General features: G+C 43.7%; 2 protein-coding genes across 2 annotated transcripts; one reads left to right on the top strand and one right to left on the bottom strand.

Annotated features, from left to right (window-relative positions):
• Positions 1–3,698: 3,698 nt before the first annotated feature.
• On the bottom strand, positions 3,699–4,889 carry LOC139830033 (uncharacterized). The gene is made up of 3 exons (XM_071827704.1): positions 4,497–4,889; positions 4,198–4,314; positions 3,699–3,773 (listed from the first exon to the last, which is right to left on the bottom strand). Exons 1-3 carry the CDS (start codon positions 4,863–4,865, stop codon positions 3,699–3,701), a joined length of 561 nt encoding a protein of 186 aa, XP_071683805.1. The 5' UTR covers positions 4,866–4,889.
• Positions 4,890–28,425: 23,536 nt separating this feature from the next.
• Positions 28,426–33,522, top strand: LOC127345976 (putative disease resistance protein RGA3). The gene is made up of 3 exons (XM_051372517.2): positions 28,426–28,757; positions 30,002–32,528; positions 33,109–33,522. Exons 1-2 carry the CDS (start codon positions 28,455–28,457, stop codon positions 32,492–32,494), a joined length of 2,796 nt encoding a protein of 931 aa, XP_051228477.1. The 5' UTR covers positions 28,426–28,454; the 3' UTR covers positions 32,495–32,528; positions 33,109–33,522.
• The last annotated feature ends 38,567 nt before the right edge of the window (positions 33,523–72,089 follow it).

Genomic DNA, 72,089 nt, shown 5'->3' with positions numbered 1-72,089 from the left:
TATACCATGGGAATATTACTACCGAAACGAGGAGATCCATATTGAGATGAATGAACTCTGGCAGTTATTCAATCTAGAAGCCCTCGACAAATCTCTCATGAGTTGCTATTGCTTGTAAGTTGTTAACTACATATAAGTTCATTTTCATTCAGTTCATGTTCGTTTTCATTGCATATATATACTCATTATATCTTATGGGTTCTCTTTTGCAGATCAAGATCAGTGAGTGCAAAAGTAATAATATTATCAATGTTGGGTTTGTTGACCCGGATAAAATACATGTTGAAACGGTGAAGCATAAACGCGAAGAAACGGGGGGAAACCTACTAAGGTTTTTGGGGCAGCAATATTTCTGTGATTCAATATTGTTTCCTTACAACTACGAGTGAGAGTCTTAATGATCTTTTATGCACATTCAATTTTTCTTACTCGATGTTAAGTGTAATTCCTGACGTATATGCATAACATGTGCAGCTTCCACTGGATTCTACTAGACATTCAACCTGATAAGGGAATAGTTGAAGTAAGAGACCCATCGAGTAGAGGCCTGGACGGGTTCCAGGACTTGCGTGTTGCTCCAAGTGTAATTTCCTTCATCGCCGCTTTATCTTTCGTGAGATATCAATTAATTATCCACTCATTCAATCATTCTTTTGCACTGGCAGGGCTTGGCAAGCTTTGAAGAATGTTCATAAGGACATTACCTTTACAAAGAAGCTAACATTTACTCCTCGTAGCGTGCCCCCAGCAGCCACAAGGGACGAATCTATGTGGATACTACGTTTGCGAGTCCATTCGCATGTTAACCACTGAGAAGCAGAACAGAAATAAATTCGACGTAAGCAATAACATTCACAACTTTATTTATTATCATCAATATTTCGTTATCAAGACTGATATAGTCATACTCATCTCATTTTCGTATATAGGTCGACTTCATGCGGGACAGACTCCAACCAAAGGAACACGCACTAGGAATCGCGGAGGAAGTGGCGGGACTTTTGGTTAGAGAAGTAATAAACAACAAAGGCTTGTTTAGTCCAGATAGTTGTTCTACCTCCAAATAGACGGTCGTTAGTACCGTTTGTCGATCGTGAGCTCCATGTATATATGTAGGGAACCTACGAATATGTGTAAGGGGAATCGACTTCTGCTTCCAATATTTGTTTGATCGATCTATATATATATATATAATGAATGAATGTGTACAACTTCTAGTAGCGTACAAATATATGCAACTTTCATTTTCGAACGAAAAAAATGAAATAACAGGCGGTCGGTGGCGGGGGGGGAGGGGTGCTGCACCCCTCAAACCCTAAAGCAGAAGCGTTGTGCGCGCGCCACGTAGAAGGCCTTTTGTCGCGGGTGGTAATACCGCCCGCGACAAAAGGGCCTGTGCCCTGCGCGCCCCGCGGCTGCCACGTGGTGGACCTTATGTCGCGGGTCGTAAGTGACCCGGGATAAAAGGCCACCCTTTTATCGCGCCTTGCTTGTCGCGGCTGGCCGCCCGCGACAAAAGGCCCTAACCACCCGGATCAAAAGGCCTGTTTTCCACTAGTGTCTGGATAAGCACACGGCATTCTTCTGGCTGCTCCTCCATAGTAGATCCAATACAGAGCTCTACTGCAGAGGAAGAATTTTTTTATGGCTGACTACATGCATAATATACATTGATTCTGTCCTAGAGACTAGAAATCATCTGTTCTTCACTTGCCCCTTTGCGGTTTGCTATTGGAATTATCTGTGCCCTGGTTGGATCCCACCGCCTGCTATAGCACAAAGTTCTGTTCAGGACATTCTTCAGAGTCTCAAGATGCAAATACAACAGGCTTTCTTCATGGAGCTCATAATGCTTATCTCCTGGTCTATCTGGACAACTCGAAACGATTTTATTTTCAGTGGTGTTACTCCAAACTTATATCGATGCTGGTGAAAATTCAAAGATGAACTGGCTCGTCTGGTTCACAAGGCCAAGTGCAAATCTTATATGGGACTTAAGGTCTGGGTGGATAGCTTTGTATAATTTCATAGCTAGTTTTGTATCCTTTGGTTCTATTCTCTACCACCACATATGTAAGTAACTTTACTATATAATAAAATTTTAAAAATGCAGGGAGTAAACTCACTGTTCGACTTTTAAAAAATCCTATATAACCAGGCTTTCTTTTTACTCGTCTTACCGGGCAAAGAGAGGTTGTGGTCCCGTGGAAAAAGAGACTGCAGCAGGGCATGCAGCCCCGAGTTGACGGCAAGGAGTGCTCCATCTGTTGTGAACAGGACAATGGGTATGAACAGTGGTTGAAGAAGACGAGAAACCCTGCCGTGGAAGATACACAGTTGTATTTCCGTTAGGCAAAGGGCTATATACATGTATATCTACAATAAATATGCACGAAACCCCAACCTAAAAAATACTTCGAAATACATACATAATAATAAACTACTCATGGTGGGTCAGCAACACTAAGTTTGGATAACGTATAAACTATGTTGCTCTATGGTCTCACCATTCATGAAAAATCCACCAAATGTAACTCAAAACGCACATAATCTAGAAGATCTAAAGAACCACTTGATTCTGCACATGGGGACGCACAAAGGAAGCATCAACACCAATATGCTTCAAAGGCACAATACTGATGACATGTCTACCGTCTGACAAAAGAGACAAAAGAAGATTCGGTGTAGTGAAAGAAACATTGATACTCGAAGTCGATTTATATGGTCAAGTTTCATTTCAGGTTTGCAACATTTTCAAACGTGAATGTATTTGGCATGTTGGTGATGGCTCACAAGTCACAAATTAATATCGGAAGACTCTAGGATTCCCACTAGTCCAAATGGGATGATTGCTACACAAAAAGGCAATATACCTGTAAGTAAGGTTGTGATCTTATAGATCCAATTATGGGGACATGGGATGAGGAATTGACTTGAAGCCTCTTCAAACCCATAGATGATAACCGAATCATGAAGATAGCTTTTTTGATAAAGTTTGCTTGATAATCAATGTAGGTAAAATAGCTGAATGACATTCCATCAAATAAATAGAGTAACAGAAGGCACAAATTTTTTTGGAGAGATGCCCCTAGCCTCCTAGGTCGCTAGAGGCGACCCCCGAGGCGTCACCACCGCCACCCAAAGAGTGCCTCCTGCGCAACCCCAACCACCTCGCCGCCGCCGGAGGAGGCCGTCTAATGGTAGACGGAGGCGGCGGGCGTCCTCCCCTTTCCTTTTTTTTATCCCTAGCTGATGTCTCTTTCATCCCATCCGATCTCGATCTGGTTTGACGGATCCCTCAAGGTCTTGTACCGAGGATTGCAGCCACGATCTAGCATGATCCGCGCCACGCGGACACTCGGATGATGTGCAGTGCAAGGTCATTTGTGGCAGTTTGAGTTCAGCGCCCGCCTTGGCAATCTTAATTAAGTAGTCTATCAATGGTGGGAAGCAGCTATTGGACTGGCCTGAAGGTGTTCGGGTGCTCCGGATCCACTGGTGACTACCTTGCCAGCATTGTGTGTGGCGCCCTCGTTGTTGCTGTTGGCTGCGGCCCATTGGGGACAAGATCCCCTGGTTGTGGCGACTCCATTTCTGCCGTTGGCTGCAGGCCATTTGGGACAAGATGATCTACTTTCACTGGCACCTTAGGAAATGTCTTACGGCAAATCACTGCCGCGATTACCATGGCGGGTATTTCAACTTTCGAAGGTCTCAGGGGTCTCCATGCTCATGTGGCAGTGGTGGAAGGAAGGACGATGATTGCTCGGCGGCTGAATTTGCATACATGGTTGTTCATCCACATGGCAATGTCCACATAGCGACCACGTATGCAATCAACCACGTGTGCAATCGGATGTCCGTGGGTGTGTTCGCAAAGGATGAGGTGAAGACGATGATACACAACATGTCGTGCGAACATGGTTTTCCTTTTGTGGCAATGTCCATGTCAAAACCGTGTACACGATGAATGTGTGCCTGGTGACAGTGCTTGGCGGCCATGTGACTTGTTTCATGTTGCTTTGAGGCGCTAAAGACTCCAGACGGATTTTTCTTCTTTCTTTATTTTCTTTTTGGTTGTGTACATCCTTGAGGTCTCAATTAGTTCTTGACATTATGTTGTTGTAATTTATATCTTTTTGATATTAATATATTCTTTTTATTGAAAAAATAGAGTAACGGGCAATATCGCCTGACCTGTTCCATGTCTACAATTCCAATCCCTGAATCTTCTTCTTCCTCAAACAGTTGAACTTGAGGCTGTAGATCTTGCGGAGCGTGCCGTTGACCAGGAGATTCATCCATCCGAGAACCCTGCGCCACCACAAACAAATCAGGATCGAACGGGCTAAACTCCAATCGCCGACGAGTATGCAAAGAGTGTCGTCCCGATCTAGCAAGCAACAAACTGAACGTATGTATATATATATATATAGCGGGAAGAAATCATGGTGGAATGGGAAGCCAAGCTCACGTGAATTTGAAACAACTATTACCTCGCCGGGTTCCAGCTCCTCCTGGATGCGGTAGTACACCAGCTCGCTCAGGAGGTCCTCGCTCTGGGACTCCTGATGGCGGGCTTCCCTGAGATATCGCACCAACTGCTCGTTCTGGATCTCCTTCCCATCTGCGGCGGCGAGCACGGATCTCAGGCGCCCCTGGACATGGTAAAGCTGCGCCGCCTCGTCCCAGATGCCGCTGAGGGCCGGCGACATCTGCAGGCCGCGGGATCCGCGTGCCCGGACGCCGGCGCTCGTAGCATGAACGAACCCATCGTTGATCGCGCTGCCGCTCGTGAAAGGAACCACAGCGAGCTCGTTGCTTATCAAGCTGGCGCTCGTAACACGAACGAGCTCATTGTTCATGGCGCGGAGTGGACGTTATCTTGGGAGAAGAGAAGATGACGGAATGACAGCAGCTCCGGCCGGGGAGAGCGAGTTGCTTTGGGAATATTGGAGCTCACTCAAGGCCAACGATGGGCTGTTGTTTGACTACGCAACATGCCAACATGGAGTTTCTTTTGCACCGACTAGTAACCCTGCGTCACTGCCTGTGCATAGGACGTTTTCTACGAAATGGAGGAAATGAGTAACAATCAACCTTACATGAAAATCATTCTCAAAGAACAAGCATTTGGTGTAAGCTTCTTCTAACCATCCATTTTTTTCGAAGTGGTTAATATGCCAAATCATTTGAAATTGGATTTATTTAATTTGTTTTCTTGAGATTTATGTTTCGAAATTGATAAATAAGTTGTGAAAAAACTGGTGCATTAATGGTCCATTTAACCTCGCTAATCCGGGATTTGGACCCAACCTTTGGAACCGGTCCAGGGGTTTAAATGGACCATTATTCAGAAGGGTTGAGTGAACCAAGTAAATTTTAGAGGGAAAGTATGAGCCAATTCACAAAGAGCCCTGCTTCAGTGCTCCTCCCTAGCTAAAGTTGAGGGGTTATATTGGTTTTTTTTTCTACCTTAGACCCGCTGAAACTCATATCTAGTTCATGTATACTTATCTATGTGCATACGGTATCTATATGTCGTGTTAAAAAAAAGGTCACGTGACCAGGTAATCATCTACCTACCTAACTACCACTCATGGCGTTTTGAAACCAGCTAGCGGCGTACGCATCCGCTGGGATCCGGTGGAACAATGGAATCGCAATCGTTGGTGATATCGTGGCCGCTCTAGATTCGTCTGTTCATCGATGTAGTTTTTGGTAACATTACGAAACAAATTCAAATTCTATTTTAAGATACAAAATTGCACTAATTTAACTAGTCATTATTTTAAATAGTTAATATATCTCTATTTATAAAATGTGTAGTGCTTATGCGTAACACCTTCTCGGTACACATGATGTAATACACGCACCGTGATCGTATTAGCACGTCATGCGTACATAAATTACTCATACAAGACAACGCGGGCCATGCGAACCACTACAGAGTTGTATGTACCTGTTAGATTTTTTTAATTTTACGATCAGGACCCCATTTACGAAAGGATATGGAAAGATCTCCATCATCCTTGTTTTTGTCGCCGCCAGAGTTTTGCCAAGGACAGAGCACCGGAGCATAACTGATTGACAAGTGGAAGAGGGGGGTGAAGTTAATTTGTTCAATATTTATTTCACACATACACACAAACACAAATATATACACACACTGAAGCTAAGATTTTTTTTGCAAAATATTCGGTGTCACTTGGCGCAAACATACTCCGTACAGTGCCGTCACTGTCTACCAGTACTATCACTTTCTCAATTAAATAATGCGTACTACACGCTCATTCGATAAAAATAAAATGTCAACAGTCAACAATCGCTAGCACAATTCCTCACAGGTACAAGCATATGAAAATGAATTGTGATGACCGGGTCCAATTGGATTGTGGAGCTTGCTTAGTTGCTTCGTCGTTGCTTCCCTACTACCGTCACTGTCTATCCGTATGAAACATATAATGATAACAATATTATGATATCCAAGCTGTGGCTCGGATTCAAGGAATACAGCTAGCTTGTTGCTAAAAGTCAAACAAGAAGATCGCAATAATTAAAGATATAACAGCATAGTGATAGGCTCTAAACTCTCTTCTTCTTCTGACGGGCTAGCCATATTGGAAGGGTTGGTTGGTGACGGGAAAAAAGCGCCCCGTCCTCGGGTCGCTCCCCCACGGGCGACTCTAGGGCGCCCCAATCCTAGCCCCCGTCCACCCTCCTCCTCCACCCTTCCCCCGTCGTCACCGCTGGCGGAAGCCACCGGGCAAAGCCCGAGCGGCGCTGGCGGCCCTTTCTCTACCCGGCGCGTTCCCTCCCCAGGCGGGGTTGGCGGGCAGGCGGTGGTGCTCTTAGGTTGGTGGCATTCCGGCGGCGGTGCTTCTCGTGGGGCTACACGGTGTTGGGTGGCGCGGCCGCTTGGCGGCGCGGCGACAACGAAGCTAGCGGCGGCGCGGCGACAACGAAGCTAGCGGCGGCGCTCTGCCGGCCTAGATCTGGGCCCTTTGGGCCCCATCTGGGCCTAGGCGCGCTAGGTCTTGGCTTCCATGTGTCGTCTCCGGCGATCGACGAAGTGGCTCATGCTGTGGGGGGTCTGGACGGTGGCGCGCTGACTGCAGCGTGGCCATGGGAAACTCACGAGCCCACCGGGCTCGGCCGGGCCAGTAGGGGCCTGGTTTCCTCCTGTAGTTGTGTCCGGTCGGTTACCGTTGGTGGCGGTGGAGGTTGTGCCCTCCCGCGTGGCCGCTGTTCAGCCGCTCCTAGGCCCTGGTTGTCTCCTCTTGTTTCTGTCAGTCATCATTCCTTAGCCACGGTGAGACGGCGGTGGTGACTCCAAAACCGTTGTGGCGCGGGCTGGTGGGCGGTGAGGTTGGCGGAGCGTGATCGAGCATCCGGGTCGTGGTTCTTTGGGGGTTGGCAGAAATCCTTTTCGGATGTCCGACACCGATGCGGTGACGCCCGTGGGTACCACCATTCCTTCTTGAAGGGCGCGGGATGTGCCCCCTCCCTACACCCCTCCCGCATACCGGTGGAAAGCCAAGGATTTTTCCGGGCAGCAGCGTCGTCATCATCGCATCCCTTTTTGAAGGTGTTGCTTAGGTATGCGGCACTTCAGAGGGATAAGATCGTGGTGGGAATTCAACGGAGGGTGCAACTGTTGGAGATATGACCAAGAGGCAATAATAGAATGGTTATTATTATATCTTTGTGTTTATGATAAATATTTGCATCCCATGCTATAATTTTATTAACCAGAAACATTAATACTTGTGTGTTTTGTAAACATAAAAGAGTCCCCAGTAAGCCTCTTGTTAAACTAGCTTGCTGATTAATAGATGATCATAGTTTCATGATCATGAACATTCTATGTTATTAATAACATTAGGTGAATGATGTGATGGACATACACCCATAGTAAGCGTAGCATATGATCAAGTCATTAAGTTCGTTTTGCTTCAAGCTTTACGATACACAGTGACCTAATCCTTCGACCATGAGATCATGTTAATCACCTACACTGGATGGATGCTTTGATGATATCAAACACTACTTCGTAAATAGGTAGTTATAAAAGTGACATTAAGTATTCGGAAAGTATAGTTTGAAGCGCGTGGATCAATAGTGGGATTTGTACATCCAAATGACAGATATATATACTCTAGGCCCTCTCGGTGGAATCCCATCCAATTAGCTTGCAAGAATGTGACTAGGTCACAAGGGATGTCATATCACGGTACGAGTAAAGAGTAGTTATCGATGACGAGGTTGAACTAGGTATACATATACCGACGATCAAAACCTCAGATAAGTAAAGTATCGGGCGACAAAGAGAATCATCATTTTATCATCATTGAATATGTGGGAGCTATTATAGATCTCCAGGTTCCTCTATTAGTTATTGATCGTAGAAGTGTCTCGTTCATGTCCACATAGTTCGCGAACCGTATGGTGACACACTTAAGGTTTTGATGTTGTTTTAAGTAGATATGGAATATGGAATGGATTTCAAATGTTGTTCAGAGTCTCGGATGGGATCCAGGATATCACGAGGAGTTCCGGAATGGTCCGGAGAATAAGATTCATATATGGGAAGTCATATTCCAAGTTTGGGAATGATCCAGTGTATTTATGGAAGATTCTAGAAAGTTCTAGAAACATCCGGAAGAAATCATTGTGGTACTTGGAGTCCCTGATGGACTCCACCAACCCTAGCTGGCCAACCAAGAGGGAAGATGGAGTCCATGGTGGACTCCACCACCTTGGTTGGCCAAGGTACAAGGAAAGGGAGCAATCCCACTTGACCTAGGTTTCCCATTATGGTAAGTTTTGGAGTTGGACTCCAAAGGGGTTTTGGGAAAACCCTAGGGTTTCCACCTATATAAAGAGGAGGAGAGGGGAGGGGCGGCCACACCAAGCCAGCCACACCACCCAAGGGCACCCTGGACAGCGCCCTACCCCTCCCAACCCTAGCTACTCCCTCCTCCCCTCCTCTCTCCCGTATTGCTTACGGCGAAGCCCTGCCGGAGATCTCCACCACCATCGTCACCACGCCGTTGTGCTGGCGGGATTTCGATGAGGATCTACTACATTTGCTACCCGCTGGAACGGGGAGAGGGGCGTCTTCATCAACACCGTACATGTGACAGAGTGCGGAGGTGCTGCCCGATTGTGGCACCGTCAAGATCTTCTGTGCTCTTTTGAAAGCGACAAGTGATCGACTACATCATCCACGAGATTTATCTCATTAACACTTAGCGATCTTCGAGGGTATGTTGATCTTCACCTTGTTGCTACCATCTACTAGATTATATCTTGGCTTGTTATTCTCTCTTGCGGTAGGAAATTTTTTGTTTTCTATGCTACGATTCCCTACAGCAACAGTGGCAGATCATTAACGTTTTCGTCGATCCGACTTGGTCAACAATTCTTTCTTTTTTCTTCTTCTTTTGTTTCTCTTGGGCTTTGATGTGCTGCTTGCCCCAGCGGTGATCTCAATCTTGTATCGGTTGGTTGCTATATTAATATAGCGGGGCGAAAGCCTATTTTGAGGAACTCTCTTCTTCTTTTTGTAGTAACGGTGCATGCCTTGAGTATGATGCCAGTTCTGAATTCTTTGTTTGTATATGTAACTTATGGATATATAATCTTAATGAAAATGGCACAGTCTGGAAAAATAAAATAGTACAGTGATTTACCGACGCGGAACTAAGGGCCCATTTGGTAAAGTGGTCTCGATTTGAGTATGCGTGTAGGGAGGATGGGAGTACATGCGCATTGCAAACGGGCTACAGGCCATAAAAGGCGTGTCTTTTGGTTGCCCGCGAAGGCATTTTCTACACCTTAAAGGGAAGATAGTCTCCATTGTTTGGGTGCCTGGACAGACACCTTTTTACCCTGGTCGTGCAGCGCACATCTTGTTTGGTTGCAGACATGACCGTGATGCGGTAACCTATTCTCTTTGAGTGGTGGGATGGTCTCTAGTAGTGCTACTGAATAATAACACATTCAGCTACATCCAGTTTATCAAAAGTTCCTGGCAATACACAACAAGTGCTTACCCTACTAGGCGATGCATCACAAGTTCTCACTGGCTTTGCCTCGATCCACTTACTAAAACTTGTCAATAGCGACCAAAAGGTACTCAAAACCGCCAGGAGATGATTTTTTCAGCTTCCTGATACGTCTCCGACGTATCGATAATTTCTTATGTTCCATGCTTGTTTTATGACAATACATACATGTTTTGTTCACACTTTATGATGATTTTATGCGTTTTCCGGAACTAACCTATTGACGAGATGCCGAAGTGCCAGTTCCTGTTTTCTACTGTTTTTGGTTTCAGAAATCCTAGTAAGGAAATATTCTCGGAATTGGACGAAATCAATGCCCAGGATCTTAAAATCCCACGAAGCTTCCAGAACACCCGAGAGCCGCCAGAGGGGAGCCCTGGGGGCCCCAGATGATAGGCCGGCGCGGCCAGGGGGTGGGCCGCGCCCCCCTACTGTGTCGTCGCCTCGTCAGCCCTCCGACTCCGCCTCTTCGCCTATATAAAGGTCCCTGACCTAAATCTTCGATACGAAAAAGCCACGGTACGAGAAACCTTCCAGATCCGCCGCCATCGCGAAGCCAAGATCTGGGGGACAGGAATCTCTGTTCCGGCACGCCACCGGGACGGGGAAGTGCCCCCGGAAGGCTTCTCCATCGACACCGCTGCCATCTCCACCGCCATCTTCATCAACACTGCTGTCTCCCATAAGGAGGGAGTAGTTCTCCATCGAGGCTAAGGGCTATACCGGTAGCTATGTGGTTAATCTCTCTCCTATGTACTTCAATACAATGATCTCATGAGCTGCCTTACATGATTGAGATTCATATGAGTTTTGTATCACTATTCATCTATGTTACTCTAGTGATGTTATTAAAGTACTCTATTCCTCCTGCACGGTGTAATGGTGACAGTGTGTGCATCGTGTAGTACTTGGCATAGGTTATGAGTGTAATCTCTTGTAGATTATGAAGTTAATTATTGCTATGATAGTATTGATGTGATCTATGCCTCCTTCATAGTGTGATGGTGACAGTGTGCATGCTATGTTAGTACTTGGTGTAATTGCAATGATCTATCATGCACTCTAAGGTTATTTAAACATGAATATCGAATATTGTGGAGCTTGTTAACTCCGGCATTGAGGGTTCGTGTAATCCTACGCAATTAGTGGTGTTCATCATCCAACAAGAGAGTGTAGAGTATAGCATTTATCTATTTATTCTGTTATGTGATCAATGTTGAGAGTGTCCACTAGTGAAAGTATGATCCCTAGGCCTTGTTCCCAAATACTGTAATCATCGCTGCTTGTTTACTGTTCTACTACATCTGTACTGCCTGCAATATCACCACCATCAACCACACGCCAGTTGTAGCATCAAGCTATTTTCTGGTGCCGTTACTACTGCTCATATATATTCATACAACCTGTATTTCACTATCTCTTTGCCGAACTAGTGCACCTATACATCTGACAAGTGTATTAGGTGTGTTGGGGACACAAGAGACTTCTTGCTTTGTGGTTGCAGGGTTGCATGAGAGGGATATCTTTGACCTCTTCCTCCCTGAGTTCGATAAACCTTGGGTGATCCACTTAAGGGAAAACTTGCTGCTGTTCTACAAACCTCTGCTCTTGGAGGCCCAACACTATCTACAGGAAAAGGAGTGTGTGTAGACATCACTTCCCAACCATATCAAGCCCCTAGACCGTGAACGGCCATGTAATAGGGATGGTCTTGAGCTCCTGAGCTGGAGCATTTGGCTGGGTAGTGATACGTCTCCAACGTATCGATAATTTCTTATGTTCCATGCCACATTATTGATGTTATCTACATGTTTTATGCACACTTTATGTCATATTCGTGCATTTTCTGGAACTAACCTATTAACAAGATGCTGAAGTGCCGATTCTTTGTTTTCTGCTGTTTTTGGTTTCAGAAATCCTAGTAACGAAATATTCTCGGAATTGGACGAAATCAACGCCCAGGGTCCTATTTTGCCACGAAGCTTCCAGAAGTCCGAAGAGGAGACGAAGTGGGGCCACGAGGTGCCCAAACCCTAGGGCGGCGCCCCCCCCCCCCTTGGCCGCGCGGCCCTGTGGTGTGGGGCCCTCGTGCCCCTTCCTGACCTGCCCTTCCGCCTACTTAAAGCCTCCGTCGCGAAACCCCCAGTACCGAGAGCCACGATACGGAAAACCTTACTGAGACGCCGCCGCCGCCGATCCCATCTCGGGGGATCCAGGAGATCGCCTCCGGCACCCTGCCGGAGAGGGGATTCATCTCCCGGAGGACTCTACACCGCCATGGTCGCCTCCGGAGTGATGTGTGAGTAGTCTACCCCTGGACTATGGGTCCATAGCAGTAGCTAGATGGTTGTCTTCTCCCCATTGTGCTTCATTGTCGGATCTTGTGAGCTGCCTAACATGATCAAAATCATCTATCTGTAATTCTATATGTTGCGTTTGTTGGGATCCGATGAATAGAGAATACTTGTTATGTTGATTATCAAAGTTATGTCTATGTGTTGTTTATGATCTTGCATGCTCTCCGTTACTAGTAGATGCTCTGGCCAAGTAGATGCTTGTAACTCCAAGAGGGAGTATTTATGCTCGATAGTGGGTTCATGCCTACATTGATACCGGGACAAGGATGTGAAAGTTCTAAGGTTGTGTTGTGTTGCCACTAGGGATAAAACATTGATGCTATGTCTAAGGATGTAGTTGTTGATTACATTACGCACCATACTTAATGCAATTGTATGTTGCTTTGCAACTTAATACTGGAGGGGGTTCGGATGATAACCTGAAGGTGGACTTTTTAGGCATAGATGCAGTTGGATGGCGGTCTATGTACTTTGTCGTAATGCCCAATTAAATCTCACTATACTCATCATAATATGTATGTGCATGGTCATGCCCTCTTTATTTGTCAATTGCCCAACTGTAATTTGTTCACCCAACATGCTGTTTATCTTATGGGAGAGACACCTCTAGTGAACTGTGGACCCCGGTCCAATTCTCTATCTTGAAATACAATCTACTTTGCAATACTTGTTCTCGTTTTCTGCAAACAATCATCTTCCACACAATACGGTTAATCCTTTGTTACAGCAAGCCGGTGAGATTGACAACCTCACTGTTTCGTTGGGGCAAAGTACTTTGGTTGTGTTGTGCAGGTTCCACGTTGGCGCCGGAATCTCTGGTGTTGCGCCGCACTACATCCCGCTTCTTGGCTCCTCCTGGTTCGATAAACCTTGGTTTCTTTCTGAGGGAAAACTTGCTGCTGTGCGCATCATACCTTCCTCTTGGGGTTCCCAACGAACGTGTGAGTTACACGCCATCAAGCTCTTTTTCTGGCGCCGTTGCCGGGGATCGAAGAAAAGTTCCACCACAAAGATTTCTATCTCCCACGTCAACTGCACGCCAGCAGCTCTTTTTCTGGCGCCGTTGCCGGGGAGATCAAGACACGCTGCAAGGGGAGTCTCCACTTCTCAATCTCTTTACTTTGTTTTTGTCTTGCTTAGTTTTATTTACTACTTTGTTTGCTGCACTAAATCAAAATACAAAAAAATTAGTTGCTAGTTTTACTTTATTTGCTATCTTGTTTACTATATCAAAAACACAAAAAAATTAGTTACTTGCATTTACTTTATCTAGTTTGCTTTATTTACTGTTGCTAAAATGGCCAACCCTGAAAATACTAAGTTGTGTGACTTCACAACCACAAATAATAATGATTTCTTATGCACACCTATTGCTCCACCTGCTATTACAGCAGAATTCTTTGAAATTAAACCTGCTTTACTGAATCTTGTTATGCGAGAGCAATTTTCTGGTGTTAGTTCTGATGATGCTACTGCCCATCTCAATAATTTTGTTGAACTATGTGAAATGCAAAAGTATAAGGATGTAGATGGTGACATTATAAAATTAAAATTGTTCCCTTTCTCATTAAGAGGAAGAGCTAAAGATTGGTTGCTATCTCTGCCTAAGAATAGTATTGATTCATGGACTAAATGCAAGGATGCTTTTATTGGTAGATATTATCCCCCTGCTGAAATTATATCTTTGAGGAGTAGCATAATGAATTTTAAACAATTAGATACTGAACATGTTGCACAAGCATGGGAAAGAATGAAATCTTTGGTTAAAAATTGCCCAACCCATGGACTGACTACTTGGATGATCATCCAAACCTTCTATGCAGGACTAAATTTTTCTTCACGGAATTTATTGGATTCAGCTGCTGGAGGTACCTTTATGTCCATCACTCTTGGTGAAGCAACAAAGCTTCTTGATAATATGATGATCAACTACTCTGAATGGCACACGGAAAGAGCTCCACAAGGTAAGAAGGTAAATTCTGTCGAAGAAACCTCTTCCTTGAGTGATAAGATTGATGCTATTATGTCTATGCTTGTGAATGATAGGACTAATATTGATCCTAATAATGTTCTGTTAGCTTCATTGGTTGCACAAGAAGAACATGTTGATGTAAACTTCATTAAAAATAATAATTTCAACAACAATGCTTACCGGAACAATTCTAGTAATAACTATAGGCCATATCCTTATAATAATGGCAACGGCTATGGTAATTCTTATGGGAATTCTTACAACAATAATAGGAATTCACCCCCTGGACTTGAAGCCATGCTTAAAGAATTTATTAGTACACAAACTGCTTTTAACAAATCTGTTGAAGAAAAGCTTGGAAAAATTGATATACTTGCTTCTAAAGTCGATAGTCTTGCTGCTGATGTTGATCTTTTGAAATCGAAAGTTATGCCTAATAGGGATATTGAAAATAAAATTGTTACTACAGCAAATGCCATCCAAGTTAGAATTAATGAGAATATAAGATTAATGGCTGAACTGCGTGCTAGGTGGGATAGAGAAGAAAATGAAAAACTAGCTAAAGAGAAGAATGTAGCTAAAGTTTGGACTATTACCACCACTTGTAATGCTAATGCTACACATGTTGCTGCACCACCTACTATTAATAATAAAAGAATTGGTGTTAGCAATGTTTCTACTTCTAATGCAAAGCGCGAGAAACTGCCTGAAAATGCTAAAACTGCTGAAACTGCCTGTGATAAAGCTGCTGAAATTTTTTCCAACATTGGGGATGATGATCCCATTGCTTTAGATTATAATGGTTTGAATTTTGATGATTGCCACATCTCTGAAGTTATAAAGTTCTTGCAAAAACTTGCTAAAAGTCCTAATGCTAGTGCTATAAATTTGGCTTTCACGCAACATATTACAAATGCTCTCATAAAAGCTAGAGAAGAGAAACTAGAGCGCGAAGCCTCTATTCCTAAAAAGCTAGAGGATGGTTGGGAGCCCATCATTAAGATGAAGGTTAAAGATTTTGATTGTAATGCTTTATGTGATCTTGGTGCAAGTATTTCTGTTATGCCTAAGAAAATTTATAATATGCTTGACTTGCCACCGCTAAAAAATTGTTATTTGGATGTTAATCTTGCTGATCATTCTACAAAGAAACCTTTGGGGAAAGTTGATAATGTTCGCATTACCATTAACAATAACCTTATCCCCGTTGATTTTGTTGTCTTGGATATTGAATGCAATGCTTCTTGTCCCATTATATTGGGAAGACCTTTTCTTCGAACTGTTGGTGCTATCATTGATATGAAGGAAGGTAATATAAAATATCAATTTCCTCTAAAGAAAGGTATGGAACACTTCCCTAGAAAGAGAATGAAGTTACCTTTTGATTCTATTATGAGAACAAATTATGATGTTGACACTTCGTCTCTTGATAATACTTGATACACACTTTCTGCGCCTAGCTGAAAGGCGTTAAAGAAAAGCGCTTATGGGAGACAACCCATGTTTTTACCTACAGTACTTTGTTTTTATTTTGTGTCTTGGAAGTTGTTTACTACTGTAGCAACCTCTCCTTATCTTAGTTTAGTGTTTTGTTGTGCCAAGTAAAGTCGTTGATAGAAAAATTCATACTAGATTTGGATTACTGCGCAGAAACAGATTTCTTTGCTGTCACGAATCTGGGAAAAATTCTCTGTAGGTAACTCAGAAAATTATGCCAATTTACGTGAGTGATCCTCAGATATGTACGCAACTTTCATTCAATTTGAGCATTTTCATTTTAGCAAGTCTGTTGCCTCGATAAAATTCGTCAATACAAACTGTTCTGTTTTGACTGATTTTGCCTTTTATTTCGCATTGCCTCTTTTGCTATGTTGGATGAATTTCTTTGATCCATTAATGTCCAGTAGCTTTATGCAATGTCCAGAAGTGTTAAGAATGATTGTGTCACCTCTGAATATGTTAATTTTTATTGTCGCTAACCCTCTAATGAGTTGTTCTAAGTTTGGTGTGGAGGAAGTTTTCAAGGATCAAGAGAGGAGTATGATGCAACATGATCAAGGAGAGTGAAAGCTCTAAGCTTGGGGATGCCCCGGTGGTTCACCCCTGCATATTCTAAGAAGACTCAAGCGTCTAAGCTTGGGGATACCCAAGGCATCCCCTTCTTCATCGACAACATTATCAGGTTCCTCCCCTGAAACTATATTTTTATTCCGTCACATCTTATGTGCTTTGCTTGGAGCGTCGGTTTGTTTTTGTTTTTTTTGTTTTGTTTGAATAAAATGGATCCTAGCATTCACTTTATGGGAGAGAGACACGCTCCGCTGTAGCATATGGACAAGTATGTCCTTAGTTTCTACTCATAGTATTCATGGCGAAGTTTCTTCTTCGTTAAATTGTTATATGGTTGGAATGGGAAAATGATACATGTAGTAATTGCTATAAATGTTTTGGGTAATGTGATACTTGGCAATTGTTGTGCTCATGTTTAAGCTCTTGCATCATATGCTTTGCACCCATTAATGAAGAAATACATAGAGCATGCTAAAATTTGGTTTGCATATTTGGTTTCTCTAAGGTCTAGATAATTTCTAGTATTGAGTTTGAACAACAAGGAAGACGGTGTAGAGTCTTATAATGTTTACAATATGTCTTTTATGTGAGTTTTGCTGCACCGGTTCATCCTTGTGTTTGTTTCAAATAAGCCTTGCTAGCCTAAACCTTGTATCGAGAGGGAATACTTCTCATGCATCCAAAATACTTGAGCCAACCACTATGCCATTTGTGTCCACCATACCTACCTACTACATGGTATTTTTCCGCCATTCCAAAGTAAATTGCTTGAGTGCTACCTTTAAAATTCCATCATTCACCTTTGCAATATATAGCTCATGGGACAAATAGCTTAAAAACTATTGTGGTATTGAATATGTAATTATGCACTTTATCTCTTATTAAGTTGCTTGTTGTGCGATAACCATGTTCACTGGGGACGCCATCAACTACTCTTTGTTGAATTTCATGTGAGTTGCTATGCATGTTCGTCTTGTCTGAAGTAAGAGCCATCTACCACCTTATGGTTAAGCATGCATATTGTTAGAGAAGAACATTGGGCCACTAACTAAAGCCATGATCCATGGTGGAAGTTTCAGTTTTGGACATATATCCTCAAATCTCATATGAGAAAATTATTAATTGTTGTTACATGCTTATGCATAAAAGAGGAGCCCATTATCTGTTGTCTATGTTGTCCCGGTATGGATGTCTAAGTTGAGAATAATCAATAGCGAGAAATCCAATGCGAGCTTTCTCCTTAGACCTTTGTACAGGCGGCATAGAGGTACCCCTTTGTGACACTTGGTTAAAACATGTGCATTGTGATGATCCGGTAGTCCAAGCTAATTAGGACAAGGTGCGGGCACTATTAGTATACTATGCATGAGGCTTGCAACTTGTAAGATATAATTTACATGATACATATGCTTTATTACTACCGTTGACAAAATTGTTTCATGTTTTCAAAATCAAAGCTCTAGCACAAATATAGCAATCGATGCTTTTCCTCTATGGAGGACCTTTCTTTTACTTTCAATGTTGAGTCAGTTCACCTATTTCTCTCCACCTCAAGAAGCAAACACTTGTGTGAACTGTGCATTGATTCCTACATACTTGCTTATTGCACTTATTATATTACTCTATGTTGACAATATCCATGAGATATACATGTTACAAGTTGAAAGCAACCGCTGAAACTTAATCTTCCTTTGTGTTGCTTCAATGCCTTTACTTTGAATTATTGCTTTATGAGTTAACTCTTATGCAAGACTTATTGATGCTTGTCTTGAAGTGCTATTCATGAAAAGTCTTTGCTATATGATTCACTTGTTTACTCATGTCATATACATTGTTTTGATCGCTGCATTCACTACATATGCTTTACAAATAGTATGATCAAGATTATGATGGCATGTCACTCCAGAAATTATCTGTGTTATCGTTTTACCTGCTCGGGACGAGCAGAACTAAGCTTGGGGATGCTGATACGTCTCCAACGTATCGATAATTTCTTATGTTCCATGCCACATTATTGATGTTATCTACATGTTTTATGCACACTTTATGTCATATTCGTGCATTTTCTGAACTAACCTATTAACAAGATGCCGAAGTGCCGATTCTTTGTTTTCTGCTGTTTTTGGTTTCAGAAATCCTAGTAACGAAATATTCTCGGAATTGGACGAAATCAACGCCCAGGGTCCTATTTTCCCACGAAGCTTCCAGAAGTCCGAAGAGGAGATGAAGTGGGGCCACGAGGTGCCCAAAACCTAGGGCGGCGCCCCCCCCCCTTGGCCACGCGGCCCTGTGGTGTGGGGCCCTCGTGCCCCTTCCTGACCTGCCCTTCCGCCTACTTAAAGCCTCCGTCGCGAAACCCCCAGTACCGAGAGCCACGATACGGAAAACCTTACTGAGACGCCGCCGGCGCCGATCCCATCTCGGGGGATCCAGGAGATCGCCTCCGGCACCCTGCCGGAGAGGGGATTCATCTCCCGGAGGACTCTACACCGCCATGGTCGCCTCCGGAGTGATGTGTGAGTAGTCTACCCCTGGACTATGGGTCCATAGCAGTAGCTAGATGGTTGTCTTCTCCCCATTGTGCTTCATTGTCGGATCTTGTGAGCTGCCAAACATGATCAAGATCATCTATCTGTAATTCTATATGTTGCGTTTGTTGGGATCCGATGAATAGAGAATACTTGTTATGTTGATTATCAAAGTTATGTCTATGTGTTGTTTATGATCTTGCATGCTCTCCGTTACTAGTAGATGCTCTGGCCAAGTAGATGCTTGTAACTCCAAGAGGGAGTATTTATGCTCGATAGTGGGTTCATGCCTACATTGATACCGGGACAAGGATGTGAAAGTTCTAAGGTTGTGTTGTGCTGTTGCCGCTAGGGATAAAACATTGATGCTATGTCTAAGGATGTAGTTGTTGATTACATTACGCACCATACTTAATGCAATTGTTTGTTGATTTGCAACTTAATACTGGAGGGGGTTCGGATGATAACCTGAAGGTGGACTTTTTAGGCATAGATGCAGTTGGATGGCGGTCTATGTACTTTGTCGTAATGCCCAATTAAATCTCACTATACTCATCATAATATGTATGTGCATGGTCATACCCTCTTTATTTGTCAATTGCCCAACTGTAATTTGTTCACCCAACATGCTGTTTATCTTATGGGAGAGACACCTCTAGTGAACTGTGGACCCCGGTCCAATTCTCTATACTGAAATACAATCTACTGCAATACTTGTTCTCTTGTTTTACGCAAACAATCATCTTCCACACAATACGGTTAATCCTTTGTTACAGCAAGCCGGTGAGATTGACAACCTCACTGTTTCGTTGGGGCAAAGTACTTTGGTTGTGTTGTGCAGGTTCCACGTTGGCGCCGGAATCTCTGGTGTTGCGCCGCACTACATCCCGCCGCCATCAACCTTCAACGTGCTTCTTGGCTCCTCCTGGTTCGATAAACCTTGGTTTCTTTCTGAGGGAAAACTTGCTCCTGTGCGCATCATACCTTCCTCTTGGGGTTCCCAACGAACGTGTGAGTTACACGCCATCAGGTAGCGTAATACTGACAGCCTCGGCAGGTTTTCACTAGTTTCTCAGCATCTTCTTTAGCTGTGAGCCAGTAAAATCCTTGCAGAAAAGATTTTGCAACGAGGGATCTGGGAGCGGCGTGATGCCCGCAATCTCCATCATGAATCTCTCTAAGGATTTCAATGTCATCCTGATTTGAGACGCATTTCATAAATACCCCGTTTGCACTTTGTTTGTAGAGCTCTCCATCAACTATTGTGTAGGATCTTGCTCGTTTGACGACCTATCGCGCGAGGACCTCGTCCTCTGGTAACTTATTGCGGTCCAAAAGGTAATCCAGGAAAGGCTTAGTCCAAGCCGGAGTGATTACCATCACCTCCTTAGCCGGGGATACTGCCACATCTGGGTTTTCCGGGTTAGCGCCCTTTACCGAGGGTATCCGTAAGTGCTCAAGGAAAATTCCGGGAGGAATGGGTTTCCTACCGGATCCGAGCTTGGATAGCATATTAGCCGCTGTATTATCATCTCTCTGGACGTACTTGACTTCGTATCTGACGAAGCACTTGGCGATCTCATCAACTTCGTCTCTGTAAGCCGTCATAACGGAGTTTCTGGCATTCCAGGTTCCGGCTACTTGTTGTGCCACCAGGTCAGAATCTCCACAGCATATGATGTGCTTGATCCCAATTTCCTTAGCGATGCGCAGACCGTGTAGTAGAGCATCGTATTCCACCATGTTGTTTGTAGGTTCAAAGTGAATCTGCAGAACATACGGCAGTTCTTCGCCGGTTGGGGACTTCAGGGTGACTTTGGCTCCTAAGCCTTGATGCTGCTTGGATCTGTCGAAGTGCATGACCCAAGTTTCAGGTTCCGGCTCCAGTTCGGCATCCGGAGCTTCTGTCCAATCCGCGACAAAATCCACCAGAATCTGGGACTTGATCGCAGTCCTGGCTTTGTAAGTGATGTCGAAGGTAGATAACTCGATGTCCCACTTTGATGTGTGTCATGTTGTGTTAGCGTTGTTAAGAATCGTTGATAGTGGAGCCTTGCTCACGACTGTCATGGGGTGCTCTTGAAACTAGTGTCTCAACTTCCTGCTACCTACGAATACGCCGTAGGCTAGCTTCTAAAAGTGAGGATATCTTTCTTTGGATTCCGTCAGTACCTCGCTAATGTAATAGACTGGTCTCTGGACTCCATATTCGTGACATTCTTCCTTTCGCTCCACCATGATGACCAGACTGATTACTTTATTGGAAGCTGCCAGGTAAACGAGCATAGGCTCTGACTCTTCCGGAGCTGCTAGAATAGGTGGAGAGACGAGTATTTCCTTCAATCCCTGAAGTGTTGTGTCTGCTACGTCGTCCCAGATGAATTTCTCTATTTTCTTCAGCAGCTTGTATAAAGGTAGCGCCTTCTCGCCAAGACGGCTAACAAACCTACTGATTGCTGCAACACAACAAGTTATTCGTTGCACATCTTTGAGACAAGTTGGTCTTTTGATGCACATGGTTGCCTTGATTTTTTCCGGGTTAACTTCAATGCCTCTATGAGAGACGATGAAGCCAAGGAGTTTTCCGGCTAGCACGCCAAAGACGCACTTCAGTGGATTTAACATCATCTTGTACCATCGGAGATTCTCAAAGGTTTCTGTGATGTCGCTGATCAAGTCGGATCCTTTCCGGGTCATAACCGCGATGTCGTCGACGTAAGCGTGTACGTTCTGGCCAATCTCGTCCTTCAAGCACCGATGCACCGTATGTTGGTAAGTGGCACCTGCATTTTTCAAACCAAAGGGCATGGTGACATAGCAGTAAGTGCCAAACGGAGTGATCAATGAGGTCGCCTTTTGGTCGGACTTCTTCATCCGGATCTGGTGATACCCGGAATATCCGTCAAAAAACACAGAAGTTCCACCCCTGCCATCGAATCAATGACTTGGTCAATGCACGGCAAAGGGAACGGATCATTCGGACAATGCTTATTCAAGCCGGAGTAATCGATGCACATTCTTAGTATTTCAGAATTCTTTTTGGATACAAGGACGGGGTTTGCGACCCAATCAGTATGGATAACTTCTACTACAAAGCCTGCCTCTAGTAACATTGCTAGCTCCATCCCTATGGCGCGGCGCTTCTTATCTCCAAAGCGTCGCATAGCTTGCTTCACCGGTTTAGCCCCGGGATTTATGTTGAGGTAGTGCTCGGCGAGTTCCCTTGGTACTCCAGACACGTCAGAAGGTTGCCATGCGAAGATGTCCATGTTAGCACAGAGGAACTCGACGAGCACGTCTTCCTATTTGGGGTCCATGCTGGCTCCGATCGACACCTGCTTAGAGCTATCTCCTACCTTGAGGTCGATTTTCTTGGTGTCTATCGCGAACGTGAACGAAGTTTTCTGTTCGGAGATCTGCTTCTTGGTGGTATGCATCTCTTTTGGATCCACCGCGGCTCTGTAGCCTTGCAGCTCCTCTCCAGATATCACAGATTATGCGAAGGCGGCTTCGCCTAACTCGCACTCGTGAGCTTTCTTATATTCTCCAGATATGGTGATCATACCATTGGGACCCGGAATCTTGAGCTTGTTGTAGATGTAGCACGCTCTTGCGTGGAACTTGTGGTAGGTGGTCCTGCCGAAGATGATGTGGTAGGAGCTCTTGAAGGGCACAACCTCAAACGTGATCATCTCTTCGCGAAAATTATTAACATCGCCGAAGGCCACGGGAAGTCTGATGCTGCCTAGGGAGTTTGCTTTCTTACCCGAAACCACCCCGTGGAACTCGGTGTTGCTGTGCTTGAGTTGTTCCTTGGTAAGCTGCATTCTCTCCAGAGTCTCCAGGTACATGATGTTCAAGCTGGCTTCGCCATCCATAAGGCATTTGGAGAAATCATACCCGTCGAGGCGGGGACTTACAACCAATGCGTAGCACTCCTTCGGAATGATGGTGGGGTGATCCGACCTATCAAACGTACACGGAGTTTCTGACCACCTGACATACTGCGGCACAGCCGGAAATGTGGCTTTCAGGATCCGGAGCGCTGATTTGCTGGCGTGGACTGTCGGTGTTCTGAGGAAGGTGTGGTATAAACCAACACTCTTTTTGACGAAGGGATTGGGTTTGTTAGCTGCGGAACCCTCCTTGGGATCCAGCGAAGCGTCATCCTCGTCCATCGCCTCGGAACTGTCCTCGTCCTGTTCCTTGTTCTTGCCCTTGCCTCCTTTGCCGCGTGGGCGGTGCTTTCGGGCTCGCTTGTAGCCTGCTTCTGGGTCGACCTTCAGGTCGTTGACCCACTTGCAGTTGCGGTTGGTGTGTGAGGATTTGCCGGTAGCCGGATCCACATGGGCTAGGTACGGCATGTCCCTGTATTCTTCGTAGGTTTGGGGAGCGTGGAACCCAGCAGCTGTGACCTCGTCAGCGTGCTGCTGGCCCCTACCGGCTCCGCCCCCACGTCCGCGGCCTCTTCCGCCTCCTTGACCTCCGCGTTGGAACGCTACGGCGACCATGTCGGATCCGCCGCTCCTCTGGTCATCGGGGGATTCTTCCGCTTGTTGCTGTTGCTAGTGCCGCCATTATCGCGGTTTTTCTTCTGCTGATGAAGGGGTATGGCTATAGCGGCAAGTTCTCCACCTGCGTTATCGTCAGCGGCGGTGTGATTACTTGCAATGCCGATCATATCATCCAATGTAAGATTGTTTTCATTGATCAGGAAAGTGAGCTTGTGCCGGAGCAGTCGTCCTCTCTGAAGGCCACCGATGAAGGCGTGCATAGCTGTGCGATTGTCCACGTTCTCGCACTCGTTCCTGGTTGCTAACCATCGTGTGAGGAAGTTTCGTGATGTTTCACATTTCTTCTGAATACATGCTTGCGGGTCGCTTGTTGTGGCAGGCCTCTTTGTAGGTGCCCCTGAAGTGCTTCTCGAAGGCAATCTTCAAGTTGAACCAGCAAAAGATGGTGTTCTCCAGGAGGTCACCAAGCCAGGTACGAGCTGGACGAATAAGGTACAACTGAAGCATGCGGCATGCTATTATTTGGTTCCCTCCAGCGAAGCTTACTGCATTGAAGTAATCCTCGATCCAGGTGTCGGGTCTTTCACTTCCATCATAGTGCTTCAGATTTTCAGGTAGCTTGAGGTTCAAGCCCTTTGGATAAGGCTCCTCTCGGATCATCCTGCCAAAGCATTTTGGGCCAATGTATTCATATATGTACTCGCTGAGACGTTCCCTTGCGTCGCGTGAGCCATTGCGGGGGGATTTTAAGCGGGAACGGGATCTCCGGCCTCCGTCTCCGCCTCCACCTCCTCCGCTGGGTGGTGGGGAGGGAGATCTGTGAGGGGGCCTGTTATATCGCTTGCTTCCGCCTTCAGATTCTCCACGTCCTTCGTGGTGCTGGCTCCGGCTTCGGTGGCTGCCTTCGCCATGGTGGCGGTCGCCGCCGTCGTTCCGGCTCTTGCGTGGTTCCGTCTCGCGCTCTTTGTTCCTACTCTGGCGGGGCTCCAGCACATCCTCAGTATTCTTGTTCCTCTGAGGTGCCACGTCGTCGCAGATGTTGATTCCACCAGGACCATGGGGCCTTGTTTTTCCGACATGACTATGACAACGGGGAGGCGGAGGAGGTGCCTGGGGTCGACGCAGAGGTGATGGGTTTTGGTACTTGTCCCTTCCAGTATACATCGGATCCTTTCCCTTCCTTTGGTCCGTCGGAGGTGTTTTTGAGGGAACCGGGATTGGATTTGGATGTTCTCTGGTTCTCCTGCCGCGCTCCGAAGATCCGGTGCGCGATTCATCGTCACGGTGAGCCCTTCCGGAGGCGTCCTTCTGCGCTGTGGATACATAGTGTTCCGGGTTGGATTCCAACCGGCACGAAGTGTCTGCCTTACTCTGTTGCTTCATTGCTGAAGCTACCAGGATGCGGAGGTGTGCGATGTCGAATTCTTCGTCTTTTTTTTGCCAAGAGTTCCGCAGCCTTCTTCATGTTGTCCCTGGGAGTGCCAAGTGGCTGCTGGTTTGAGGGGCTTGCGATGTTGATCTTTCGAGGGGGAATAGCCTCCCGTCGGATTCTATCTGCCTCTCTATCAGCACTTGCCATCATGGTTTCCCATTGTGCTCGGAGTTTCTTAGCCTCTTCCAAGCATTTAGTGGCTTCGCATTCTCTCTTGAGGAAATTTTCCATTACTTCACTTGCTTCTTGCCTTTCCTCCAGCATTGCTACTGCAGTGTTGGCAATTACTTTGGCAGTGCTCAGCATCTCCTTTCTTGTCGCTTCTAGAGCTTCAGGATCTGCGGCGTCGTCCGGAGTTATTGGCTTGTTGAGAATTTTTGAGTGTGCGATAGCACCTTGGCCTGCCTGTTCGACGAGCTCTTCCGGAGATAGGTAATGCTGGCTCCGGGAATCATTTTCTTCTGCGGAATCCGGCACAGCGCGGCAACGAGGTCGCGCGGGTGGAGTCTCTGAAGTGGATGGTCCCAGGAGCGTGACGCCGGTTGGAGTCTCTTCTTCGTCAGCGTCCTGCTCTAGCCCAGTTATGGTCGCTAGGACCTGCTTAGGCGGAGCGGATTCCGCTTCGGTTTCCTCTTCACCATCTAACTCCTTCAGAGCTTTGTTGAATTCCTCCGTGTTCATGGTTGAAACATCGTCGGAAGTTGGACTTAGATTGCCCAGGATTGATTCCTCTACATCTCCGGCATCCTCTTGTTGTTTCGGGCCTTCGCTTTCTCCGGCAACCTCTTGCTGATCCGGGGCATCGCTGCCTCCGGTAGCTTCAACCTGCATGGGCCCAGCTCCTTCTGTAGGAGGGGCGGTCCCTGCGGTATGTGCGAGGAAGTGCACGAAGTGGCACCTTTGCTTCTCTAACACTTGGGAGACCCAGGCGGATCTGCATTGGTTTTCCACCATAATTTCCTGCTCAGGGCCGGATTGGGTGGGCTTTGAAATTTCCAGATATAAGGCGGAATCTTCCTTGGGAAGCTCCTGCAGCTCAGATCGGATCTTCGCGACTGCATCCTGCTCAGCGGCGGTCGCGTCAGCGTTACTTACCAGGGCGTTTCCGTCGGAATCGACGGTCTCGCCGATGAAGACGTGAATGCCGCCAATTGGGACGATGGAGAGCTTGATGGGGTTGGTCCTAGCCGGAATCCAGCACTCGTCCTGTGGGATGATCGGAAAGTTCCCGACGTAAAGAACACACCCCACAGCGATGGATTCGTCGCAGCTTTCCCTGGCGGAACCCTCCCGGTTCCGACCTCCTGACGCCGCAGGCCCCACGGTGGGCGCCAACTGTCGTTGCCTAATCGACGGTACCTCGGAGGAGGGATCCTGACGAGGGGGAGAAGAAGTAGGGGCCATAGGGCGGAGAGTCCTTGGGACGGTGGTACGCGATTTACCCAGCTTCGGAACACCTGCTCGAAGACAGGGCCTACTGCTGCTTGTCTGGAATTATCTGGGTGCTTTCGCATTGTTAAAATGAGTTGTGATTGTCCCTCTAGGGCTCCCAGGATCCAGCTTATAAAGGCGCACGGACCTAGGGTTTACATTGGAGAGTCCTAGCCGCAATACAAGTTACCTAACTACGGTACAATATCTTGCCGTATACGTCAAGGATCCGCCTTCCTCCAAGGCCGTACTGGATCCGGATACTTCATGGGCCTTCACAGATCCAGCCCCCTTCGTAGGTCGGTTAAGATCCGGCTCCTTGCTCCTGGACTGGACATCATCCATCTTGATCTACAGCAACTGGGCTGTCCGATGGGCCACATGCCACATCACCGTCTGTGGGCCACCCGGGCTTGCCGGATCTAGGCCATGTCGTTGATATACCCATAAAGTATACCCACAACAAAAGGGGTTGCGACGGAATGCCTTTTGTGTGAAAGCCTTTAGTCCCGATTGGTGTTACAAACCGGGACTAAAGATTTACCCTTTAGTCCCAGTTTGTCATACTAACTGGGATTAAAGGCTTTCTAGGGTTTTCGCTCCCCACGCCCCCTCCCCCCTGCCCTAGGTGGATCGCCTTTGATAGAAAATTCAAAAAATAATATCTGTTGAGATTCATGTATGTTACGCAATCTAATATTAGCAAAAATTTAAAAATTGAATTTTAACATTTTTTGCAAGAAACTATATTTTCGGTAAAACAGGTTTTCTGGTTGCATACAATGTCGAAAAAAACTGTATTATTATTCAGAAGTATGCTTTTTACTAAAGACAATGTAGCTAAAAGGAATTAGCAAGGTAGCCAAAAATATTGCTTTTGTGATCAAGGTGAAACAATTCAACATATTTGTATATCTTGTTCGTCAACAAATATTGTTTGGCGTATTGTGCATATGGATTTTAATATCATACTTCCGAATAATAATACACATCTCTTTGAGAATTTTCTAAGGGGTGTCAATAATCTTGAAAAAGCACAAATCCAAGTTGAAACTTGCGCTTTGCTATGTGCCATATGGAAGATAAGAAATAATTATATATTTAACAATGGAAAATTTTGTTCTTTATGCAGGTTTATTCCTACTATGGCTTCTCATTAGATTCGTATGTGGTCATTCCTACGGCCGACGGAGAAACGAAAGGATATGAAAGGATATGGTTACTAGATTCAACCGGCTAGAGAAGATTGCACGGGATTTATGCAGCCGGTTCAATTAACTGGCATTTTAATCTACGGATAACATGTTGATGCAAATTCACTCTATGTTGTCCTTTTTTATTTAGATGGTTGATAGATCTTGAAAATTTATATGACCCATGAGGGGACCGTTATTTTGTACTAAGCACGTACTTCAAGAAGTTAATAAAGAAGATGTATGCATCTATCAATGCAGAGACGGGATGATCCTCATTTAGGAAAAATAAATTATATGTATCTATACATTAAATAATGTCTACATGCGAGAATCAATCTGTGGTTGGGTGGTTAGGAGGGCAGTGGCACCCCCAGTCCATCAGAGTTTAAACCCCAGATTTGACACTTTGGTGTCTCATTAAAAGCGGAATATTCTTCAGTGGGAGGCGACGTTTCCATCGACAGCGAGACACATGTGGTGACTTTGTCAATATCAAGACCCATCAGATGAAGTTTCTTGGGTGTAGTCTCTCGGAGGTGCTCATAGGGATAGGGTGTGCATGCGTACCTTCGTATGATAAATTTATGCGTATATGTGAGTGTCTACGTCTGTACTGTGTTTCACAAAAAAAAATGTCTACACGTATTTATATTTTAACGAGTCTAAGACATCTATTTATTATTAAGAGAGGTAGTAGAATATATTTTAGGAACTACACGGCCTTTGTAACTTGTCCATACGGGCAAGTGCCTCTGACTTCTGAGGGCCGGGGCTATTTTGTGCTTGATTGCTTGAACCGTCGGTGGTATAGTCCAAATGAGAGCGGTGAACCGTATAGTCCTGGTGCTGCACTAGTCTTCCCTGTCCATTCTGGAGTCTGGACAATGGATCCTATCTTCCTCGCGTCCGCAGTCACGACATGGGTGCTCAACAAGCTGCTCGACAGCCTCAAAGACGCTACCATCAAAGCGCTGCTGGGGACGGAAGGTCTCACCACGGAGGTGAAGGATCTCGTCCACGCACTCGATCGCGCCAACCTCATCATTGGCTCCTTGTCCGCCGGCGCCGCCGCCGGGGTCAAGCTCGGGAACCAGCAGCTGGGGCCGCAGATCACCGAGGTGCAGCACCTGGCGGTCAAGTTGGCCAAGCACATCGATAAGCTCCAGTATTATGATCTCGGGGAAAAGGTACGCTTGCCGAATCTTGGTTCTTCCATAAATTTTAACCTTGGTGGATCTTGACGGCAAATCTCGACTTCCTCCTTAACGCAGAAGTATGGCAGACCACATGCATGTTTGTCTAAATTGTCCCTATATTTCTTCTTTTTATAATTAATGTTGCATGACTAAAGTTTCGCATAAAGGTTTTTTAATCTATAAAACAAACAATAAAACCAGTGGTGTCAAAATCAGTTAACAGATCATCGGCCGGTAATGTTCAGCCTTTGTAACATGCCGGTAGTCAACTTTATGTTCAAATGTTCAGATAAGGACGCGTTTGACACCCAGCGCACCTTGTACTCTTCTTCTATTCTTGTTTAATCGATGCGACATATGTACATGCGTACTAGCTCGCCTCGCCACCACTCGCGCCGATTTATATCGGAATAGAGAAGTAGCTTATAGAAAGTTGGTCAAACAACTCGATAGGCTCGAGTACTAGCTTATATGTTGGTTTCTTTAAATCAATCGATTAATTAATACTTCTTAGATTAAACTCCACACATGTGTCCGGCTTCCTCCCGGGCTTCGAAAGGCATACATTGCCGCAATGGACCCCCGAGGAAAAAATCGGCCAACTCTTCTTTATTAGGCTCCAACTAAATCCTACCCCCTATGCCCTGCTCTTGTGCAGCGATGAGACAAAGGGACAACGAGATTATCCTCAACCCTATGCCCTCCCGTGTGCGGGGCGGATAACTCCCCGGTCGCAGTTTTGGTCATAGGCCACACCGAACTAGCGGCAGAATTTCTCTTTTTCTGTTTAAATTTAAAAATGTTCAAATCTAAAAAATGTTTAAAACCAGAAATGTGCAAATCAGGAAAATGTTCATATTGTATAAAATGTCAAATTCAAAAACCATTTCGATTCAAATAAAAAGTTCAGAACAAAAATTATTCAAATATAAAAATTTCGAATTCAAAAAAATGTTCAAATTCGGAAAATGTTTTAAAATGACTTGAAAAAGTTAGAATTCAAAATAATTAAAAAACAGACTGCTAAAACCGGAAAATCGAAGGGAAACCAAAAAAAACCAGTGGAAACCCACACTAAAAAGAAAAAAGCCGAGAGAAAAGCCAGTCTCACCTGAACGTGCTTGAGCCGTCCCATCTAGTATCCCGCGTGAGGAAGGCGTAGTCGATTTCTCAGTCAACATTTCTAAATATTCGGGTGATTTTTAATTCTAGCTCTTTCCATGTACGGTGAGTAGGTAAAGAAGACGAACCTGAAGGACTGCAACCAGTTAACATCCAAAATGATGTCCCTTGCTCTAACAGGACAATCCAAGGGGAAAATCAAAAAATCTGACCTCCAAGACATGGGGCATACTGTGAACAGTCTACATAAGATCTGTGACATTGTTCACAATGCTCTCTTGCTGGAGAAACTTGATAAACTGTACGGAGCAACTCAAAATACTAGCACAGATGCACGTGAAACGGTAGAGAACTCTACAGAAACTAAGAAGTTCGAGAGGGAAGAGAAGGCTGGTATTGTAAACACAATTATCGCAAGTGCATCAAGTGATCATGACCTTTTGGTTCTTCCAATTGTTGGTGATGGAGGTGTTGGGAAGACTACACTCGCCCGACTAGTGTACCTTGACCCACAGGTGAAAGCTCAGTTTGACATCAAGATCTGGATTTATGTGTCTGCTAACTTTGATGAGATCAAGCTTTCACACGGAATTCTGGAACATATAGCACCTGACTGGGAGTATACAAGTACCAAAAATCTCAATGTGCTTCAGCTTGCTATCAAGAAACACTTGCAAAGAAAAAGATTTCTGCTTGTTCTGGACGACATGTGGGAAGAGAGCCAGGGTCGCTGGGACAATCTGCTGGCTCCACTTAGATGTACAGATTCCAAGGGTAATGTGATTTTGGTGACAACTCGAAAGTTATCTGTTGCCAATATAACAGGCAAAATGGAGAATCATATCCAATTGAATGGTATGGATGGTGCTATTTTTTGGCGCTTCTTCAAAACATGCATATTTGGCTATGAGAAATGTAAAGGCCAAGGAAAGCTTCAGAATATTGGGAAGAAGATAGCAGCCAAACTGAATGGAAATCCATTAGCTGCTAAAAGTGTAGCCGCCCTCTTGAGAAGAAATCTTAAAGAGGTTTACTGGAACAATATTTTAAACAGAGATGAATGGAAGTTACAAAATGCAGTGGATGACATCATACCAGCACTCAAGATCAGTTACAATCACCTCCCCTACCATCTCCAACAGCTATTCTCATACTGTTCTCTGTTTCCGAAGGGTTTCAAATTTGACAAGGAACAGCTAATACGTATGTGGATTGCTCTTGGCTTTGTCATTGACGAAAGAAAGGAATTGGAAGATGCAGGAAGTGACAACTTTGATGATTTGGTAGACCGGAGTTTCTTTCATAGAGATGAACAATATTTCATCGTGCATGATTTAATGCATGATGTAGCTCAAGAAGTTGCACTACATGAGTGCCTAAATGTTGATGGCTCAGATCCTTTGAATATATTCAAATCTATTCGTCATGTAGGCATCTGGACTGACTGGACTGAGTCGGTTTACAAGGAACAAATTATAGAACGTCATATACGGTTTGAGCAAAAGTTGGATGCAATTGTGAATAAGGATATTCTGAAAACCTTAGAAAGTTTAATGCTTGTGGGTGTATATGACGAGAACTTCTCTGAAAAGTTTGTGGGCACTCTGAAGAAGCTAAGTTATGTCCAGATACTTCGGTTATCAGTAATGCCTTTCAATGTGGACGTTTTGCTATCTAGTGTCGAAAAGTTCATCCATCTTCGCTACTTAGAACTCAGGTATAGTTCCGACAAGCACAAACCTTTGCCTGATGCTATTTGTAATCTATACCACCTAATGGTTTTGGACATCACCCATTGGAGTGGCCTAAATGATCTACCCAAGTACGTGAGTAATCTCTTGAACCTACGGCACCTGCTCGTTCCGGGGTCAGGATCATTGCACTCTAAGATAGCCAGAGTTGGACAACTTAAGTTTCTGCAGGAGCTGAAAGAATTTCAGGTTCAACAAGGGAGTGGCTTTGAGATTTCCCAGCTGGAAGAACTAAATGAGATCAAAGGGTCGCTTAGTATCCTTGGTCTCGAGAATGTCAAAAACTATGAGCAGGCCAGGAGTGCTAGGATTGAAGATAAAACACATCTCAGGACACTCTCGCTCTCATGGGGAGAATACCGTGATGTTCAGAAAGAGGTAATGGAGGGCCTTAAACCCAATGTTGACCTTGCACACCTTCATGTGGTAAATTATGCTAGTGCTACTCCAACATGGTTGGGAAACGTTTTCTCTCTGAGCAATTTGGAAAGCCTCCAGCTCCAAGACTGTACAGGAATGGAGACCCTTCCACCGTTTGAGGAGTTGCAATTCCTGAAGAAATTATCATTGATCGGTATGTCCTCTCTCAAGGATGTCAGCATTGACTTCAACTATGATGATGAGAATACAGTCGCCCAGTCATATGAGGAAGATGAGCTCGAGTTAAGTGAAGTTGAAATAATAAGGTGTTCATCTTTAACAACCATAAGGCTTCATTCCTGCACGGCATTGACAAACTTAACCATCAAAGATTGTGGGGCACTATCTTTCTTAGAAGGTTTACCATCCTCTGGTGGAGTGGAGTATAATGTCAAAGAATGCCCTCAACTTGCTGCTGATGCCATCTCAAATTGATATGTTTGTTGCCAAACCTCTCCGAAGACAATCTGTAAGTATACATGACTGCAAGTACAGAGATAGTTTCATGTTCATTTATTTTCCGCTAGTACTTCATGCAAGGCTGAATGTGCATTGCATTACTTGAAGACTCAGCAAGATAGATTATTTAACAGAATGCATGACTATAAAACATATTTCCTTCAGGTTTCATGAAGAAAACTAATCTCCTTGAGGTCCCTCTGAGAGTTCCATTAGAATTAAGGTTCACTTAGCAACGAGCTATTTGGAGCCATCGCTCCATTTAATTTCAAAATCTTTTGGAATTGCGGATATACAGTAAGAACGAAATGGCAATAGTATTTTAATTCCAACATCTCACTTTGCGCATTAAAAGATTTTCAACTTAAGTTTTGTGAACACTCTAACAGTTCACCTCATGCTAAAATTCTTCCTGTTGTTTTCTGTTTTGTTAGTTTGAACATGCAATTAATACGTGTATGGTATGAAATCTCAGTTGACTTGGTTGACTTGTCACATGTTTACCTTCTTCATCAACCTAACTTTTTGGCACTATTGTCCATGAATCCAGTTACATTATTTAATTTAATCATCTCATGGTTTGTTCACAGGATAATGTAAATGGGAGGGCAATTGGATTGAGAACTTGGTATTATGGATTCAAAAGGAATCTGGAGTCTAAGTTGATGTTGCGTACCAAAGTGATTTCCGGTCTTCCTTATTTAGTATACTTTGTTGTCATTCCCTTCACAAAAGCAAGTGTTGATGCGTGAGAGTTTGATCATGTATAATCCAAAAAAAAAAAACTGTCGAAATAAGTTGAAGAATTCGTGGGTCATGCTTGTTCTTCATTATATGATCTCAATGGTGCGCTACACGCTTCGATCTCTGTTTTCGCCTTTATTTGATATTTCACTAGTTTCATTTGAATAAGTGGATTCAGATCGGTTGTTTCCAAATTTTCATTGGATATGTCCACTGAATTCTCACGTGACCAAATTTATGTAACTTATTATTAGTGGACATGTGATGCGCGTGTTGGAGAATTGGAGTTGATAAAAAACCTCTGGTTAAAATAGCCGGCTATAGCCGATAGCCGCGAATTTTTTTGAAGCTATGAAAGGCTATAGCCGGGCTATAGCGGGCTATAGCCATATAGCGGATTTGCTAAATAATGAAAAAAAAAATTGGGCATCATATAGTCATATATATATATATCAATAATTCACAAATTAATAACATAATAACATCTTCAGATGGCAATGGGCAGGGTATGGGCAGGGTAGAGTAATACCATACCCATGCCTGTATAGTCAATGGGTACAAACTTCCACCCATACCCATACCCGCGGGTATAAAATTTTACCCATACCCGTACCCGGCGGGTACCCGTACCCATTGGGTACCCGGTGGGTAGGTCAAATTGTATACAAGTCACTCGTAATTTTACATTTCTTGACAACAAATTTGATTGAAAAAATAAATTATCGCAACTCAATAATAGGTAGTTGAGTACATAAAAATTAAGAAAACATAAAAAAGCACATTCTCATATTTTAACTCATAAGTCAACAAAATTAGACATATCACATAAGAAATTGATAATAAACGGGTAGGGTATGGGTATACCCGTGGGTACGAAGCTATACCCGTGCCCTACCCATGACTTTGTAGGCAGGGTATGGGTACTACCCATGGGCATAAAAGTGTACCCATACCCTGCCCATATGGGTACCCGCGGGTACCCGTACCCGTGGGTAAAATTGCCATCCTTCTTCACGTAGGAGATACACATAATAATTCACACATAGTTAAATACATAGTTTTGTCCAAATATTACAACATCATTACGTAGTTTAGGATATAGTTATGCCCATAATTACATAACTAGAGCTTGGTGGCTATTTCGCCAAGCAAATGGGCCGATCGACTGAAATTTTTGGTCCAAAATTTTGGGCCACTGAGCGGGAAGTTAGCGGCTATGAGGCTAAATTAAGGCTAAATAGCCTTAGCCGGGCTATTAGCGGCTATTTCTGTTATATCCTCTAAAGTCTCTATTTTAAACAGAGTAAAAAACACACAACTGTATTCAGCAGTTAGGGACCGTTGTTGACGAGGACCCATACGTGTAGGCCACGAAGAGTCGCGCGGGTATCGTCGATCGGTTCTGGTCTCCATAAATACGGCAATCCACGAGGATCCCACGAGTAATTCAGCGCAGCTAAAGCAGCAGCATCAATGGACGTCGTCGACCTAGAGAACCCTGCCGCACTCATCGGCGCCGGCGACGACCCGTCGACGATCGCGACGCCGGAGCCTGACGAGCAGAGCACGTTGCCGATCCTCGTCATACCCGCCGTGATCCTCTGCGTGAGCATCGGCTTCTTCTACCTCCTGGTGCGCGTCTCCTACAGCTCCGGTACGACGACCATGGCCGATGTCGGCATGCGCGTGCTGGGTATCGCGGGCCTCATAGCCGGAGGCTTAGGTTGCCTCGCCCTCTTTCTCATCTTCTTGGGTGGGAATCAAGAAGGGGAGGAGCAACTCGGGTTGCAGCAAGATCGATCCAGGTGACCAATTTTTGGGGCAACTAGTAGTTAGCTACTCTGGTGCGATGACCCAGATGCGCCGCCCCATAGGGCGGGGTAGAGGGGCGTTCGCCCCGGGGCCCTCAATAGTGAGGGTTCTAGTTTAAAATTTGTTTGTACACTTACTATACTTATATTTATATTTTTTAGGCAGTAGAGTTTGGAATAATTTTAGAAAATATAGAAGGTTGAAATTGTAGCTTAACGTGCCTATACTCCGACTCCTTCTCTATTATGCAGAATAACACGGACCATCATAATTTTTTCTCTAATTATTTCTATTTCTCGCAAACAATACACATGTACACAAGTAGCTATTGGTAGAAATAATAATGATGGTATATAGTTCGTGCGATCAATAGAAATAAATAGTTTCAAACATCTTCAGCAATATTCTTAAGACCATGGATCTTTCAAATGTAAATATTATTTAGTTTGTTATTGCATTACCCTAATATTTATCTTGCTGAATAATTTTTTTTAGTTTTGTGTGTGTGACCAATTGGTGAAGCTTGAGTGAGATTGTTAAGGGGCCTAGAAAACTAATCATGCTTATACTTTAAGTAAGATATATAAGTTTAACATAAATGAATATCTTTAAGATTTTTTTTTGAGTAGGCCCCCTACCCTAGAAAAGCTTATTCACTATGAAAAGGGGTCCTTGGTGTCGTTTCGCCCTAGGGCCCCCGAAATCTATGGACCGGCCCTGCTCAGCCCTCGCCTCCCCGCTCCCTGGAACCTCACGCGCACGCGCTCCATTCCTGCCACCGTTCTCCTCTTCCGCCGCGGACTTCGTTGAGCCGCAGTGAAGGAGATATGCCCTAGAGGCAATAATAAAGTGGTTATTATTTATATCTTTATGTTTATGATAAATGTTTATATATCATGCTAGAATTGTATTAACCGAAACATTAGTACATGTGTGATATATAGACAAACAAGAAGTCCCTAGTATGCCTCTTAAACTAGCTTGTTGATTAATGGATGATTAGTTTCATAATCATGAACATTGGATGTTGTTAATAACAAGGTTATGTCATTATATGAATGATGTAATGGACACACCCAATTAAGCGTAGCATAAGATCTCGTCATTAAGTTATTTGCTATAAGCTTTCGATACATAGTTACCTAGTCCTTATGACCATGAGATCATGTAAATCACTTATACCGGAAAGGTACTTTGATTACACCAAACACCACTGCGTAAATGGGTGGCTATAAAGGTGGGATTAAGTATCCGGAAAGTATGAGTTGAGGCATATGGATCAACAGTGGGATTTGTCCATCCCGATGATGGATAGATATACTCTGGGCCCTCTCGGTGGAATGTCGTCTAATGTCTTGCAAGCATATGAATGAGTTCATAAGAGACCACATACCACGATACGAGTAAAGAGTACTTGTCAGGAGACGAGGTTGAACAAGGTATAGAGTGATACCGAAAATCAAACCTCGGACAAGTAAAATATCGCGAGACAAAGGGAATTGGTATTATATGTAAATGGTTCATTCGATCACTAAAGTCATCGTTGAATATGTGGGAGCCATTATGGATCTCCAGATCCCGCTATTGGTTATTGGTCGGAGTGAGTACTCAACCATGTCCGCATAGTTCACGAACCGTAGGGTGACACACTTAAAGTTGGATGTTGAAATGGTAGTACTTGAATATGGAATGGAGTTCGAATATTTGTTCGGAGTCCCGGATGAGATCCCGGACATCACGAGGAGTTCCGGAATGGTCCGGAGAATAAGATTCATATATAGGATGTCATTTTATGTGAATTAAAATGTCGCGGAAGGTTCTATGGAAGGTTCTAGAAGGTTCTAGAAAAGTCCGGAAGAAACCACCAAGGAAGGTGGAGTCCACATGGGACTCCACCTCCATGGCCGGCCAAGCCTAGTGGGGGAGGAGTCCCAAGTGGACTCCCCCTTAGGGGGCCGGCCACCCCCCCACATGGGAGGTGGAACTCCCACCTTTGGTGGGAGTCCTAGTTGGGCTAGGTTTCCCCCTCTTATGGAAGGTTTTTGGTTCGGGTCTTATTCGAAGACTTGGACACCAACACTTGGGGATCCACCTATATAATGAGGGGCCAAGGGAGGGGGCCGGCCACCCCAAGACCACAAGCTGGCCGCCCCCCTTGAAGTGGCCGGCCACCCCCTCCCAAACCCTAGCCGCCCCCCTCTCCTCCATATAGCCCGCGTAGCTTAGCGAAGCTCCGCCGGACTTCTCCACCGCCACCGACACCACGCCGTCGTGCTGTCGGATTCAAGAGGAGCTACTACTTCCGCTGCCCGCTGGAACGGGAGGTGGACGTCGTCTTCATCAACAACCGAACGTGTGACCGAGTACGGAGGTGCTGCCCGTTCGTGGCGCCGGAACCGATCGTGATCAAGATCTTCTACGCGCTTTTGCAAGCGGCAAGTGAACATCTACCGCAGCAACAAGAGCCTCATCTTGTAGGCTTTGGAATCTCTTCAAGGGTGAGACTCGATAATCCCCTCGTTGCTACCGTCTTCTAGATTGCATCTTGGCTTGGATTTCGTGTTCGCGGTAGGAAAATTTTTGTTTTCTATGCAACGTTATCCTACAAAGTGGTATCGAGCCGTGTCTATGCATAGATGGTTGCACGAGTAGAACACAATGGTTTGTGGGCGTTGATGCTCTTGTTATCTTTAGTTTGAGTACTTTGCATCTTTGTGGCATAGTGGGATGAAGCGGCTCGGACTAATTTTACATGACCGCGTTCATGAGACTTGTTCCTCGTTCGACATGCAACTTGTATTGCATAAGAGGCTTTGCGGGTGTCTGTCTCTCCTACTATAGTGAAGATTCAATTTACTCTTCTATTGAAAACATTAGTATCAACGTTGTGGTTCATGTTCGTAGGTAGATTAGATCTCTCTCGAAAACCCTAAACCACGTAAAATATGCAAACCAAATTAGAGACGTCTAACTTGTTTTTGCAGGGTTTGGTGATGTGATATGGCCATAATGTGATGATGAATATGTATGAGATGATCATTATTGTATTGTGGCAACCGGCAGGAGCCTTATGGTTGTCTTTAAATTTTCATGTTGAGTAGTATTTCAAAGTAGTTGTAATAGTTGCTACATGGAGGACAATCATGAAGACGGCGTCATTGACCTTGACGCTACGCCAACGATGATGGAGATCATGCCCGAAGATGATGGAGATCATGTCCGTGCTTTGGAGATGAAGATCAAAGGCGCAAAGACAAAAGGGCCATATCATATCACATATGAACTGCATGTGATGTTAATCCTTTTATGCATCTTATTTTGCTTAGATCGCGACGGTAGCATTATAAGATGATCCCTCTCTAAAATCTCAAGATAATAAAGTGTTCATCCTTAGTAGCACCGTTACCAAGTCTTGTCGTTTCGAAGCATCTCGTGATGATCGGGTGTGATAGATTCAATAAGTACATACAACGGGTGCAAGACAGTTTTGCACATGCGGATACTAAGGTGGCCTTGACGAGCCTAGCATGTACAGACATGGTCTCGGAACACGTGATACCGAAAGGTAGAGCATGAATCATATGGTTGATATGATGAACACTTTGAGTGTTCACCATTGAAGTCACACCTTTTCTCGTGATGATCGGGTTTAGGTGCGGTGGATTTGGTTCGTGTGATCACTAAGACAATGCGAGGGATATTGTTTTGAGTGGGAGTTCACCTAGATTTTTAATTATGTTGAATTAAAATTTGAACTCAATTTGTCATAAACTTAGTCTAAACTATTGCAAATATATGTTGTAGAGATGGCGTCCCCAATCAATTTTAATCAGTTCCTAGAGAAAGAGAAACTTAAGAGCAACGGTAGCAACTTCACCGACTGGTTCCGTCATGTGAGGATCTTCCTCTCTGGCGGAAATCTGCAATTTGTGCTTGATGCACCGCTAGGTGACCCTCCTGCAGAAGATGAAACCGATGAAGTAAAAGCTGTTTACGCAACTCGGAAAACTCGGTACTCTCAAGTTCAGTGTGCCATCCTGTGCAGTCTGGAATCTGATCTTCAAAAACGTTTTGAGCACCACGATCCTCATGAGTTGATGAATGAGCTGAAAGCTATATTCGAGACTCATGCGGCCGTGGAATGCTATGAAGCATCGAAACATTTCTTCAGCTGCATGATGGAAGAAGGCAGCTCCGTTAGTGAGCACATGCTCGCCATGACCGGGCATGCGAAGAAACTCAGTGACTTGGGAATAGTGATTCCTAACGGTGAGGATTAATCGTGTCCTTCAATCAACCTTGCCACCAAGTTACAAGAACTTTGTGATGAACTACAATATGCAGAACATGAACAAGGAGTTACCTGAACTCTTTGGCATGCTAAAAGCTGCTGAGATTGAGATCAAGAAAGAGCACCAAGTGTTGATGGTCAACAAGACCACCAGTTTCAAGAAACAGTGCAAGTCTAAGGAAAAATTCAAGAAGGGTGGCAAGAAAGCTGCCACGCCTCCTATGAAACCTAAGAACGGCCCTAAGCCTGATGCTGAGTGCTATTACTGCAAGGAGAAGGGACACTAGAAGCGTAATTGCTCCAAGTATCTGGCTGATCTGAAGAGCGGCCTTGTCAAGAAGAAGAAAGAAGGTATATCTGATATACATGTTATAGATGTTCATTTCACTGGTTCTCGTTCTAGTACCTAGGTATTTGATACTGGTTCGGTTGCTCATATTTGTAACTCGAAACAGGAACTAAAGAATAAACGACAACTGCTGAAAGATGAAGTGACGATGCGCGTTGGAAACGGATCCAAGGTCAATGTGATCGCAGTCGGCACACTTCCTCTACATCTACCTTCGGGATTAGTTTTAAGCCTAAATAATTGCTATTATGTACCTGCGTTGAGCATGAACATTATATCTGGATCTTGTTTAATGCAAGACGGTTATTCATTCAAGTCTGAGAATAATGGTTGTTCTATTTTTATGAATAATATCTTTTATGGTCGAGCACCACAAAAGAATGGCTTATTTCTGTTAGATCTCGATAGTAGTGATACGCATATACATAACATTGATGCTAAGCGAATTAAATTGAATGATAATTCTACTTATATGTGGCACTGTCGTCTTGGTCATATTGGAGTGAAACGCATGAAGAAACTCCATACTGATGGATTACTTGAATCACTTGACTTTGAGTCACTTGATAGATGCGAAGCATGTCTAATGGGTAAAATGACAAAGACTCCATTTTCTGGTATGATGGAGCGAGCTACTGACTTATTGGAAATCATACATACCGATGTATGTGGACCAATGAGCGTAGTATCGCGCGGTGGTTATCGTTATGTTCTAACCTTCACAGATGATCTGAGTAGATATGGGTATATCTATTTCATGAAACATAAATCCGAAACTTTCGAGAAGTTTAAGGAATTTCAAAGTGAAGTAGAAAATCAACGTAACAAGAAGATTAAATTTCTACGATCTGATCGTGGAGGTGAATATCTGAGTTATGAGTTTGGCATGCATTGAAAGAAATGCGGAATACTTTCACAATTGACACCGCCGGGAACACCTCAACGTAACGGTGTGTCCGAACGTCGTAATCGAACTCTCTTAGATATGGTTCGTAGTATGATGTCTCTTACTGATTTGCCATTATCATTTTGGAGTTATGCATTAGAGACAGCCGCATTCACTTTAAATAGAGCACCATCAAAATCCGTAGAAACGACACCTTATGAATTATGGTTTAATAAGAAACCTAAGCTATCGTTCCTAAAAGTTTGGGGTTGCGAAGCCTATGTAAAGAAGTTACAACCGGACAAGCTAGAACCCAAAGCGGAGAAATGCGTCTTCATAGGATACCCTAAGGAAACTATAGGGTACACCTTCTATCACAGATCCGAAGGCAAAATCTTTGTTGCTAAGAACGGAACCTTTCTTGAGAAAGAATTTCTCACTAAAGAAGTGACTGGAAGAAAAGTAGAACTCGATGAGATTGATGAATCTATACTCGTTGATCAAGTAGCGCAATCTGAAGTTGTACCTGTACCGCCTACACCGGCAACAGAGGAAGCTAATGATAATGATCATGAAACTTCGAACGAGGAAACTACTGAACCTCGCAGATCGACAAGAGAACGTGCCACTCCTGATTGGTATGATCCTTGTCTAAATGTCATGATTGTGGATAACAATGATGAGGACCATGCGACGTATGAAGAAGCGATGATGAGCCCAGATTCCAACAAATGGCAAGAAGCCATGAAATCCGAAATGGGATCCATGTATGATAACAAAGTATGGACTTTGGTAGACTTACCTGATAGCCGAAAGGCTGTCGAAAATAAATGGATCTTCAAGAGAAAAACAGATGCTGATGGTAATATTACTGTCTATAAAGCTCGACTTGTCGCAAAGGGTTTCCGACAAATTCAAGGAGTTGACTACGATGAGACATTCTCACCTGTAGCGAAGCTAAAATCTGTGAGGATTTTGTTAGCAATAGCTGCATTTTTCGATTATGAGATTTGGCAGATGGATGTCAAAACGGCGTTCCTTAATGGAGACATTGAGGAAGAGTTGTATATGGTACAACCCAAAGGTTTTGTTGATCCTAAAAATGCTGACAAAAGTATGCAAACTTCAGCGTTCAATCTATGGACTGAAGCAAGCATCAAGAAGTTGGAACCGACGCTTTGATAAGGTGATCAAAGACTTCGGGTTTATACAGTGTCATGGAGAGGCCTGTATTTACAAGAAAGTGAGTGGGAGCTCGTAGCATTCTCGATATTATATGTAGATGACATATTATTGATCGGGAATGATATAGAACTATTAAGCAGTGTTAAAGGTTATTTGAATAATAGTTTTTCAATGAAAGACCTTGGTGAAGCATCGTATATATTAGGCATCAAGATTTATAGAGATAGATCAAGACGTCTAATAGGGCTATCACAGAGTACATATCTGGACAAGATTCTAAAGAAGTTTAGAATGGACGAAAGTAAGAAAGGGTTCTTACCTATGTTACTGTGCAAGGTATTGAGTAAGACTCAAGGACCGGCTATGGCGTAAGAAAGAGAAAGGATGAGTAATATCCCCTATGCCTCGCGATAGGATCTATCATGTATGCCATGCTATGTACTAGACCGGATATAGCACATGCTGTTAGTTTGACTAGCAGATATCAAAGTGATCCAGGAATGGAACACTGGACAGCGGTCAAGAATATCCTGAAGTACTTGAAAAGAACTAAGGATATGTTTCTTTGTTATGGAGGTGACCAAGAGCTCGTTGTAAACGGTTACACCGATGCAAGTTGGAACACTGATCTTGATGACTCTAAGTCACAATCTGGGTACGTGTTTATATTGAATGGTGCTGCGATGGTGGGCAAGCTCGAAGCGGTGCACGGTGGCGAAGTCTTCAACGAGAATCGAGTACATAAGCGGCTTCAGAGGCTTCATCAGAAGCGGTATGGATGAAGAGGTTCATTGTAGAGCTTGGTGTGGTTCCTAGTGCATTGGACCCATTAATCATTTACTGTGATAACATGGGTGCCATCGCCAATGCACAAGAGCCAAGGTCACACAAGAGGCTGAAGCATATCAAGCTGCGTTACCACTCGATTCGCGAGTACATCGAAGATGGAGAAGTAAAGATTTGCAAAGTACACACTGATCTGAATGTAGCAGATCCGTTGACTAAAGCTCTCCCTAGGGCAAAGCATGACCAACACCAGAATGCAATGGGTGTTAGGTATATTACAATGTAATCTAGATTATTGACTCTAGTGCAAGTGGGAGACTGAAGGAGATATGCCCTAGAGGCAATAATAAAGTGGTTATTATTTATATCTTTATGTTTATGATAAATGTTTATATATCATGCTAGAATTGTATTAACCGAAACATTAGTACATGTGTGATATATAGACAAACAAGAAGTCCCTAGTATGCCTCTTAAACTAGCTTGTTGATTAATGGATGATTAGTTTCATAATCATGAATATTGGATGTTATTAATAACAAGGTTATGTCATTATATGAATGATGTAATGGACACACCCAATTAAGCGTAGCATAAGATCTCGTCATTAAGTTATTTGCTATAAGCTTTCGATACATAGTTACCTAGTCCTTATGACCATGAGATCATGTAAATCACTTATACCGGAAAGGTACTTTGATTACACCAAACACCACTGCGTAAATGGGTGGCTATAAAGGTGGGATTAAGTATCCGGAAAGTATGAGTTGAGGCATATGGATCAACAGTGGGATTTGTCCATCCCGATGACGGATAGATATACTCTGGGCCCTCTCGGTGGAATGTCGTCTAATGTCTTGCAAGCATATGAATGAGTTCATAAGAGACCACATACCACGGTACGAGTAAAGAGTACTTGTCAGGAGACGAGGTTGAACAAGGTATAGAGTGATACCGAAGATCAAACCTCGGACAAGTAAAATATCGCGAGACAAAGGGAATTGGTATTATATGTAAATGGTTCATTCGATCACTAAAGTCATCGTTGAATATGTGGGAGCCATTATGGATCTCCAGATCCCGCTATTGGTTATTGGTCGGAGTGAGTACTCAACCATGTCCGCATAGTTCACGAACCGTAGGGTGACACACTTAAAGTTGGATGTTGAAATGGTAGTACTTGAATATGGAATTCGAATATTTGTTCGGAGTCCCGGATGAGATCCCGGACATCACGAGGAGTTCCGGAATGGTCCGGAGAATAAGATTCATATATAGGATGTCATTTTATGTGAATTAAAATGTCGCGGAAGGTTCTATGGAAGGTTCTAGAAGGTTCTAGAAAAGTCCGGAAGAAACCACCAAGGAAGGTGGAGTCCACATGGGACTCCACCTCCATGGCTGGCCAAGCCTAGTGGGGGAGGAGTCCCAAGTGGACTCCCCCTTAGGGGGCCGGCCACCCCCCCACATGGGAGGTGGAACTCCCACCTTTGGTGGGAGTCCTAGTTGGGCTAGGTTTCCCCCTCTTATGGAAGGTTTTTTGGTTCGGGTCTTATTCGAAGACTTGGACACCAACACTTGGGGATCCACCTATATAATGAGGGGCCAAGGGAGGGGGCCGGCCACCCCAAGACCACAAGCTGGCCGCCCCCCTTGAAGTGGCCGGCCACCCCCTCCCAAACCCTAGCCGCCCCCCTCTCCTCCATATAGCCTGCGTAGCTTAGCGAAGCTCCGCCGGACTTCTCCACCGCCACCGACACCATGCCGTCATGCTGTCGGATTCAAGAGGAGCTACTACTTCCGCTGCCCGCTGGAACGGGAGGTGGACGTCGTCTTCATCAACAACCGAACGTGTGACCGAGTACGGAGGTGCTGCCCGTTCGTGGCGCCGGAACCGATCGTGATCAAGATCTTCTACGCGCTTTTGCAAGCGGCAAGTGAACATCTACCGCAGCAACAAGAGCCTCATCTTTTAGGCTTTGGAATCTCTTCAAGGGTGAGACTCGATAATCCCCTCGTTGCTACCGTCTTCTAGATTGCATCTTGGCTTGGATTTCGTGTTCGCGGTAGGAAAATTTTTGTTTTCTATGCAACGTTATCCTACATGCAGTACCAGGTACGTAGGTATGGGCAATCGCTGATCTCCTCTTCCTTTTTTCGGTTCAATTTTGATCGGCTTGTCGTGGATGGCAGACGGCGGCGCCACGAGGACGAGGGTCACAAATTCTTTCCATCTTTAATTTTTCTTCTTGTTCTTTGCCACAATGCCCATTCCGAGACGAGTGGCGACGGGGTTTACGGCTTGATTCACACATGGCAGGGGTTCCGAGCAAGCAAGCAGCCGTGCGCTGGGCTCGTGTCGATCAGCCGGCCGAGGGAAGCAAGCGGCGGGGGTTCGTGCGCCGGCGTAGCTAGCAGATTACAATTTTTGTTTTTGTTTCTGTTAAGCACGTAGTTTAAAATAGCCGGTTATCTCATTTAGCCGCGATTTTTTTCGAGGCTATAAAAGGCTATAGCCGGGTTATAGCGGGCTATTCCATTTAGCCTTTTTTTTTAAAAAATGGAATGTTTCTATTATATCTTACCAAAAAAAGAGGAAAACTATGACTCAAATACGATTCGTGATACACCTTATACAACTATTCAAGGCAAACAAGTATTCAGTTACTCAACTCACAAGTTTTATCTAAAAACAAGAAACAAAAAGGAAAAGAGAAGAGAAATTCAAAATACAGGAGGTTTAGCGGCTAAATTAGATGCTAAATAGGGGCTAAATTGGGTTATAGTCAGCTATTAGCGGTTTTTTCTCATTTAGCCTATAAAGAGCATAGCCGCAGCAGCGGGTCTCCCGAAAGGCTATAGCCGGGCTATAGCCAGGCTATAGCCGGTTATTTAAAACCATTTAAGCAGCTCGTATATATAGTGGAGTGCTAGACTAGCAGATCAAAATTTGTAGATGCCAATGCTGGAGTGAGTAGATGCAAGTTTCATGGATCTCGCGCGAGGTAACGCCGGGAAGAGAAGGGGAAGAGAGGTGTGCAGGCCGGCCGGCGGGGATTCGTGGTGGGAGGCGATGGATCGAGAGAAGTCGTCCAACGGTGCTGGGGTGAGAGAATTGCTTTTGTTGTTTCTCCCACTGTCACTAGCACTAGTAGTAACTTTTCACGTACCTCCTTCTTAATGTGTCTGCATATATGCTAGACCGGCGGTCCCATGGAGTGGCTGGAGTACTACCTGTTTGCTTCGAGGGTGGCCTGCACGGTGCTGGGGGTGGCGTCCTTAGCCATTGGTCCACCACTGACCCCGAGTACACTCCTTGTGGAGGCCTTCGTGTAAGGGCGATTTTGATAAAAAATAATCTTTCGATTTTGATAAAAAATAATCTTTTTCTGAAAGAAAAGCAACAGGATGGGGTTGGTATATAAGTTAACATAAATGAATATCTTTAAGAAATTTTTTTGAGTAGGGGGCCATGCCCCCCTACCCTAGAAAAGCTTATCCACTATGAAAAGCTTATCCCCCGAGCCTGATGGGGGAGTGTTTAGAAGATGAATGGCAGTGTACCTCTCCTATCAGTTTGCACTCGTTGCCTGCTGATATGGATTATGACAAGATAGATGAATCTGTTTGGGATCTTGAAATATGTGGAACAAATCAAGTTGATGCAGATGCTTTTACCAGTCTTGAAAAGTCTGCTAGTGCTGCTTACTGTTCGCAAGTGTTGGAAGCTTTCAATCTTGCTGAAACTGATGAAGAAATCTCTGATGGTGCCGAGTCTGCGGAGGAAACTGGCCAAATGATAAACCTTCCCAAGGAGATTATTGACAGAATTGGGTCGACGCGGAAAAATCTCTTCCCAGTTCTTGACCAATTTGCTTTCTCGGCTGCCAAGATGGAGAGTCTTCCTGAAAAGGTTGAATCAAAAACTATGAAGAAAAAATGGGGCCCTGTGGTCGCTATTTCCAAGATGGCTACTAGGAATCATGGTGGCCAGAATGTTATTAAGAAGGCTAAAGAGTACCAGAAGCGCAAGAATCTTGAGGTTCCTCCATGCTTCAAAGGTAATTCCTTTGCTCTTTTACATCCTTCTGTTCTGAATGACATGTCTAAGAAAGTCAACATTTCTATTGGTAATGATGCATCAGATAATATTTCGGTAATAGATGAATTGATTAATAATGAGCTTAGTAAAAATCTCCAATTTGCTAGAGAAAATCCTACTATTGTTTTGCCTGACTCTCTTGATATTGGTAAGGTTCAGTTATCTGAACTTAGCCATGCGTATCCAACTGTCTCTACTAGTTATGTCTCTGACGATCAATTGATTGATTCTGGTCTGGGGGCTAATATAACTGGTAGGGAAAAGTGTTCTGAATCAAAATATACATATGGTATATCATGATTGGTGTTACTTGGAATATTAGGAGTCTGAACAAACTAGGACGTAAACAAGCTCTTTATGATGCTATATCTGAATTTAGATTTGACTTTATTGGTTTACAAGAAACAAAAACTGATCAAGTTGACTTTCCTAGATTTTATCTCTGGAAATATACCCTTTAAATGGTTTTCCTTGGCGGCTAAAAAAACTGCTGGAGGTATTTTAGTTGGTGTTCGGAATGATAAGTTCGAGGTGATTTCCTCTAGTACTGGTACTTATTTTGTCTCAATTATTTTATCAGATAAAAGTAATTCTTGTATGTGGCAATTAGTCATGGTGTATGGCACTGCATATGCGGATCTTAAAATGGATTTTTTTGCTGAGCTACATGTTATTATGGGATCTTGTTCTCTGCCTATCCTCTTAGGAGGAGATTTTAATCTAGTAAGAAATGCTAGTGAAAAAAGTAATGAAAACGTTAATGTCCAATGGGCTTTCTTGTTCAATGATTGGGTGAATAAGTGGAGTCTGGTTGAAATAAAAACTGCTAATAGACTATTTACATGGTCTAACAACCAGAAGGATCCGATTCTTGCTACTTTAGACAGATTTTTTGCCTCAACTGATTGGGAGCAGAGATACCCTTTGACTACGGTGAGAGCCTTACCTAGGGTAGTTAGTGATCATGCTCCATTAGTGTTAGATTCTGGTACAAACAAACCACCTCCGCTAAAGTTGTTTCGTTTTGAGAAATGGTGGATTATGCAAGAGGGTTTCACTGATCGGGTGTGCAAAGTGTGGAATACCAAATGTGATTGCACTGCTGCAATTGATATTTGGCAATTCAAACTTTGTCGGTTGCGCAAATCTTTAAAAGGGTGGGACATCAATTTAGATGCTGCCCTGAAGAGAAAGAAAAAAACTCTTTTACAAGAGTTTGATATCTTAGATGTCTTTTCGGAACAAAATCGTTTGTCAGATAATGAAAAGAACAGGATGTCCTGTATTAAAGAGGAGTTGGATGCTATTTGGAAACAGGAAGAAACTAAAGCTTGGCAACGTTCTAGGGATAGAAAGGTGTTAGAAGGAGATAGGAATACTTCTTGTTTTCATGCTATAGCTAATCAACGAAGGCGGAAAAAAACTTTATCTGTTTTGGATGGGCCTAATGGTCCTGTTGAAACTGATGAGGATATGCTAAATGTTGCCTCTGATTTTTATAAGAATCTTTTTGCCAAAGAGGATAAGCCTGCTATTACCTTGGATCGTGCCTTTTGGGATGGTCCGAACCTCCTCACTACTGAGGAGGCTTCTATCCTTGATGCGCCTTTTTCTGAAGAACAAATTCATAAAGCTATTATGGGATCGTATGCTGCCGGTGCCCCCGGCCCGGATGGGTTCTCATTCTTGTTTTATCAGACCTTTTGGGATCTAATTAAAAGTGATTTTATGGCCCTGGTTAGGGAGTTTGAAGCTGGCACTTTGGATATTACCAGATTAAACTATGCTATTATTACCTTGATCCCAAAAGAACCTAATGCTAGGGACATGAAAAAATTTAGGCCGATTAGTTTGGGTAATTGTAGTTTGAAAATTATTTCAAAAGCTATGTCTAATCGGATTGCTCCAATTGGGCATAGAATTATCTCTATGAACCAAACCGCTTTTATAAAAAGTAGATTTATCCTTGATAGTGCCGTTGCTGCTCATGAAGTGATTCATGAGGTTCATTCCAAAAAACTCTCTGGTCTAGTTTTAAAACTAGACTATGAAAAAGCATATGATCGTGTTGATTGGGATTTTCTTGATGAGATGCTTAAATCGAGAGGCTTTGGTGTTATTTGGAGATATAGGATTAAGGCTCTCTTACGGAATAGTTCTTTCTGTGTCCGTTTAAATGATATCAATAGTAAATACTTTATGGCGGGGAAGGGCCTTAAGCAAGGGGACCCTCTCTCTCCCATCTTGTTTAATTTGATAGCGGATGTTTTCTCGAAAATACTGTATAAAGCTGCTAATCATAATATGATATGTGGTTTAGTTCCTCATGTTATCCCTGGTGGTGTCATCAGCTTGCCATACGCTGATGATACCATTCTTTTTTTGCAAAAAGACCTAGGTATGGCTAGGAACCTTAAATGGTTGCTGACTTTGTTTGAACAAATGTCAGGCATGCGTATAAACTATCATAAAAGTGATCTTTTGACTATTAATGTTGATGATGCTGAAGCTAATTTATTTGCACAAATTTTTGGTTGTAAGCTGGGTGAATTCCCTTTTACTTATCTTGGGGTTCCTTTGCACTTTTCGAAGTTAAGGAAAGAAGATTTGCAACCAATTCTTGTTAAAATTATTAAGAGGATTGCGGGATGGATGGGTAAGTTGTTATCTTATAGAGGTAGACTGGTGCTTTTACAAGCTTGTATTGCCAGTATACCGATGTACTTGCTCTCGTTTCTCAAGTTTCTAAATGGGCTATTGCAGCTATTAATTCTCAAATGGCACATTTTTTCTGGAATAATATTGGTTAGTCACATAAGTATCATCTTGCTAATTGGGACTTTGTCAGTAGAAAGAAAGAGTATGGTGGTTTGGGAATTCAGAATATGAGGGATTTTAATCTCTGCCTTTTGTCGTCTTGGATAAAAAGGTATCACATGGATGATAATAAGATATGGAAAATGATCGTGAATTTTAAGTATAACCTCTCTCCAAATATTTTGAGGGCCAAACCTGTTCACTGTTCTCCTTTTTGGAAAGGTGTTATGTGGGCTGCATCTGTAGCAAAGGTTGGGTATAGGTGGGTTGTGGGTAATGGTAAACGAGTGTTGTTCTGGGAGGATATTTGGATAGGGCATTGTTCGCTTGATATCCTGTACTGGGACTTATATACGATTGTCAATGAACAACAATCTACCGTGTCGGATGCGTGGGATGGGAATGATCTAAAATTTACTTTTAGAAGGACTGTGTCTTTATCTTTGTTTGATAGGTGGCTTGAATTAGTTGATCTTATTCGAACAACTCAGCTAACGGAGTGTGAGGATAAGCCGTTGTGGCTTTTTCACCCTTCTGGTGAGTATTCAGTGAAGTCTTTCTATGGTGTTGTTAATGATGGTGGGGTTATCCCTGTCCATACACCGGCTGTTTGGAAGTTGCATATCCCGCCAAGAATTCATGTTTTCTTGTGGCTTTTATCTAACAACAAGCTCCTTACAAAAGATAACCTGAGTAAAGGTAGGGAGGTGGATGATAAGTCTTGTTTGTTTTGTAACGAACATGAAACCGTTCATCACCTCTTTTTTGATTGCGTAGTTGCTAAAGTTATTTGGGGCTATATCTCTGATGTGTTTAATAAAGATATTGGTACTGATTTTGAGTCAGTTGCTAGATGGTGGATTAGTGAAAATAAAAATTCAATTCTAAATATATTCTCATCTGCGGTGTTGTGGACCTTGTGGTCGACCCGAAATGATCTTTGTTTTCAGGACAAAAGTTGGCCAGGTGTCAAAGAAATTCTGCGGCGTCTATGTTCTGTAATCAGAAGCTGGCGACCTTTGTGTTTGGACAAAAATTCAGCCCTGATGGATTCCAATCTGATGTTGCTGGATCATCGCCGGGGGGAGCTGTTGCGAATAGCCTGGACATGAACCACCTGATGTTGAGTGCTGTTGGAAAATCTGATGGGTCGGCAGCTGACCTTCTTCTTCGATGGCGTCAAGAAACTGCCTGTGAGATGATGTCGGAACGTCTTCGTTGATCCATCTTCGCGGGTCGTTCGCCTGTTGCTATTAGTTTTTGCTTTAGACTAGACTATCCTAGTTTGAGCCTAGTCTAGGTTGTAAGCCTGATATTGGACGAGTGCACAGCTCGTTTCTCTTGTGATAGTGTTGGTTGCATCTCAATGGAACCAGGGGGCTTTGCCCCTTTTTGTCTAAAAAAAAAAAGAAAAGCAACAGACTGACCCTCTGGCCGAACTATTTCACCCATCTAACCCTTTTGTGTGGCGCCCTTTTCATCGGCGGCACACCTCACTGTGTGGCGTCCATGCGAGTGGCTCCACACATCCATGCCGACGTGGCGTGATCGACGCTGACCAGCCGACGTAGCGTATTGTTTTCCCCGGTTCCAGTGGATAATTTTGTTCCATCAATTTTCTTATGCATCTACTCACTCTCGGATAGGGATTATAAGGGTGTGCAATGGTTGATAAGACCGTCTTATCTTAACTCTGCCATGTCATCTAGATATGACAGTAAAATATGATGTATAATGGGTTATTTTTTAGTATTATCTTTAGTAACTAGACATCCTAAATATGTGGTGAGACAGATTGTGCTAAGAAATCATCTCTTAGCTTTTTTTACCTTTTGGAGATGCTACTGAATTCTCCTTGTTCAATGCCGTTTTTTTCCGGAAATACCGTTTCGGCTCCCTGGAGGCGATTAGGTTTTCTAGTGACAAACGTGATGGCGGGATCGTTTCCGGCCGGAGATCATCGACTGGAGAGCTTTGGAATCCAGAATCGGTGAGTGCAATTCATAGCTTGGTTGTCCCGCTTCTCGTCTCGTAGCTGGAGGAAGTCTTCCTCCATACCAGGTTTGGGGCGGGTCGCTGATACGTCTCCAACGTATCTATAATTTCTTGTGTTCCATGCTAGTTTTATGACAATACCTACATGTTTTATCCATACTTTATATCATTTTTATGCATTTTCCGGCACTAACCTATTTACAAGATGTCGAAGCGCCAGTTCCTGTTTTCTGCTGTTTTTTGTTCCAGAAAAGCTGTTCGGGCAATATTCTCGGAATTCGACGAAACAAAAGCCAAACCTCCTATTTTTCCGAGGGACACACGGAGCCAGAAGGGCAAGCCAGGGGGAGGCCCACGGCCTCCACACCATAGGCCGGCGCGGCCAAGAGGGGGGCCGCGCCACCATATGGGGTGGGCCCCTCGAGCGTCCCCCGACTCTGCCCCTTCGCCTATATATTCCTTCCGTCGCGAAAACCCTAAGGCAATCGGTCTTCCTCCACGAAAAGTTACGTAGCCGCCGCCATCGCGAAGACAAGTTTCGGGGGACAGAATCTCTGTTCCGGCACGCCGCCGGGACGGGGAAGTGCCCCCGGAGTCATCTCCATCGACACCACCGCCATCTTCATCGCCGTTGCTGTCTCCCATGATGAGGAGGGAGTAGTTCTCCCCCGAGGCTGAGGGCTCTACCGGTAGCTATGTGGTTCATCTCTCTCTCCCATGGTGTGATCTTTATGTGATCATGAGCTTTGTAATCTAGTTGAATATGTAGATGTTACTCTTGTCTATTATGCACTCTAGAGGTTACTGTAATATGAACTCCGGAGTTACTCTCCACGGTGTGATGGTGACAGTGTGCGCATCGTGTGTGATTCCTTTATGACGTTGTGGAGCTTGTTTACTCCGGCTTGAGGTGTGCTTTTGCAGTCCTACACAATGAATGGTGTTTGTTATCCAACAAGAGAGTGTTTGAGAGTAGCATTTATTTATTCAAGTATGTGATCATTGTTGAGAGTGTCCACTAGTGAAAGTATGATCCCTAGGCCTTGTTTCTAAGCATTGAAACACCGTTTCCAACAAGTTCTGCTACATGTTCTCTTGCTGCCATTTTTATTTCAGATTGCAATTACTACTTATAATCATCCATATTACTTGTATTTCACTATCTCTTCGCCGAACTAGTGCACCTATACATCTGATAAGTGTATTAGGTGTGTTGGGGACACAAGAGACTTATTGTATCTTAATTGCAGGGTTGCTTGAGAGGGATATATTTGACCTCTACCTCCCTGAGTTCGATAAACCTTGGGTGATTCACTTAAGGGAAACTTGCTGCTGTTCTACAAACCTCTGCTCTTGGAGGCCCAACACTGTCTACAGGAATAGAAGCGTGCGTAGACATCAGTCGCCTGGATCAGAGAGGGGAGGGCGCGGAGGTTGCGCCATGGCGTCGTCAGATCAAGTGAAGGAAACGGCTGGATCGGAGATGGATCCGAAGGAGTCGGCACCGGAAGGTGCAGAAGAATCGGTGGAAGAGATGATGGGCAATCTGAAATTGACCACGGCTGAGGCAGATAAGTTGATCATTGATGAGGAGGAGGAGATTGAAAAACCCAATGGGCTTTTGCAGGGAAGATCTTAGCCCCGAAAGTGTTCCATTATAATATGATCGCTAGTGCTCTGCGCCCTGCTTGGGGGAATCCTAAAGGATTAGTTTTCCGTGATGGTGGACTGAATATGTTCATCGCTGAATTGGGATCAGAACAGGATCGCGAACGCATATGGGAGAGATCTCCGTGGACAGTGTCAAAATTTGCAGTGGTTCTGGAGAATTTTGATGGTAGTCGCTTTCCTGAGGACATGGAGTTTGACAAGCTGCTAATCTGGATTCGTGTCTTGAATCTTCCTTTCAACAAGATGAATGTTGAGTGGGGGACAAAGATTGCAAGGAAGTGCGGGGAATTTGTGAGCCTAGATACAAACAAAGAGGGGCATGTTGTTGGGCGATATCTCCGCGCAAGAACCTTTATGAAGGTCAAAGAACCAATTCAGCGTCGGGCTTGATTCAGTACGTCTGAAGAAGACTTTCTGGTATGACATGTAGTATGAGTTTCTACCTTATTTCTGTTTCTCTTGTGGTTTATTGGGTCATTCCTTTACGACCTGCCCAACACCAGCTGAGAGGGATGCAGAAGGCAAGTTGCCATGGAGCCCAAATTTGCGTGCACTGAATGAACACAAGAGGAGTACAGGTCCTCCTTTGGCAGAGGGTGGATATGCCAATTTTGAGTATGATGTTCAGTATAATGAGACTTTCGAAACTGATACAAATACTGAAGTTGAGCAAGATGGGAATGCCGATTCTCTAAGGAAAGACAAGCATGTGATACAGCCGATGGGCAGAGAGGGAGGGCGTTTTCCAATTAGTAGAGGTGGTAGACAGGAACTGTTTACCGTCAACTAAATATACATCATCCCGGGCCAATGGATACTGATGGGGCGCTGACAGTGTTCGATCCAAAAACTGCTGGGATCAAAAGAGATGGCACGGCTGGGAAAGTTATTTAGAGAGGAGGAGTTACTCCTGAACCTAAGAAGAAAAGAGTTACACCTACAAACACAAATTCATCGGAGCAGGCTGCGGGTCAGCCGCACCGGGAGCAATGAATTGTGCAAGTTTGAACTGCCGAGGGCTTGGGAACCAGGACGCAGTTCGAGAGCTTCGCGGTTTTGTGAAGCAGTTAGATCCCACTTTGCTCTTTGTGATGGAGACAAAGATCGAAGGAAAACGTGTTGAAAAGTTGGCTAGCACCTTTGGCTTTGCTGGAGGATTTGCGGTGAGTAGTACTGGACTCAGTGGAGGAATTGGTATTTTTTGGTCTTCAGCTGTTACGGTTGAACTGAAGAGTTTCAATGCACATCACATTAACGTGGTGGTGCAGGATAAGGATGGTTTGGTCCCTGATACGTCTCAAACGTATCTATAATTTCTTATGTTCCATGCTTGTTTAATGACAATACCTACATGTTTTGCTCACACTTTATAATGTTTTTATGCGTTTTCCGGAACTAACCTATTAACAAGATGCCGAAGGGCCAGTTGCTGTTTTCTGTTGCTTTTGGTTCCAGAAAGGCTGTTCGGGCAATATTCTCGGAATTTGACGAAACAAAGACCCAGTATCTTATTTTTCCCGGAAGATTCCAGAACACCGAAGGGGAGACGAAGATGGGCTAGGGGGGCCCCACACAACAGGGCCGCGCGGGCTCCACCCTGGCCGCACCGGCCTATTGGGAGGGAGCCCTGGCGCCCTTCCGACTCCGCCTCTTCGCCTATAAGAGTCCTTTCGACCTAAAAACGCGAGACGGATTGACGAAACTCCAGAAAGACTCCAGGGACGCCACCGCCATCACGAAACTCCAATTCGGGGGACAGAATTCTCTGTTCCGGCACCCTGCCGGGACGGGGAAGTGCCCCCAGAAGCCATCTCCACCGCCATCTTCACCGCCATCGCTGTCTCCATGATGAGGAGGGAGTAATTCTCCCCCGAGGCTGAGGGCTCTACTGTAGCTATGTGGTTCATCTCTCTCTTTGTGATCTAGTTGTGTTACTCTGGTGATGTTATTAAAGTACTCTATTCCTCCTTCATGGTGTAATGGTGACAGTGTGTGCATCGTGAAGTTCTTGGCGTAGGTTATGATCATAATCTCTTGTAGGTTATGGAGTTAATTATTACTATGATAGTATTGATGTGATTTATTCCCCTTTCATAGTGTGATGGTGACGGTGTGCTTGCTATGTTAGTACTTGGTATAATTGCAATGATCTATCATGCACTCTAAGGTTATTTAAATATGAACATCGAATGTTGTGGAGCTTGTTAACTCCGGCATTGAGGTGCTCTTGTAGCCCTACACAATTAATGGTGTTTGTCATCCAACAAGAGAGTGTAGAGTGGTTTTATTATGTGATCAATGTTGAGGGTGTCCACTAGTGAAAGTATGATCCCTAGGCCTTGTTTCCAAACATCGAATCTCCGTTTATTTACTGTTCTGTTGTATGCTTACTCGCTGCCATATTTTATTCAGATTGCTATTGCTACTCATATACATCCATACTACTTGTATTTCACTATCTCTTCGCCGAACTAGTGCACCTATATATCTGACAAGTGTATTAGGTGTGTTGGGGACACAAGAGACTTCTTGTATCGTGATTGCAGGGTTGCTTGAGAGGGATATCTTTGACCTCTTCCTCCCTGAGTTCGATAAACCTTGGGTGATCCACTTAAGGGAAACTTGCTGCTGTTCTACAAACCTCTGCTCTTGGAGGCCCAACACTGTCTACAAGAATAGAAGCACCCGTAGACATCAGTCCCTCCTTGGCGATTCACTGGTATATATGGCGAACCCCGAAGAGGGAACAGACATAATACGTGGACGCTTATGAGGCGGCTACATGGGCTCCGAGATCTTCCGTGGCTTTGCAGTGGTGACTTCAACGAAACCTTGCATGCAACAGAGCTTTTTAGTGAGCATGAAAGAGATGAATGGCAGGTGAGGGCTTTCAGAGAAGCAGTCAAGGATTGTGCACTGCAAGATCTGGGATTCTCAGGACTACCGTTCACATGGGATAATAGGCAAGATGGTCGAGCAAATGTTAAGGCTCGGATTGATCGAGCTCTGGGCAACGCAGCTTTGTTGAATCAATTCCAAGTGGTTAAAGTGAGACATGTCAGTATAGTTCAGTCGGACCACTATATGGTGGTGACAGAATTGAGAAAGCACGCCCAATTTCGGCCTAATGGACATAACGTTTTTCCCTATGAAAATGTTTGGCAAACTCATGGAGACTATGATCGGATTGTCCGACAACTTTGGGAAGGAGCTGAGTAAGGAGTAGGCTTAGGTGGTTTTGCAAATACTCTAAAAAGTATGCAGACCGGCCTAAATGCCTGGGGAACCGCTACGTTTGGAAATTTCAAAAAGAAACTTGATAATCTTATAAGGGAGTTGGAACGAGTACGGAGACAGTCAGTAGGCAGAGGACCATCGGCCGAAGAGAAGAAGTTGATGGAGAGGATAAATGAGACTCTCTACCAGGAGGACATATGGATTAAGCAACGCTCCCGCGTAAACTGGTTAAAATCGGGAGACCGGGATACTGCTTATTTGCATGCATATGCAGCTCAAAGAAAGAGAATAAATTCTATTACCACTCTACAGCGCAATGATGGCTCGTGGTGTGATAATGTTGATTTTGTTAGAGAGGATGTCGAGGGTACTCCTCGGCAATGCCCTCCATATGGGGCTTAGGGTTGATGGAATCCTGTAGGCAGACACGAGACATCGGTTATCAAACAAGCGAGGAAAGCGATTTACCCAGGTTCGGGGCCCTCGATGAGGTAAAACCCTTACGTCCTGCCTATCTGATCTTGATTATGAAAATATCGGGTTACAATGGGGTGCCGAAGGTTTCGGCAATGATCTCGTCGAGAGTCTAAGTTCTACAGGGACCTAGCTCTAGACTTATGGTGGCTATGGTTGCTAAGATTGCGTGTGTCCTCGGCATCCCCTCTCCTGGCCCTTATATTGGGAGCCAGGTCTTGAGAGATCTGTCCGGGTACGACTAGGTTACAAAGAGTCCTAGTTCTAAACTTTCCTTTTATTCTTCGTCTTCTTGCCTTGCTCTTCAAGAATCCACCTTACGAACCTATGCTATGGCCCACCTGGCCTTCGGGTGTCTTCATGGGCCTCCGATTGGGCCGCAAGGGGTAGCACGATAGTAGTTACACGAAGGGTAATGCCCACGTCAGTAGCCCCCGAGTGTCTAGCCGAAAATATTTCGGGTAGAGACTAAAGTTTGCCTCTGTCGAATGTATGCTTCATCCGACTAAGTTTTGTTCTCCTTGTATCAGTATCATCGTCTTCTATCGGGTGCGCGTCCAGCGCTTCCGATGAGAGTATCCCCCGAGTCTAAGTACGGATGCTTGCAACCGTGCATAGACTCGAGTTGTACTACTCGAATGCTTTCTTCTACCGAAGCTTTCTGCAGGTCTTCATAGATCATCCGATACATTTATATCGGGGCTTCAATTTTTCAAGCAATATTCAGTACGTAAAGGATATCGAGTAACGTGCCCAACTTTGTTGGTTAACTGCCGATGGCAAAACAATGTTACCCTACACAGAATCAAGTCCCCGGGCATGATCCTGGAATGCAAAAAACTTTCGCTAGGTCACTCCCGATGGGAGTAGCGATTCTGGAATCTATCGGGTGCGCATCTTGCGCTCCCAATGGGAGTAGCCCCCGAGTCTAGGTACGGATGCTCGCAACCGTGCGTAGACTCAAGTTGTACTACCCGACGGTTTTATTTTTTCTTCGGATGCTCCTTACGGACTCGACATTTTTCATGACATCACTGATGACATTGCCACTGTCGTGGTTTGATTTACAGGACGTGACCTGACGGTCCCACCCTACTTCTGCGCAGTCAGTTTTAGGAAATGACTAGTGCTTGTGCATTGACCAAAGCGCTTCCTCAATTTCCGCGCGTAGTGGGAGTAATGGGCCGCCGGTTCCGTTTTCCTGACACGTGTACAACTTAATCTTCGTCCATCTCCCACGATAGCTTTGGAGTTATGGCCACGATTTCCCAACAGCCTGTGCTATAAATAAGAGGCCTTTCCATCATTTTTACTTTTCACGCCTCCATACTGCTCATCTTCCTCCTCAACCTTTTCTATCGCCTCTGTTCCTGGTCCCAAGAGCTTGAGACGTGATACGTCTCAAACGTATCTATAATTTCTTATGTTCCATGCTAGTTTTATGACAATACTCACATGTTTTATATACACTTTATATCATTTTGATGCATTTTCCGAGACTAACCTATTAACAAGATGCTGAAGCGCCAGTTCCTGTTTTCTGCTGTTTTTGGTTTCAGAAATCCTACATAGGAAATATTCTCGGAATTGGACGAAACAAAAGCCCACGGTCTTATTTTCCACGGAGTCTTCCAGAACACCGAAGAGGAGACGAAGAGGGGCCACAAGGCGGCCACACCATAGGGAGCGTGGCCCCACCCCTGGCCGCACCACCATATGGGGTGGGCCCCTCGGGCGTCCCCCGACTCTGCCCCTTCGCCTATATAATCCTTCCGTCGCGAAAACCCTAGTACTGAGAGCCACGATACGAGAAAAGTTACTAAGATGCTGTCGCCGTCAACCCCATCTCGGGGGGTTATGAAGATCGCCTCCGGCACCCTGCCGGAGAGGGGAATCATCACCGGAGGGCTCTACATCACCATGCCCGCCTCCGGACTGATGCGTGAGTAGTTCATCCTTGGACTATGGGTCCATAGCAGTAGATAGATCGTTGTCTTCTCCTCTTGTGCTATCATGTTTAGATCTTGTGAGCTGCCTATCATGATCAAGATCATCTATTTGTAATGCTACATGTTGTGTTTGTTGGGATCCGATGAATATGGAATACTATGTCAAGTTGATTATCGATCTCTCATATATGTGTTGTTTATGATCTTGCATGCTCTCCGTTGCTAGTAGAGGGTCTGGCCAAGTTGATACTTGTAACTCCAAGAGGGAGTATTTATGCTCGATAGTGGGTTCATGTCTCCATTGAATCTGGGGGAGTGATAGCAACCCCTAAGGTTGTGGATGTGTTGTTGCCACTAGGGATAAAACATCAATGCTTTGTCTAAGGATATTTGTATTGTTTACATTACGCACAGTACTTAATGCAATTGTCTGTTGTTTGCAACTTAATACTGGAAGGGGTGCGGATGCTAACCCGAAGGTGGACTTTTTAGGCATAGATGCATGCTGGATAGCGATCTATGTTCTTTGTCGTAATGCCCTAAGTAAATCTCATAGTAGTCATCATGATATGTATGTGCATTGTTATGCCCTCTCTATTTGTCAATTGCCCAACTGCAATTTGTTCACCCAACATGTTATTTATCTTATTGGAGAGACACCACTAGTGAACTGTGGACCCCGGTCCATTCTTTTACATCTGAAATACAACCTACTGCAATCATTATTCTCTGTTGTTCTTTACAAACAAACATCATTCTCCACACCATACGTTTAATTCTTTGTTTACAGCAAGCCGGTGAGATTGACAACCTCACTGTTAAGTTGGGGCAAAGTATTTTGATTGTGTTGTGCAGGTTCCACGTTAGCGCCGGAATCCCTGGTGTTGCGCCGTACTACACTCCTTCACCAACAACCTTCACGTGGCCTACATCTCCTACTGGTTCGATAACCTTGGTTTCTTACTGAGGGAAAACTTGCTGCTGTACGCATCACACCTTCCTCTTGGGGTTCCCAACGGACGTGTGCTTCACGCGTCATCAAGCTATTTTTCTGGCGTCGTTGCCGGGGAGATCAAGACACGCTGCAAGGGGAGTCTCTCATACCCAATCTCTTTACTTTGTTTATTTTCTTGCTTTATTTTATTTTCTGTCTTGTTTGCTTTCTTTATATTAAAATCACAAAAAAATTAGTTACTTGCATTTACTTTATTTATCAGTTTACCTTTGTTTATTTCATCATGCTTCTCCTTAAGTTCACTTTGAAAGATATATCAGTAGGGCGTGGGTCTATCATTGGAAGAGATAATATAGAAGAATTTTTCACTCATGTTAGTAAGGTTAAAGATTTGGAAGATAGATCCTTGGTGGAACTTGCCCCTAATTATGAAATTGCTACTGCCTCTTTAGTGTACATGTTGGAAGCTAGATTTGTTAATCTTAATCCTATAATGCAACATATGTTTCTTACACTCTGTGATATGGAAGAAGGAGAGAAGAAAGATTTTGTTTTAGAAACCCTTCTTAAAGAATTTGGTGATGTAGCTAGAGAAGCTAGAAAAGTCTTTATTCAACATAAGATGCTTGGCTTTTATACCAATTTCGCAAATAGCCTTGAAAAGATGGAAAAAGATAGGCTAAAGTAAACTAATGAAGCCAATTGTGAGGGGGAGACTAAAGTACCAATACCTTATAAGCTCATAGGAATGCATGAGGCACTAGAAAAGAAATTTTGATTGGATTGTTCCTGAAAATTTATTTGAGGAGGATAGTAAGCCTAAAAGTAATGAAAGAGGAGCTTCTGAAACTTACATAGATAAGATACAATGCATTGTTGAGAAAACCCCCAACTCCTCTGTTAATGTTTCTTCTCTTGATGGTACTTGATTTACACTTTCTGCGCCTAGCTGAAAGGCGTTAAAGAAAAGCGCTTATGGAAGACAACCCATTATTTTATTTCTGTAATTTTTGTTTTATATTTGAGTCAAGGTGCTTGTTACTACTGTAGCAATACCTTTGTATCTTTATTTTATTGCATTGTTGTGCCAAGTAAAGTCTTTGATACTAAAGTTGATACTAGATTTGGATTTCTGCGCAGAAACAAATTTTTAGCTGTCACGAATTTGAGTTGATCTCTCTGTAGGAAACTCGTAAAATTCTGAAAAAAATCATGCGTGATCCTCAGATATGTACACAACTTTCATTAAATTTGAGCTTCTTCATCTGAGCATGTTAAGTGCCTCGAAAAAATTCGTCTTTACGGACTGTTCTGTTTTGACAGATTCTGCCTTTTATTTCACATTGCCTCTTTTACTGTGTTTGAGTGGATTTCTTTGCTCCATTAAATTTCAGTAGCCTTGGGTAATGTCCAGAAGTGTTGGGAATGATTGTGTCCTCGCTGAACATATGAATTTTTGATTATGCACTAACCCTCTAATGAGATTGTTTTGAGTCTGGTGTGAAGGAAGTTTTCAAGGATCAAGAGAGGAGGATGATATAATATGATCAAGAAGAGTGAAAAGTCTAAGCTTGGGGATGCCCCCGTGGTTCATCCCTGCATATTTCAAGAAGACTCAAGCATCTAAGCTTGGGGATGCCCAAGGCATCCCCTTCTTCATCAACAACTTATCAGGTCACCTCTAGTGAAACTATATTTTTATTCCGTCACATCTTATGTGCTTTACTTGGAGCGTCTGTGTGATTTTATTTTTGTTTATGTTTGAATAAAATCGCATCCTAGCATTCCTTGTGTGGGAGAAAGACACGCTCCGCTTTTTCATATTGAACACTGGTGTTCTTAGTTTTACTTTTAATGTTCATGGCGAAAGTTGAAAGCCGCTTCATTTATTGCTATTTGGTTGGAAACAGAAAATGCTTCATGTGGTAATTGGTATATTGTCTTGAATAATTTGATACTTGGCAATTGTTTTGAGCTCTCAAGTAGATCATGTTTAAGCTCTTGCCTCATGTAGTTTAAACCTATTAGTGGAGAACTACCGTAGAGCTTATTGAAATTTGGTTTGCATGATTGGTCTCTCTAAAGTCTAGATATTTTCTGGTAAAAGTGTTTGAGCAACAAGGAAGACAGTGTAGAGTCTTATAATGCTTGCAATATGTTCTTATGTAAGTTTTGATGTACCGGTTCATACTTGTGTTTGCTTCAAACAACCTTGCTAGCCAAAGCCTTGTACTGAAAGGGAATGCTTCTCGTGCATCCAAAACCTTGAGCCAAAACTATGCCATTTGTGTCCACCATAACTACCTATTATGTGGTATTTTTCTGCCATTCCAAAGTAAATTGCTTGCGTGCTACCTTTAAAAAAATTCATTCCTTGTCTTTGCAATACATAGCTCATGGGAAAGTAGCCTAAAAAACTATTGTGGTAATGAATATGTCGCTTATGTATCTTAGTTCTTATAAGTTGCTTGTTGAGCGGTAACCATGTTATCTGGGGACGCCATCAACCTGTTACACCTTTGTTGAATATCATGTGAGTTGCTATGCATGTTCGTCTTGTCTAAAGTAAGGGAGATTTGCCATGAGTTGAAATGGTTTGAGTATGCATATTGTTAGAGAAGAACATTGGGCCGCCAACCAAAGCCATGTATCATGGTGGAAGTTTCAGCTTGGACATTAATCCTCAAATCTCTTATGAGAATATTATCTGTTGTTGAATGCTTAAAGCATTAAAGAGGAGTCCATTATCTGTTTTCTATGTTGTCCCGGTATGGATGTCCTCAAGTTGAGATCTATCAAAATTGAGAGATCAAATGCGATCTATCTCCTTGGACCTTTGTACATGTGGCATAGAGGTACCCCTTTGTGACACTTGGTTGAAACATATGTAATGCAATGATAATCCATGGAAATCCGAGCTAATTAGGACAAGGTGCGGGCACTATTAGTATTCGATGCATGAGGCTTGCAACTTATAGGAAGTTTTATGCATAACCCATATGAATTATTACTACCGTTGACAAAATTGTTTCCATGTTTTCAAAATAAAAAGCTCTAGCACATGAGTAATCCCTGCTTCCCTCTGCGAAGGGCCTTTCTTTTACTTTATGTTGAGTCAGTTTACCTACTTCTTTCTATCTTAGAAGCAAACACTCGTGTCAACTGTGTGCATTGATTCTTACATACTTGCTTATTTGCACTCATCATATTACTTTGTGTTGACAATTATCCATGAGATATACATGTTGAAAGTTGAAAGCAACTGCTGAAACTTAAATCTTCCTTTGTGTTGCTTCAAAACCTTCTATTAAGAATTTATTGCTTTATGAGTTAACTCTTATGCAAGACTTGTTGATGCTTGTCTTGAAAGTACTATTCATGAAAAGTCTTTGCTATATGATTCAGTTGTTTAGTCATTATCTATTTGTTAACAAACTATAGACCATTGCTTTGAATCACTTCATTCATCTCATATGCTTTACAATAGTATTGATCAAGATTATGATAGTAGCATGTCACTTCAGAAATTATCCTTGTTATCGTTTACCTACTCGAGGGCGAGTAGGAACTAAGCTTGGGGATGCTTGATACGTCTCAAACGTATCTATAATTTCTTATGTTCCATGCTAGTTTTATGACAATACTCACATGTTTTATATACACTTTATATCATTTTGATGCATTTTCCGAGACTAACCTATTAACAAGATGCCGAAGCCAGTTCCTGTTTTCTGCTGTTTTTGGTTTCAGAAATCCTACACAGGAAATATTCTCAGAATTGGACGAAACAAAAGCCCACGGTCTTATTTTCCACGGAGTCTTCCAGAACACCGAAGAGGAGACGAAGAGGGGCCACGAGGCGGCCCCACCCCTGGCCGCACCGCCATATGGGGTGGGCCCCTCGGGCGTCCCCCGACTCTGCCCCTTCGCCTATATAATCCTTCTGTCGCGAAAACCCTAGTACCGAGAGCCACGATACGAGAAAAGTTACTGAGACGCCGCCGCCGTCAACCCCATCTCGGGGGGTTCTGAAGATCGCCTCCGGCACCCTGCCGGAGAGGGGAATCATCACCGGGGGCTCTACATCACCATGCCCGCCTCCGGACTGATGCGTGAGTAGTTCATCCTTGGACTATGGGTCCATAGCAGTAGCTATATGGTTGTCTTCTCCTCTTGTGCTATCATGTTTATATCTTGTGAGCTGCCTATCATGATCAAGATCATCTATTTGTAATGCTACATGTTGTGTTTGTTGGGATCCGATGAATATGGAATACTATGTCAAGTTGATTATCGATCTCTCATATATGTGTTGTTTATGATCTTGCATGCTCTCCGTTGCTAGTAGAGGCTCTGGCCAAGTTGATACTTGTAACTCTGATACGTCCAAAACGTATCTACTTTCCCGAACACTTTTGCTATTGTTTTGCCTCTAATTTGTGTGTTTTGGATGCAACTAACACGGACTAACGCTGTTTTCAGCAGAACTGCTCTGGTGTCTCGTTTTTGTGCAGAAATCCAACTTTCGGGAAAAACCTCGGAATTTATGCAGAAGGCCCTATTTTCCCAGGAAACTAACGGAGCCAGAAGGGCAATTGAAGTGGAGGCCCGAGGGCCCCACACCATAGGGCGGCGCGGCCCAGGGGGGGCCCGCGCGGCCCTGTGGTGTGGCCCCCTCGGCCGGCCTCCGACGCCCTCCTTCGGACTATTTATCGGCTGATACGTCTCCGACGTATCGATAATTTCTTATGTTCCATGCCACATTATTGATGTTATCTACATGTTTTATGCACACTTTATGTCATATTTGTGCATTTTCTGGAACTAACCTATTAACAAGATGCCGAAGTGCCCGATTCTTTGTTTCTGCTGTTTTTGGTGTCAGAAATCCTAGTAAGGAAATATTCTCGGAATTGGACGAAATCAAAGCCCAGGGGCCTATTTTCTCACGAAGCTTCCAGAAGTCCGAAGGAGAGACGAAGAGGGGCCACGGAGGGGCCACACCCTAGGGCGGCGCGGCCCCCCCCTTGGCCGCGCGGCCCTGTGGTGTGGGGCCCCCGTGCCGCCTCTTGACCTGCCCTTCCGCCTACAAATAGCCTCCGTGACGAAACCCCCGGTGCGAGAACCACGATACGAAAAACCTTCCCGGAGACGCCGCCAACACCGATCCCATCTCGGGGGATCCAGAGATCGCCTCCGGCACCTGCCCGGAGAGGGGAATCATCTCCCGGAGGACTCTACGCCGCCATGGTCGCCTCCGGTGTGATGTGTGAGTAGTCTACCCCTGGACTATGGGTCCATAGCAGTAGCTAGATGGTCGTCTTCTCCCCATTGTGCTATCATTGTCGGATCTTGTGAGCTGCCTAACATGATCAAGATCATCTATCTGTAATTCTATATGTTGCGTTTGTTGGGATCCGATGAATAGAGAATACTTGTTATGTTGATTATCAAAGTTATGCTATGTGTTGTTTATGATCTTGCATGCTCTCCGTTACTAGTAGATACTCTGGCCAAGTTTTTGCTATTAACTCCAAGAGGGAGTACTTATGCTCGATAGTGGGTTCATGCCTGCATTGACACAGGACAAAGTGATGAAAGTTCTAAGGTTGTGTTGTGCTGTTGCCACTAGGGATAAAACATTAGTGCTATGTTCAAGGATGTAGTCACTAGTTACATTACGCACCATACTTAATGCAATTGTCTGTTGTTAGCAACTTAATACTGGAGGGGGTTCGGATGATAACCTGAAGGTGGACTTTTTAGGCATAGATGCAGTTGAATCACTGGTGTTGCGCCGCACTACATCTCGCCGCCATCAACCTTCAACGTGCTTCTTGACTCCTACTGGTCCGATTAAACCTTGGTTTCTTACTGAGGGAAACTTGCCGCTGTGCGCATCACACCTTCCTCTTGGGGTTCCCAACGGACGTGCCAACCACACGCATCATCGGCCTCGACCTAAAAACGCACGGGGAGAAGTCGAAGTCGCCAGAAACCCTCCAGAACGCCGCCACATCGCGAAACTCCATCGCGGGAGCCAGAAGTCTCCGTTCTGGCACTCCGCCGGGACGGGGAATTGGAGGAGATCATCGCCGCCATCACCGCCAACGCCTCTACATCAACCAGCCATGTTTCCCCCATCCATGTGTGAGTAATTCCCCCGCTGTAGGCCGAAGGGGATGGTAGGGATTGGATGAGATTGGTCATGTAATAGCATAAGATTGTTAGGGCATAGTGCCTAGTGTCCGTAGTTGGTACTTTGATGATATTGTTGCAACTTGTTATGCTTAATGCTTGTCACTAGGGCCCGAGTGCCATGATCTCAGATCTGAACATGTTATTGTTTCATCAAGATAATCATTATTTATGGTCTTACCTATAAGTTGTATACACATGTCGCTGTCCGGAACCGATGGCCCCGAAGTGACAGAAATCGGGACAACCGGAGGGAATGGTAGCGATGTGAGGATCACATGTGTTCACGGAGTGTTAATGCTTTGCTCCGGTACTCTATTAAAAGGAGTACCTTAATATCCAGTAGTTTCCCTTGAGGCCCGGCTGCCACCGGCTAGTAGGACAAAAGATGTTGTGCAAGTTTCTCATTGCGAGCACGCACGACTATATATGGAACACATGCCTATTGATTGCTTTGTACTTGGACATCGTTTTATTATTATCTGCAAATGCCCTGCTATGATTGTTACATGAGTTTCTCTCATCCATGCAACGCCCGTCATCCGTCCCCGTGCCTACAGTATTTTAATCCTGCTGTTTACTAAAATCACTACTGCTGTCTCTGTTACTCTGCTGTTGTTATTTCACTACTGCTACTGCTATAAAACTGTTACTACTGATAAACTCTTGCGAGCAAGTCTGTTTCCAGGTGCAGCTGAATTGACAACTCCGCTGTTAAGGCTTCCAAGTGTTCTTTGTCTCCCCTTGTGTCGAATCAATAAATTGGGTTTTACTTCCCTCGAAGACTGTTGCGATCCCCTATACTTGTGGGTCATCAAGACTATTTTTAAGGCGCCGTTGCCGGGGAGCATAGCTTTATTTGGAAGTTCACTTGGATTAATATTGTTCGCTGCAAATTCTCCATCATGGGTAAACCTCGCGATACTAAGATCGCCATATTACCATCCACTACAAGAAAAGGTACAATTCTGAATACCTCTGCTGCTCTTGATTCACCATCTGTGATTGATAAACTTGTTTCACCGCCACATGCTTCACATGCGGGTACATCTGCCGAATCTGAACACTCTCATAATATTGATAATGTTTCTGCTGTGCTTGATGATAGTGGTTCATTGGGATCTTTTCTAGATGCTACAATTGCTAGGTCTAGACAAATTGAAAATACTGAAACTCCTAATGCTACTACACCTGTTAGTTCACCTGAACTTGGTTATTTTAGTGATGATCCTGAGGAAGATTATGTGGAGCTTAATGATGATTTTATTGAAAAATGCAATGCTACTACTGATGCAAGAAAAATTAAAAAGTTGCTTGCAGAACATGCTGTTAGATATAAACTGTCTCCTGATCCTAAGTTTGCCACATCTCCTATAAACATTAGGGATAAAGATTATGATTTTTCTCTTGATCTATCTCATATAGCTATTGTTGAGAAAACACCCTTTGTGGTACTGAAAAAGAAAGTCTTGTTGAACACATGACTGAGCTATCTACTCTTAGTAGCTTGTTTTCTGATGATGTTAAGATGCGTACTTACTTTGTTGCTAAAATATTTCCATTCTCATTAAAGGATGACGCTAAAACTTGGTATAATAATTTGCCACCTAATTCTATTAAAAGTCCGAAAGAATTGCTTGATGTTTTCTTCCGCAAATACTTTCCTGCTAGTGCTCAACATATTGCTTTGCGAGAGAATTTATAATTTTAATCAGGAGATGAAGAGAAATTGCCTGAGGCTTGGTCGAGATTCTGCTCTCTTATTAGAGCTCGACCCGAGCATGATTTGGAAAAGCATGATTTACTTGATATATTTTATAGTGGACTAACCATTGAGTCTAGGGCATACTTGGATAGTTGTGCTGGTTGTGTTTTCAGGAAAAGAACTCCAGGGCAATATTTGAAGAATTATTGGCTAAAATAAGCCGGAATCATGATGATTGGACTACGCCTGAACCGACTCCAACTCCAATATTGAAGAAGAGGGGTTTAATTAAATTGAATGATGAAGATATGAGGGAAGCCAAGAAGTCTCTCAAGGAGAAAGGTATTAAATCTGAAGATGTGAAGAATCTACCTCCTATTGAAGATATATGTGAGATAATTCCCCTTCATCCATGATTGAGGTAAACTCCCTTCAACGCTTTACTAGGGAAGATATTCCGTATTCGAAACCTCCTGCACAATGCTTAGATGAGTTTGATAATTATATTGTTAAGCAAGAAAATTTTAATATGAGAGTAGAGAATCATTTAATGGAAAATTCTCAAGCTATTAGTGAATTGCATGATATAGTGGAGAGAACCTCCAATGATGTTAAGATGCTTGTTAAACATTTTCAAATGATTCAAACTCAAATTGATCAACTCACTAAAGTGCAAAATGACTTGTTAGGGAATAATTCTAAAGAGAAACATGCTTATGAAGTAACAACTAGAGGAGGTGTCTCTACCCAGGATCCTCTATATCCTGAAGGGCATCCCAAAAGAGTTGAACAAGATTCTCAACGCATTGAACCTAGTGCTCATTCTAGGAAGAAAAAGAAGAAGAAACATAAAAATGTTGTAGAATCCTCTGAACCTGTTAATGATCCTAATAGTATTTCTATTTCTGATGCTGAAACTGAAAGTGGTAATGAACATGATAATGATAATGATAATGATAAGAATGATACTCCTGATAAAGAAGAGGTTGAAGAAGAACATGAAAAGCATGCTAAAAATAAAAAGTACACTAAAGAAGATTTTATTGCTGAGAAACATGGTAATGAAAGAGAACCTTGGGTGCAAAAGCAAATGCCTTTTCCTGCTAAGAAATTAAAATCAAAGGAAGAAGAACACTATAATAAATTTTGCGATTGGATGAAACCTTTATTCTTGCAAATCCCTTTGATCGATGCTATTAAATTGCCACCTTATTCAAAGTATATGAAAGATATTGTTACTAACAAAAGGAAAATCCCCAATGAGGAAATTTCCACTATGCTTGCTAATTACTCTTTCAATGGCAAAATTCCAAAGAAGTTGGGCGACCCAGGTATACCTACTATTCCTTGTTCTATTAAGAATAATTATGTTAAAACTGCTCTATGTGATTTGGGAGCTGGTGTTAGTGTTATGCCTTTTTCTCTTTATAAGAGACTTTACTTAGATAAGTTGATACCTACTGATATATCTTTGCAAATGGCTGATAAATCTACTGCTATTCCTGTTGGTATATGTGAGAATGTTCCTGTTCAAGTTACTACTAACTGCTTGATATTAACTGATTTTGTTGTGTTGGAAATGCCGGAAGATGATAATATGTCTATTATTCTTGGGAGACCTTTTCTTAACACCGCAGGGGCTGTTATTGATTGCAATAAAGGAAAGGTTACTTTCAATGTTGATGATAGGGAGCATACCGTTTATTTCCCCAAGAAGATTGATAAAGTATGTGGAGTCAATACTATTTCTAATGTGAGAACTATCAAAGTGGGAACTATTGATTGTCCTATATATGAGCCTAAGGAAGAATATCAAACTCTCATGATTGGATCCATATCAATACAATTCAAGGTAACATGATTGATTTGAGGTTTATTTCTTCTTATGCTATGTAAAATTTATTTGGTGGCAAGACTTGATCAACCTTGTTAACAAATACTTTTTGTATGCATAGAAAGGGTAAACAACATCTCTTTCTTCCTCCACTTGCTCTAGTTGCTGTAGCACTTTTAATTTGCAAAGTTCTTTAGTTATTTGAAGATTTCAAAACTTTTCCTGGCCAGTAATAATAAACTAAATACCCAGAAATGTGCGTTTTTCAAAGTTTTCAAAAATTCACAAAAATTATACCGTTGGTCCTATTTTTCGACGAGGCACCTGGAAGCACCAGAGGATGACCTGTGGGGCACCAGAGGGGGCCAGACCACAGGCCGGCGCGGCCAAGGAGGTGGCCGCGCCACCATGTGGTGTGGGTCCCCCTCTGCCCCACTTTGCCATCTCTTTCTCCCAGCACAGTCTCTCTCCCGAAAAAACTCGTACCAAGTTCCTCTCACTCGCGTTTTTGCTCCAGAGCTCCGGATTTTTCGATCTCTTTGCTCAGCCCAGATTTTTGTCTGAAATTTGGCACATTTGCTCTTCGGTATGTGACTCCTCCACCCATCCAAGTAGAATTTCGTTTGGTTGAGTATATCTTGAATATTTTGCTGTTGTAGGTAACATGTTTAGTGAGCTTGCATGCTTGTTCTAAGTGGTAGAAACTAGTTTTGATGCATGATTAGTACTCTAGCAAGTTCCTATGGTAGTTTCCCTCAATTATATGTCACCAAACCAAATTTTTATGTCATTTGTTGAAAATTTCAGAGAAGCTATGAAGAAGTTTAGCTTTGGAGAGTTGTTCAAGAAGGGGACAACCAGCACCGGGAGGCCTTCTAGGGCCGCCACCCGGATTAGGCAATCATACAATGAAGACATTCTCGCGCCTAGCTTCGCGCCTGAAGAGGACAACGGTCCTCCTAATGCTTCTACTTTTCCATGTTATAATTTTCTAAGGAATGCAGGGATACTGGAGGATTTCTTAACCCTTGTCAACAGGGCAGGGTTAACCACTTATATGGGCGATGAAAGGGAGCAATACTACTTGCTCACCAAAATCTTCGTCGAGAGTTTCCAGTTCAACAACAAACACTATGAGCCAATGGTTGCATTCAGGATCTATGGTAATACTGTGACTATGCCATTGAAGGATTTTTGTTGTGCCTTGGATATTGCCCCTGTAGGTACAGCAAGTAGGATTGATGACAACCCCCGGGACTTGCTGGAGCTCTACCGTGGGATCACCGACGATGATTGTCGCACCATTCAGCGGGGCAAGATAAGGAACATTCAACTCCCCGCCATTAAATATTTTGCATACTACATTGCTACTAGCATTCTTGGTAGGGAGAACACTAGTAATATCTCTAGCTACCATCTTGCTTTCCTGAATATTGCACTTACTAGTCAAACCTCCTATCACCTTGGTGCTCTTATTGCTCGCCGCCTGACTACCAGGGGGCCTATTTTTGGAGGAACCATTGCATCTTTGCGCGTTTTAACATATCTTAATCTTCCTATTGATCCTAATGATGTGCCATTGGCCCCTAGGAGACTTGATATTACTGCTATGAAGAGTCATCATTTTGTTACTACTGACTCTACTTTAGATAGTATGGTGTATAGAATGTTGTTTTCGACGGGAGGAGAAGGACATCCCTCTTCCCCAACCTAGTTTGTTGAGTATTGACAAAGTCATGGTCGTGCACTAAGGAGGAGGTGGATGAACATTTGAAGATAAGAGACTTCCACCAGCAACATGACTCCGAGGACGTCGGGACCTCCTACGACCACACCGTCACATATCCGGGTGCTTCTTCTAGCACATACCCGGAATACGACCCATCTTCATATTACGGAGACACTACCTCATGGGATCGATGGGATTGAACTCCACTTAGGCCAAAAGCCTAAGCTTGGGGGGGGGGGGGGGGGTATACCGGCATCACTCATTCTTTGCATATTATGGTTGCTGGATACTCGCACATACTTGTTTTGTTCGTTTGAGTGGTTTTCTAATGAGAGGAAGATGATATTTGGGGAAATGCTGCCTGAAAACAGATTCTGGAACGTTACTGTAAAAATCGTCAAAAATAGCCAGAGCGTCATTTTGAGCTGCAAATTTTTGTGTAGGTTCCCCAGGTTGTTATCTAACTTTCATTAGTTGAACACTTTTCGATCTGAGCAACGTAAGATTTTTGTTAAAATCGATTTCTGTACTGCTGTCAGGTTTTGGCAGATTTCTGCCATTTCGCTTTTCTGTGTTTCTTTTAGTTTGCTATTTCTTGATTTCGCTTTGTTTCCTTCCCAAAACACAAAAAGACCAAAAATATTTCTGTTATTTCTCTTCACCATTTGTTTGCTTTAGTTTCTTGCATTTGTTTCACTTTATTTGCTATTGCTAGTTTGCTATAAGAAAACCCAAAAAGATTTTGCTTTGTTTGTTTGTTTCCTCTTGTTCTTATTTGCAATTTGAAAACACCAAAAATATTTGCTGTTCTTCTCTGGTTTGTAAAGTTCTTTATGAGTTCAATGGTCTTCG

Source organism: Lolium perenne, chromosome 3, assembly GCF_019359855.2.
Source record: "Lolium perenne isolate Kyuss_39 chromosome 3, Kyuss_2.0, whole genome shotgun sequence".
Lineage (NCBI taxonomy): Eukaryota > Viridiplantae > Streptophyta > Magnoliopsida > Poales > Poaceae > Lolium > Lolium perenne.
The sequence above is the reverse complement of the archived record's forward strand: the minus strand, read 5'-3'. Positions and strand labels throughout refer to the sequence as shown.

Excerpts from the sequence above, each read along its gene's own strand:
- LOC139830033 (XM_071827704.1), bottom strand. The coding sequence starts at position 4,865 with ATGAACAATGAGCTCGTTCGTGTTACGAGCGCCAGCTTGATAAGCAAC. Across the intron at positions 4,315-4,496 it reads AGGAGCTGGAACCCGGCGAG|GGTTCTCGGATGGATGAATC; the intron begins GTAATAGTTGTT and ends GTGGTGGCGCAG. Across the intron at positions 3,774-4,197 it reads GAATTGTAGACATGGAACAG|CCGCCGAGCAATCATCGTCC; the intron begins GTCAGGCGATAT and ends ATGCAAATTCAG.
- LOC127345976 (XM_051372517.2), top strand. The coding sequence starts at position 28,455 with ATGGATCCTATCTTCCTCGCGTCCGCAGTCACGACATGGGTGCTCAAC. Across the intron at positions 28,758-30,001 it reads ATTATGATCTCGGGGAAAAG|GTAAAGAAGACGAACCTGAA; the intron begins GTACGCTTGCCG and ends TACGGTGAGTAG.